The sequence below is a fragment of the Sander lucioperca genome, chromosome 11, assembly GCF_008315115.2.
Source record: "Sander lucioperca isolate FBNREF2018 chromosome 11, SLUC_FBN_1.2, whole genome shotgun sequence".
NCBI classification, from domain to species: Eukaryota; Metazoa; Chordata; class Actinopteri; order Perciformes; family Percidae; genus Sander; species Sander lucioperca.
The window spans coordinates 4,741,731-4,813,819 of NC_050183.1; the positions used below are offsets into that span (position 1 = coordinate 4,741,731).

The 72,089-nt window shown below is 38.9% G+C and overlaps 1 long non-coding RNA gene across 1 annotated transcript; it reads right to left on the minus strand.

Annotated features, from left to right (window-relative positions):
* Positions 1 to 48,789: 48,789 nt before the first annotated feature.
* Positions 48,790 to 54,851, minus strand: LOC116055387. The gene is made up of 3 exons (XR_004106276.2): positions 54,638 to 54,851; positions 53,748 to 53,750; positions 48,790 to 48,802 (listed from the first exon to the last, which is right to left on the minus strand). It is a non-coding gene; the product is annotated as an uncharacterized LOC116055387 (long non-coding RNA).
* Between the last annotated feature and the right edge of the window lie 17,238 nt (positions 54,852 to 72,089).

A 72,089-nucleotide genomic window follows, 5' to 3' on the forward strand; every position in this document is an offset into this window, starting at 1 on the left:
AACATAAACTGGTAACATTCAATGCCACAACTGTGCCATACAATTCAAACCATCCACACAATAAAAGTTTATGTATAAATAGATCTAGCAGTTGTCACAATGCGCATTGTATGTGATGTTACTTTCAACAGCAAACACATTCAGATTGAAACACAATGCTGCCTGAATTACATTTTCTATAAACATAATGAGAAAATATTGTTAATTAACATATTTGCCAAGTCGCAAAATGTTGATGCTGAACGGATCTGCAGAATATTCACAGTGTATTTAATTTGTTTTCCTGACAATATTCGCTCTTGCAGGAAATTGCCGCTTATACTGCAACACCAACAATAATGATTTACACTTTTTAGGTTATGTTTAGGCCCTCACAGCACTTGGTTAAGTTCAAGAAAAGATACTGGTCTTAAAAGTCTAAAAAGTCAAAAGTGACTATAAGGATGAGACATGACATGCTAATGAAATCTTTCCCTAACCTTAACTAAAGTGTTTTTGTTGGTCAACCAAACACACAGCGCACGTTATATGCACTCTGTCCACCCTGGCCTCCTCCCTACCACTCACATGGGTTACATAAATGTAGAGTTTGCAACAACACAAAAAGAACCTTGCCAAGGAACATTATGCAGGCAGCAATTACATTCCCGACCTATCGGAATTAGGAAAACAAATACGTAGTTTATACATTAAATGTAGTTTCTAGGAGACAGGGTTGTGTTGTGTTAAATCCTGTTTGAAGAAAAATAAAACTGTAAATACTGTAAGCTCCTATTGTCATTGTTTTCACTGTTTATATGACGACAATTGACGACATTATTATCCCTAAATTGATTGTTGGATATTTTATGTTTATGTATATACCACAAATGTGCTGTCCTGCTTAAAATGCAGAATGTGTACCAGCAAATATTGTATTGCCCATACACTGTATTCCTTTCACTGTGTGGGTCAACAGCAACATGTACTGTAGCAACATCATCATCATTGCTCTACAGTAACTTTTCTAGAAGTTGGGTCAAATCCGTCTGAAGTTACGATATACAGTACGTGTTATCAACTGTACTTTATCTAACAATATCTATCTGCCCAGAGTGCAGTGCCAAAAAATCAATGTGGCTGAGAGCAGTTGTGAGGGGTTGATCACCTTACGTCGACCGGAGCCTTGTTCTCAATCAATGAGTTTGATGTTGGTTCAGTTGCTGGGAACGATTGATTGGTGGGAGATTTAATTGGTCTCATTTGACACTGTAGCAGGTTAGATTCAGAGAGCTGGACCGGGGAACTGCAATGCAGGATATGAAGTGGATCATGTGTGCACCTGTGCCCCAGAGAAAAGAACACAATCTTCCACTTGAGTAAAGGACGGACTTTAGGTACTTGCCCTCGTAGCTTTGATCTATTATTTGTCTTTCTTTTTTCTAGGATTATTTTTTGGGCATTTTTAGGCCTTTATTATATAGGAGAGCTGAAGATGTGAAAGGAGAAAGATAGGGGAAATGACATGCAGCAAAGGGCCGCAGGTCAGAGTCGAACCTGGGGACGCTGCGACAAGGACTGAGCTTTTGTACATGGGGCGCACGCTCTACCAGGTGAGCTATCCAGGCGCCCCATTGTCTTTCATTTTTTTAAGTAAAAACTTATTTAATTATATATATTATATAATTATACCTGGCATTATACTTGAGATGTTCTGTAAAGATTCACAACAATGATAGTGATGCTCGGATATAATATAGGATGAAGCTCTCTGATCCAAGTGTTCCTATCTAATAACAATGTAGCATGTAGTTGTTGTGATGTCACAACTATACTACCGGTGTATATATATAGGTAGAAAGTGCTACTGCAGTGCCGTTACAGTCATTCCCCGGTTGCAATGAGGATGCAGAGACTCCAAGAGCGCACATTTGGAAGATCGGGAAACACTGACCAATCAGAGCAGACTGGGCTTTTTCCCAAAGGGGGCTTAAAGAGACAGGCACTAAAACGTTTCAGACAGGGGGTGAATACAGGTACATTCAGACAGACAGTATGAGAAAGATTATGTTTTGTTTAACATTAAAGCATGTATATATGTTCTAGTAGAAACCCAAAATACAAGTATGAACCTAAAAATTAGCATACTAGGGGACCTTTAAACGTTCTTAATCACATTGTATACACATATAGAATTTGCATTACAGCATTAGTTTAGATTATGAAGAAAGGTTTATAGTGTACAAAAGTTTTGATTTTGTCCTTTGTTTTAATCATTCTAAATGAAGACTCAGTGGTTTGATTAGCAAAGGTCAGGGAGTTAAATATCAGATTCTGAGAGGACAGAGTAATTATGATAGTGAGTAATGGTGGACTAATGCGAATTTGGACCTTTTTCAGAAAATTGTCTCTGACTTCAAAAGAGCACATGAGCTTGCCTTTTCCTGAGCTCAATTTGTCAAACAAAGCAAATAAGAGTGAAAAAAGTCAAGGTGGATTACATATGAAAAAGTTGAGATGCAATTAACCTCTGACAGTGACATTGGTCTGACTTTATGGAAATTATAAGCATAACAGTTTGTTAAAAGACGGGCCTTTTCAGACAAGCAACTCATCAAAAGAAAAGAGAAACAGGCCTAAATACAGAGATGCAAGCTAAACCAGTTTTATAAATAATTTGTGAAATTATTTGGGGATGGCAGACAAAGAAATACACTCTAAAACAAGTATGCATTTCAATAATTGTGTCATGATGTCAACCATTTTGTGTTAAGTGTAGTTTTCTGGTTGTTGAGCAAATTTAGTTATACCTTGAATTGGTCTTTACAGGAGTTTCCGTGAAATGTCTCTAATTTTTGTGCTTTGAGTGCAAATTCTACAATGGCTTGGTAATTTTCTTTCTAATTCCCTCTGTCCTCAGGCAAAGAATGTTTGTACGTGCTTAGCCCTCTCTCTCACTCTTCCTCTCTCTGGCTCTCTCAGTCTCTCTCTCCCTCCAAAAACTCTCTCCTTCCTCTCCCTCTCTCTGCACATATCCAGCTAATTAAACAAAGCACACGATTTGATTAAACGAGTAAATTGTGCTAGTCTGTGTTTGCGATAATTAGGATAACCTAGACTTTCCTTAAGAACATTAACTGTGATGGATGTTTCATCCCCAGCTTAGAATAGCTGTGCCTCGACGACACAAGAGGATAAGCGCTGCTTTTGTGACAAAAAGAGAGAGAACTAAGGAGGAATCTGTTTAATAATCTCGGACACAGATGGCCCAGTGATGCCATTTGGTGGAGATCAGGATTCTAAACAATGTATGTGTACAATATGTATGTGCTTTGGGTTGGGATGGCCTTCTTCAGGACTTAGATAGTCTTACCCTCCTTTGCAATGTTGTGACATGCAAGTGAGTGGTTGTATTTACACATTGAGAGAACGATAAACAGTGTTGGAAGAGGAATTCATATTTTATTAATTTCACTTACGTAGAGTTAGAAGTATAAGAACCAAAATGTACTTCAAGGCACAATGAGTTGAATTTTCCTGAAAAAAAATATATAGACTAATACAAAAAGAATCCCTCTCAATCATCACTTATGACCCACTAGTGTGTGGCGGTGTCTGTATCAGCAGAGACCCTGCCCTCTGCATGTATTTTTTTATTTTGTTGTTTTCAGGACATTTCTGGACATCAACCTACTATAAAAATGTAGCAAGCAGGTGCCAGATCGTAGGTACGCATCCATGAGGCAGTTATGAAAATGGCAAACACAGCGCCAAAAAACGCAAATATAGCAAGGCAAAATGCCAAGCAGACAAAGCTGGTGCCAAAACGGGAGTGAATCTGGGGTTGGCTTTTACCCACTGATTAGCACCGTAACCCTCACTGAGCCAGAAAGGAGGGGCCAACTAGAGCATGAAAAAGAAATACTCAAGTGCATGTATCTGCAACGTACACAAGTAGGCCTAATGTATATGTTAATGTACTTTCCATCACTGCCCATGAGCAGAGATTAAATTCACATTCAGGTTCTCCAGACCTGCGTATTGGTTAATTTTCACAGAGGGTGATAATGTTGAGATATGAAGGGAAAAGTAGGTGAGGAGTGCTAGGATGCTGTACAATACATTCTTTAAAATAAATTTAAAATAAATCTGTTTTTTGAGAGTTTTATGAGAACAGCATAATGAGCTAGAAGTGGCTCTGTTGTCCGAAAGACCCTGAACCTGATAAGCGTCTGGAGGGTGAATAAATGGATAGGTGAAAGGCTAATCATTTGTAAGATATTTATTTGGTGTATTATATATGCAGCAAAAAAAATCAAGGACTTTACCAACAACTTTATTTACTTTCTCTTCAGAAACTTCACCAATTCAAAACCAATTCTATTCTTCCTGCATTTTCTCCCATTTATCTGTGGGGGTGGAAAAACAAAGGACCTTTACCAGTGGACATCATTATTAAAAACATCCATTTCTGTTCAGAGCCACTTGATTTTTAAATGATGAGAACAAACAAAAAAATGTTTAGTGGCGGAGTACGAGGTAAAAACAGAAGTAGAGAGTATTTTCAAGCAGAGAACTTGGTTATTTTAAAGTAAAGACGTTTCTAACCCCTTGAGTTTTGTTGATGTGGGCTTCACTTCCTCATTGTTTGGGGTTTGACAGATCCTACTGCTGTATCTGTTGAAAAATAATAATAACTGCAATAAATACCTTCAAACATATATGTTTATACCAAATATGTAGACAAGTATTAACCCTTTCACACAGAGATTTGATGAAGGTGATTAAATACAGAAATGAGAATACCACATTGATATTACTGTAGCAAGCATGTTTCCAAGCAATTTTCATAAATAAATAAGGAAAGTTTCATGATTATAAAACAATGGTTTTGTTTTGTTTAGGAACACAAAAACAACAACATCAGGATAAAAGATGAGTAAATATATATATATATATATATACATTTTGCTATCAAGGGGTAAAATAATTAAAGGACATCACAAACCAAAACCTGATAGAGAGTTGTTGCATCATTTTCTATGGGTAAGAACAAAGAAATAGATCTCACATGTTCAAAACTCTGTGCTGTTTGGAACCAGCTCACACAATTGATTTCATGTTTCTTTTTTTTTTTTTTAATGAGTAGGGTAGTCTATAGGCTATAATGAGCTAGCCAGTCGACAGCAGCGTGGCTGAACATGAGGAAGAGCAACCACTGGCCTTTTTTCCTCTTATTTTTTCTTGATCATCTCACAGATTGCATGAAACTGCAGTCTGTGAGAGTATGAGAAGGGGAGATAGAGGACAGAAAAGGAGGAGGAAGGAAGCTGTTGGGGGGTGGGGGTAGGGGAGGGGACAGGCAAGACCTGATTAAAGACTGTCTTTGTTATGTAATTAGCTCCAAGAGAAGAAGGCCCCACTGCTGCAGGGATGGAGAGCAGCTGGCCTGAGGTTGTCTAATTGCCTGTTCGGAAACTTTCCAGGCCTCATCCTTTGGAGCTCACACCCGTAATGGCACAGATGTTTACTGCTGGGTACCGCAGCGAAGGCTACATGGTAACCACTGTCTAGTTCTACTGTTGTGATCCGGTGACACCTCTCTCTCTCTCTCTCTCTCTCTCTCTCTCTCTCTCTCTCTCTCTCTCTCTCTCTCTCTCTCTCTCTCTCTCTCCTGGGACCGTTGTTTATCCATGGTGTTTAAATGGGCTCAGCTGCTACAGCAAGGAAAAGTGGCTATTTATAGGGCTAACACTGACAGGATTGCGTGTTCATCCTTGAATCAGTGTGTTCTCATTTGAAATTGATAAATTATTCATCCGGTACTATTCCCCTATTTTGGACTCTCCTAACTTGTGACTCAGTTTTTGATTTTAATTTTGACCTCAAGTGTTACTGACTCTTGATCATGTTTGAAGTTGCACCGGTAGACTGAGGGCTGTTTTTAATGTTCTCAGCAGCTCTTTGCTATCAGGGAAAGTGTTCACTGTTTAGTTCAGCAGGGGACAAACCTGTGCACCTTATATCTTTTATTGAGGGATATTAAACTACATTACCTCAGGGCTCCTAACTATATTAAACACCACATTTTTACAGTTATTTTTCCCTGTCAATGAGAGATAAAGGCTCCTGTGAATTTGTTGGCTTATATTATCTACCTTTGTGCATTTGGTCCCAAAAATGTGTGAAGGAAATGTTTAAAAATGTATATTTCTATTTGCACATGGCATGTTTTGCATCTAATAACTCACTGCAAATTATACTAGTTTAAACTGTGGTATAAGGATTAATTATCTAATAATAAAGATAGAAAAAGAAGGTAAACTATAAAACTAAACTCTCCTGAACCTTCCCACCTGTGTACAGTACAGTTTGTATGCACCTATACTTAATTCAGGCTATCCTGTGTGCATTCTGTGTTCATAGATATTTAATGACTTTGTTCATTAACATTCAAGACACATTCTTCAGGTCCATAATGGGACAAATGAGCTCTAATTTATACGTTCAAAGGGGGGCACCAAAAAATAAAATTACCAAACGTTAGGATCCTTTTAACCTATTAGCAACTCTGTTTTTTCCTTCTACATCCTCCAGGCCACCTGCACCCAAGTATGGGTGTGTGTGTTAGGGGTTTTCTTTGTGCATCTGTGTGTGTGAAAAGAGAAAGCAAGAGGCAAATCGAGGGAGCAGGGGCATCCACATCTATCTTCTCTGTGTGTGATGGAGCTCACCAGGCTGGAGCTGTGCAGGTGTTGTTTTTTGAGAAAGGACTCAATGCAGAAATCATTTGCAGTACTTTGTCAAAATTCTTCTACTCAATCTGAGTGGTGTCAGTGCTTATTTCAATATTTCGCTGGCTAGCATTACCTTTACGCAGGGAGCATGCGCACACACACACACACACACACACACACACACACACACACCTGCTCCACAGAAACCAGCCAAACACCTGCATCTTCCTGTCTCCCCTGGTCTATCCACACTTCCCTGATGGCCAGTGCGCCTCCTCTTCTTCCCCCTTTTCTCATTTCTATCTGACTCACAGCTTGTGGGACTCAGAACACATTTTGATGACCAATACCCACCTCCTACACACACACACAAATGCACACCTCTTGTTCTTTGTAGCTTTTGCTGATATTAAAAAGGGGACAGCAGCTGGGTCTATGCAGAATAATGAGGTCAAAGCCATTCTAATAAGTCTGGGGGATGAGCCCAATGCGAGTAGGGAAAGAGGAATGAGAAATGAGGAAGAAAAGAATAAAAGGAGAGCAGTACTCTCGGACAAATAAAGCCGTGGCTGGAAGCACCATGGCTGGCTGGCTGGTCTCTCTAGGTCGGCGTTGGACAAATCTTTGAAACTACTGATTCATACGTAGCAAATGCAGAATTGGATAGGGTTGGAAAAAATGAATTTGCTTTTAAATTTTATTAAAAAAAAGATTGTATGTTTAGCGCAGTATGAAAGATGCCATCTCACCTACATGTGCTGTGTCTTGACAAACAATTAATTTACACATTGTTTAAGGTAAATGGTGTATTCTACATAATCTCAGCATTCATTTATATCTAATCAAAAGATTGCATTATAACAGTTACAATTTATATTCAGTAATTTTTTTATAAACTTTATTGGAAGGGGACATAACGCTGCAGTACCCAGCAATAAGATGTATGTATATACAGTATATATACTATATATATATATATATATAGAGAGAGAGAGAGAGAGAGAGAGAGAGAGAGAGAGAGAGAGAGAGAGAGAGAGAGAGTAATTGACCAATAAACAAATTCAGAAATGAATCAATTGTTAATGATCAGTCATGTGTTAATGATGGTTATTGTGTTTACATTCTGTCTCCTGATAATCCAATCAGCTCGAAAGCAACACTCAAGTTAAGTATTTAAGTAGTCTGTTGCTCACTGGTTTAAAAGCATTTCAGCAGCTTTGACGAGTTTCCAAAATGTATAGTATAATAGCATCCACCCACCAGTTGTCATCCTATTGCTGGAATAAAGTCCCCTGTCAATGCCAGACATTGAGCCAACAGCCTTTCAGTTGTTAGACAGCCTTACTACCTATAGGCCAATCTGCCACCCAAAAGTTATACCCTCATAGGGTTGATTCCATCTGAGTGATTTACCCTGTGCAATGCCTGTAAATGCTTTTGAATTCAGGAGGTAGGTAGAGGCTGTCAAATCCATCCCTGCCATGATAAATACCCATTTACTTTAGAATGGCAGCAGGATAGGGCAGGTATACACGCTGAGACACTCACAATGTCTCTCTAAAAGTGTTTTCTCAGACAGCCAGCGTGGTGAAACCCAGCCTCAGCCACACATGTCTTTGCTACACACTTGGCAATTGCCATAGAGCTTGACAGACTACCCTGGTCTTGGCAGGCGTGTCTGTAAATCACAATACTGTGGTGACATCTGCAGAACTTTGCACCGTATACAGTGTCAATTATACAGCACATCCAAAGAACGTTGCTCTGTATGTGTTGGAACATCACACATATGTGTAAATTAAGTAATGCAAACAATTTAACACATGTTTTCTATGTCTAGGAGACAAGGTAGCACTTTTGAACACATAACATGGTACTTAGTGAAGGATGGGAAATGTAAATTGGCTTGTGTGTTAGAGAGAGTGAGACAGAGAGAGAGGGCATGGAAATTCAAATGGGAATGCTGACACTCAGTATAGAGACACCTTATGCTTTCTCCTCATCAGAAAACAATTTGCTGGTGTCAATAGTAAGACATATACTGATCTCCACTGCAAACAGAAGAAAGAAACACTACCAAAAACAGAGCACAAGGCATTTCATTTTACCTGTGTCAAGAGCTGGTGGTTTAATATTACAGTTACAAAAATAATCAACAATCCAGAAAAGAATGAGATTAAGTTGTGACTCGACATACTATTAAAAGTTTGATCAGTGACCCTGCTCATGACTGGTGGGAGAGAAAGTTGTTAAAGTGTTCATTTAAAGCCTTTTGTGCTGACACAAACATAGTTTTGTATTTACACGTGTTTGGGAATGCCATGGCTCCAGATGAACCCGCATGATCTTAAGTTATGGAGTGGTGCAGCTGAGTTTCTGTTTATGCAGATGAGGCAATGCAGTTCTAGTTCTTCTTTTGGCATGAATTTGGTGCAAACTGCAAAAAGCAATTTTCCTGGCTAGGTTACAGAGGAACGAACCTCCAAAATTACAAAAAGCCTTTGATGTTGTTGAGTTTTGCATCTTTTATTTTGCTAAATTTTTTTACTAGTAGTCTATGGGTAAAAATTAATTTCAAAATGCAATTTGTAATGCAATTAAGGAAGAATCTGTTCAGAGTAATGTGTCATTCTAATGAACAATGTCCACAGCTGCTTGTGAGATGTATAAAGTCCTTTGCATTGATTAAATAGTTGAAGCCATTACGCTACAGCTGCAAGAATGAAATGTGCATTCCATCTGCAGTCTCTAATATGAGTAATGTGCTGCACTTAATTATGCATGGGTCAAACACCGTGTATACCTTAGTCAATTAGTTCAATCCTCCGACGCTGCATCGGGATCTAACAACATAGGTACACAGCCTTCTGTGCTTTCCTGAAAACAAGTAAACTATTCCACATAGATTTCACAGTGAACTAATTTGGAGAATAGCAGAATGCCAAAATCTACATCACCTCTACATAATACTACAGGTTCTTAGTTGTGCTGCTTACATGCAGTCAGAGACTGTCCTCCCAAGAAGTTTCAGCGAATGCCCCAAAACAACATGCTGTATGTGTTCAAAGTGATAAATACCTCTAGAGGTCGAAGTCCGGATGAAGTAGTGTGACAGGGGAGGATGTTGGGGTGGAAGGATGGGTTAACAAAATGTGGGACTTAACAAAACGTGAAACTTTAACACAGGAGGCCGCTGTTCGTTTAACTTAATGAAGTAGTAATTTTAACACAACTTAAGAACTTTACTGAACCCTAACCAAGTTGCTTTTGTGTCTAAACTTAATAAAATCAGAAATCAATCAGAAAAGTCTTTTATTTTTGAAAAAAACGTGTCTGAATAAATGCAACCTAGGTCGGAAAATTAGCCAAAATTGATTGGTCACACTTGTTGCTCAAGTTTGAGCTACTGTGGGCAGTAGGGGTATCACAATTCCGAAAATTGATCGAAATGAGCTTTCGTATTTAACTATCAAAATCAAAAGCAGGATTGGCAATTCCCCCAGTATTTTTTATCTCTCCAACCCAACTAATTACGCTTTTTCAAAGAAAAAACAGTCACCGCAGCTGAAGACACAGGGTAATGTTAGCTTACCAGTAGCCTGCAGCTGCTCTTTTCCAGACACCATGGCCACTACCGGAGTCAGAGATAACAGAGAAACAACAGAACTGGAAAATCCCCCTGCTTCCCTGGGCCTAGACCACTGATTTTCTCTTATGTCTGCGTACGGACACTGTGTAGCAGCTCTGGTGCATAGTGGTCAAAATTAGAAATGCAGATCACATAATGCCTTTGACTTAATGCCATTCACACTCATTACAAAACAAATGGCTGTAAAACTAAAGAAAATATCCTGAACATCAAACATTTACAAAAAATACTTAGAAGTATCATCACTTTAACCATTAGTAATGGTATATAAAATGAAGTATACCACATTTACATATATTCACATTCAATCTAGAGGACAAGCGGACCTGCTGATCATACAGGGTCAGCCACATCTGCTTTAATATAGTCTCCTGCTGCTGAAATACACTCACAAACAATTCTGAATGCATGTACTCTACTGAGAGGGAAATACTTACAGTTACATTTGACCCAAGTGCATTAGTATCATTATAACATGACTGACACATTTCTGTACATTTAATTGAGTTTTTAACTATTTCTTAACAGATTCTGCTCTGGTATTATGATTTGCAGTTGTTGCCTGAAACTAAAATAAAAAATAAAACTGCTTTCATAACATTAATGAATATTACATTTTTGTACCAACATGATCATAATGTTAAATCTGGCCCACTATTTCCTGAATGTAATAAAGACACCATGTGTTGCTACTTATGACCAGCACACATCCTTTTGGTACCACAGACATGAAATTCTCAATGTTCCCTAAGCATATGAAATAATTTAACTCAGGATGTAGGAACTTATCAAATGGAATATCAAACCACATATGCTTTGGATTGCTGAGGCTGTTTCCTGGTACCTATCTTTAGCTAGTGTCCCCTGTGGTCCTGTTTTTTAATGGTGAATATGCCTACCAAATGTCTGCCGAGCCTCCTGAGAAGAGAGCAAAACATTCAGTAGACAAATAGACCGGGAGATGCACACGCAGGACACACAGCACTGCACAGTATAAAACTCAGTTTTGTGTTAGACACCTTTTTAAGACAGCTGCTTTGTGCACCATTGGAGCACATATGGAAGAAAATACGGTGCGTAGAGAAATGTTTTCTGAGAACTGTCTTTGTGGATAAATACTTTTGCATTTTGTCTTGTTTACAATCACTCTTCTTTATTGCGACCTATATGCCTGTTTGATACCGCAGAACAAACTACCTGCCATGCATATTTCCACATCATCTACTGGATATACCAAAACAATGGTTTAGTGATGTAGTCTATCAGGTCAAACAGGTTGAATCCAAACCTGAATGAATCATCAGGGTAATGATTTTGTGCACAAGTGACTGGTTTGATTTCTTCAAGAATGTAACATATAAAGGGGCTTAATGGAAGAGTGCATGTCATGTCTGTGGGTCTAAGTGTTTGTACAACTAGTTGAAAGACAGCTTTAATCCTCAAGTCTACTGATTTGCTAATTATAGCAAAATAATATATATATATATATATATATATATGTTATATATGGATTCATTGATTGTTTCTCAATTAATTGATTCATTTTTGTATATGCAAAATTTGACATATTTTTTGTGTGACCAAAATCCTTAGATACTCTGCATATATTCAATCATATAAACAAAAAAATAAACAAATCCTCACATTTTTTAAAGCATATGTTTTGGCATTTTGAACAATAGCTCAAATTAATTGATTAATTAATTATCAAAATATGTGCTGATTAAGTTCCTGATGATATACTAATCAATTAATGGACTAATTGTTTCAGCTCTAATACTAAATATTAACGTATTCAACAAGTATTGGCACACACACAAACACACACACGCGCACACACACACACACACACACACACACACACACACACACACACACACAGCTCCAGATGGATCCACTGTGTGACAGGCTCGGCTCTCTTCATGAACATCAGCCTTTATGGAGGTGGAGGTCAAAAGTACACCACACGGCGGGATGCGAGACTAGAAACGGCACCAAACGTATGGGAAAGTGTAATGTCATATGGCAGCTCTGGATATACAGCCACTCTGTCTCATGTCTGCTGCGCCCGTATAAAGTTTACCATGAATTTCCATCCCCCTCCATCCATGGGGAGATGGGGAGATTCATGGACACTCCATTGGGCTGTTAGTCTGTCTCACTAAATGCCCTTTAGAATGCCACAGGTGTACATTTTGGTGTAAATCAAGTCAATATTTATGGCAGCTCTTTTAGGAGGAAATACGTTTTTTTCTCCTCGGGGGGAACATCGGTTATCTTCTGGCCCAGCACAGGCGGAGAGCCTGTTCATAATATGTACAACTGCTACATAGTGAAGGAGGTGTAACAGAGGTTTTCCGCAGCGTCACGCAGTATTTTGCAGGCATCCTAGAATTGTAAAATAGTCGTTGCATAAGTCCTTCACATTGCAATCAATCTGAATAGGATTTTAGCCTTGCAGTGGTCCAACGCTGAGTTTGGACAGAGGGGAGTGTAATATCCAATGCTCATTTGTGACACATTTGAGTTTGATATTCACAAGTCTGTCCTGGTCAGCTCCAGGCCACCCGTTATGTCAATGATGGATGCCAGTGTAAGCACCCTGTCTAGTAGTAGCTGAAATGAACAGTATATGACTACTATTCAGATTGTAAATGGTTGTAAGTGTGTGTGTTTGTCATGGTTCCTTATCGTCACCTGCTGTGCGCCCGAGAGCAGTAAGCACATACACACATACAATTGTTCTCCCTTACACACTCACTCACACAAAAACATACACCCGCACACATTCCGAGCCAATTTGGTTCACCAATTCTTTACTAAGTTTTAAGCTCTTTATTTCCCTGATTTGAGGATATTTTAAAATATAAAATTGATGCTCCTTCCATGCAATCTAACTAAAAAGAAAGTTGGGGTAATTGTTTCACACATACACACTTAGACTCCTACACACAAATCCAAGAACACAATTTCCATATCTCCTGCTTTCCTGTTATCCATAGACAGACAGACTACCTTACTTGCTTACTAACAGGTTATCTAATCGCATGACACATACCATCCCTGCAATGACTATCTAGTAAGTAAAACGCTTTTATTTTTCGCATGTGCCTGTCTGCTTTAGCTGTTTCTGCGACTGTTGGGGCTGCAAAAGTTAGACTAACTTCTATCAAGCACATTAGGATTTTTTCATATCCGCAGGTTCTGGCACGCTGGTTCTGGCCAACACAAAAGCCTGAGTCATTGCATTGCACTTGATTAATTGGGCACCTTTTGCACTCCTTTTTCATTTATCCAAAATTGTGCTGAGCAGGAACCATGGGAAAGCTAACTTAATAGCAGCTGATATTGAAGCTTTTTTTGATACAAGAGCAGGATCATTTTTGTATAGAAACACCTCCAACACAGCACATGCCGTGTGGGAGGATAAATACACACGTTCACGCACACAGGTGTATGCGTGTGCCGCTGCTCAGAAGAACACACACACACACACACACACACACACACACACACACACACACACACACACACATAAACACAGTGTGCAGTCTGTTGAGAAACCTGCTTGTTAGTTTTGTTAGCTTTTACTTCTCCAACATTCTGTCAAAACAGACAAAGAGATTTGCACCAGACATGGTGTGTGTTCCATCTTTGGAAGAAAAAGTGTTTGATGATGATATTAACTAGACAGCTGAGCAAGGCTGGCACTGCAAAACTCACATTATACAACTTCCACTGCAGTAAAAGTTTAATTCAAAATACTTTACCTTAATACTTTACTTTACTTAGGATAGAAGGTGGCTACTAAATGCATTATTTTTACTTTCACCCTGTATGTCAGAGAAAACCCAGAGCCTTGAATCATGTTTTGTGTTTTTCTACTGCCCCTGAATGAGATATTGATTTTCAAGAGGGCTCCTTTCATTACAGCATGCCTGCAACATTACATCTAGACAACAGTCTATTTTCTGAATCACGCAAGCACTGTAAAAATCACATGCTCAACAGTCCTCAACAGAGGATGATCGCCCTTGATTAGGAAATGCCTTTGTGTTAAACACACGGCTTGTGATGCAGGATGTCTTGAGGATTTATTGCACAATAACTAGGGCTGTCAAACGATTAATTTTTTTAATCGCGATTAATCGCTGAATTTCTATAGTTAATCGCGATTAATCTCATATTTTATCACATGATTAAAATTCTATTTGTATTTATATTTTGCATTTCAGAACAGTTTTTAAGTACATATTAACAATAAAAAGCAATTTTTACAAGTTTATCTTGATTGGGAATCAAATTAATACAAAGAAAGTTACTTTATGAACTTGATTTTAAGATTTGTAATTATTTATTTACTGTAAACAAAAGAAAAATTTCATTATTGCACAATTCCTCCAAGTACCTAACTAAAAAACTAAAAATCCCTATGCTTACTAGAGTCAATATAGTGTTTAGTAACTCCTAAATAATGTTGATTACTCACTGACGTCCAGTGATCACCGGTTAATGAGACAGCGTTTGCAGCACATTGCAGCAGTTCCAGTTGGGCTGCTTTCTCCGTGTCATACAGGTTGTGTATCCGTGAAAACTACTGTCCCCCTCGACGGCAACAAGACAGGTCAGAACATGCCAACCGTAGTACGTCTTTAAGACCCGAGTCCTCTACGATGCTGACAGGTCTGCAGTTAGTTGCCACCCGTTTCACAAGAGCTGTAGTAATTTTTTGGGATTTGGTTTCAGCCACAGGTCGGCAAGTAGCACTCTCCAAAATAGTGCTTTGCCTGAGTGGGTAGCATGCTAGCGGCTAGCATCACGTTAACTGTACTACTATGCTTAGCTCCGTAGGTGGTAGCTTGATGTGCTTCGATGATATTTTAATTTGGCTTTACACAATGTGCATATGGCTTTCGACTTGACTACGAGCCGTCTGGGAGTTTTGGAAAATAAAAAGCGCCATTCAGGATTTCATTGCTGCTGTCTTTCTCCATCATGCCTGCAGCCAGCAGCAGCAGGATGTGTTACGAGGAAGTGGCAGCTTGATGATAAGTAACGGTGCTGCAAAGGGTCAAAATAGTAGCCTGTTAGGCACAACGCAAAGCCGAGTGAAGTGTAAAATAAATTAATAAATGCCGGCATGCGATTAATGCGATTAAAAATAAATAAATCGCATCGCGATTAACGCGTTAACGCTGACAGCCCTAATAATAACGCATGTTTCACTATATTCAGGTAACTGCATACATCCTGGCTCCGCCTCCTCCAGTGCTGCGATTTCATTTACTTCAGTGACCTCGTAATACCTCTAAGCTGTGTCGAGGTTCAGCGACAGTGACAGAGATGGACTGAGCTGGTAATCTGCTTCACCCATCTCCTCAGACACACTCACTCTGTCACCGATACCCTAAAGCAGCAGCCGCCTCTTTTCCCCCTTTCCTTCATGAACACTGACAGGTGAAAGGACTGAATAAGTCTTATATCTCTTCAGATCAGTAACCACGAGAGTGCTACTGTATCTGAGTCTGTCAAGGTCACTTTTAGCATTGTTTAATATGACCACTGACGGCGTTGTTCCCTTAACAAAAAGCAAGGCTTCATGAAGGCTTTAACTGCATAGGTGGGGATGTAAAAAATGTCGTGAAATATTCAATACAGTGAAACTTCAGAGTGAATCACAGAAAATTAAAAGTAAAAAAAACATTTGTGTAAAATCATTGAGATTTTTCTCATTTAATCTACTTGACTCACAAAAAATAGTAGAGCGATGAAGGGCGGGGTACATCTGAATTATGAAGGTGATAATAAAAAATAAATTAAATAATTAAGCAAAACGTACAAATGACTTAGATAAAAAAAAAATGTGTGTAAAAATGAAAGTAACCTGAAGATAATTTCATTTATGATGGAATAAATACTTGGTTGGATTTAAAAAAAAAAAGGTCTCTTTGAACATAATGACATCCATTAAGACACAGAGACAGCCAATGAAGGAAAAGGAATAACAGCTAAACACTGATTGGATTCACTACCTTTTCAGTCCATTAATGAAGCACTTTAATTTAGCTGCCAGGGAACTTTGTCTGCGACCTTCTCCGGTGACCTCGTCCAATATATTGAGCAGTGTTTGAGGAGCGAGGGCGAGAACACCTCTTCAAGGGAAATTAATATTCACAGAGGATGCTGTCCAACGCTGCACTAATCTGCATGAGATCTGACTTCCTTTCATTAATCAAGACGAGTATGCCCCGGTGCATCAATGTTGTTTACCTTCGGAGTTTGTTGTTTTCCCAGCCTGTTGACTCGAGGCAAACAGCATAAATCACACAACAATACAAGACTTAACCGGCTGCCGCGTGGTGTCGTATAGATGTGAAATATTCTTTAGGTTTTAGGGAAGATGCATGAGGGCTGGGGCTGTGATTAATACATGATTAATATATGCATATACCAATTTATTATTAATATATTAATAATACCAAAGAGAGTGATCTTAATCTTGATTATAGGTTCAACAGTGACTTGGCTGGTTAGGCCCCACTGTAACTACAGAAATAGCATCATTGCTTTTATACAAAGGTTATAAGTGCATGTGTATGAAATATGAGTATGAAACCTTCGCCCTGAGTCATATATGCATAACAACATTAGGAGAAATCAAAATCAATAGTGAAGTCCAGCTGTGATTTGTGTGAATTATCAACGTGGTTAGAATGACATTCAATTACTAATAGGCTGCGTGACACTACCTGTTATACAAGTATTGTATTGAATAATTATGTTTAAATAAGTGAATGTGTGCAGACATGCCCTCATACACCACACATTTGAAAATAAAGCAATTTAATATAGCTGTGAATCCTATTTAAACGGAATCATTTCAGTTGTTTCCAGGCATTTTGTTAGGATTATTTTGTACTTAAATCTCTTAAAGCTTAGTGACTATTCTTTGTTATTTCATGACACAAACAGCTATCAAATAATTCTCGACAAAAGAAAAGGTATTGTAGTGTTTGCTAGGTTCATTATTTTAGGTACTCTTCAGAATTGTTTAGTTGTTTGAAGAAAATGAAAATCTCAAAACAATACAATTTTTAAAGATGTATTTTTTTGCAACACATTGTTCAAGCACAGCTGTTTTTTTACAGTTTGCTATGTGAAAATGCTAAAACTTAGTTGTTATGCTTATCAAGACATTACCACACTGAGAAAATGCAGTATTCCTGTTTTGAATAATGTCAGAAATATGCATTAGTGCTGTCTTTACCTGCTACCTGGTAATGATTAACACAGAAGACCTGCTCCTCTCTTTAACAGTATAAGTAGCAGAGCAACACATCTTACGTGTCAGTGTTTCGGTATTAAACTGCACTTGAAGAAAACCCTCTAAAAGCTTGATTGATCTGCATGTACTTTCTTTATAGGAACATGTATTTTTCCTGTATAGGCGCAGTACATTTAGGGTCAATGAAATCCATTCAAAACCCATTAGACCCCATGTGCACTGATCAGACTGCTATGCTGACTTTCTGAAGATACAAGGTTTCCACATGACATAAGTTCATTTGTCACTCAGCACTCAGCAAAAGCAGTTTTTCTTCACTGTCTGATGTAAACCCATTTTGCACTTCACTTGCTTTTGTAGCAATCAAGGTCAAATACGCAAAATTGCCGGATTGAGAAGGTAGAATCAAAGATGTAAGAGCGTGTCAGGAGAGATGATTTAACCCCCTGCAATAAGCCCTCCCACACAGGGTCACACACTGACACATGTAATAAGAATAATACAAAAAAAATTACTGCTTAGAATGAACTCAGAGTGGCACCTTTTTACATTTTCTTTGAACTATTGAATTTTATAGAATGCTCTGACTTTCAGCTATGTGCTTAAAGTCATCGCTTTAGAGTATGTTTCTGATTACTATTTTCAAAAACACCACCCTTTTGATGTTTCATGTATTTTCCAAGTAAAAATTAAATAATATATAGTAAATAGGTTGAGAATTTTTTTTTATTAATTAATTTGACAAGGACAATACATGTAGGCATTGTTACATTTAACTGATGCAGCGTATATAGGACTTCTAGCAGTATAATTTGCAGACCATGTCCCTGGTTAGGCTTTTAAGAAATACAACACATAATACAACGGTCTAAAACAGGCATAGAAACTAACAATAAAAAAGGCAAACAACCACTACAAACCGTAATTGAAAGTGATGAAATTAAATTAACATTAAGCACTTTTGCACAAGTTCAGTTTGACAACAAGTTAAACTGGCATTAATTAACAGCTTCAGATGATGCGGTTTGCGGTTGCAAAGCCATGTGACATATACATATATATTTATATAGGTTCCCAGGACTGGCTCCATTTAATGTGAAAAGTGTGTCCCAGAGACAGAGACAGAGAAGCTACAGTGCATTATAGTTGTCTTATTAATCCATTACATCACTCAACCCCTGTGGGAAGTCCGCTTTTGAGGTTAATAATTTCAGAAATATGGGCAAAACAGACCCGGATGGAAGGATCCTTGAAACACAGCACAAAGAGGAGAGAAATAGTCCTAGGTTTAGTTTCATCTTTAATAAACTAATAAATTAAGGGCCCACGTTTTATTACTTCAGAAATGGAATTAAAGTATAAATTCCTCCCTTTTACCTTTTGATATGTTCTCTCATTAAGAAGGGGCTGAAATTGCACCTCCTGCTGCTTGGTGCTCTCTGAGCAATTGTTCTTTTACAGTGTTGTGCTTTCAAGGCAAGAGTGTAATCAAAATCCTGAGCATTGCAATTAGATACAATGGCTTTCCCTATCCCTGTGTGGGCATCTGCCGAACAGAGCACAAAGGGAAAAGGTAGAGTGAATATATTGTGTCTGCACTGAAGGAGGGTGAGTAATCTGGTATGTATTGTGAGTGCACACTCCACAGACCACTGGCTGTGAATAGCCTTTGTTTTGTGAACTGGCTTTAAAGTTCTCAAAGTGATTTGCAATAGTGCTTGAACATTAATATATTGCTGGATTTCTAGCCTTCAAAGAAAGAGAAGAGCGCAAGAAAAAAGTACTTTGATTGACACGTGAAGCCAATGAATATCAGATAAGAGACAAAACAATAACACCAGCCTCAATTTAGAAGATTGTATCTATAGGCTTTGGAAAATATCTCACATGGTTTAAATCTAATGCCCACATTCACTGACAGACGCCCATTGTATTATCTTACAGTTTATTACATAATACTGTACATTATATTAGGCCTTGTGTGCATCCTTTGTATGCTATGTTGTGTATTGATTGGATTTTGTCTTTATGTGGTGCAATACTGATGAATACAGAATGTCTTAGCAAACTGGTAAGTGATAGAAATGAAGCAAAGAAAGATTTCACTGTAGTACTTTCACTGTCAGGAAAGAAATCAAGCTCCAGTAGTTGTTTTGCTTTTTTTCTGTCCTGACCTTTGACTGCTCCTTATTTCCTGTGGTTGAGGTCTGTTATGAGATGAGACATTTTTGGAAAGGGACACGTAGTTGGACTTGACTTTTCCTTTCCACTTGTCTTACCAAGCGAGAGGGATAATCAAACACACATGTGTACAACGTGGAGAGAGAAAGAGGACTGAGGTGGGTGTTGGATTTCAACACAGTAGACCCCACTTAAAGGAAAATATTCAGCAGGCACGAAATATTTGAAACTGACATAATTAACCCAGGGAGCAGACGGGAAACCACAGCAGTTTGTGAGCTAAACAACCTGGGATTTTGTCCGCCACTGTTGGGTCATGAAACGTTATGTTAGTAATGCCGACAATAGCCTGGCTTTTTTAATATAATTTTAAAGGTTTTACTGTATTTTAAAAGTGTGGGGGAATAGAGTAGTTTTATTAGTTTAAAGAATAAAAGGCACTTTAAAATGTTCCACCATAATCACAATATATTAAACATTTACAATTATGCTTAGGAGGTAATTAAGTTGGGTCGTTATTAATGTATTGATTTACAAATATTTAAATCAAATCAGGTTTATTCAGTATTATACATGCTAATGTAGTAATGTGTGTGTGTGTGTGTGTGTGTGTGTGTGTGTGTGTGTGTGTGTGTGTGTGTGTGTGTGTGTGTGTGTGTGTGTGTTTGTGTATGTGTGTGTGTGTGTGTGTGTGTGTGTGTGTGTGTATGTGTGTGTGTGTGTGTGTTTGTTTGTGTATGTGTGTGTGTGTGTGTGTGTGTGTGTGTGTGTGTGTGTGTGGTTTCTTTCAGTGCTTCTTCTTAACTTTTAGCGTACACACAAATGTGGCTACACATTGAGTTTGAAAGACTTAATGGGAAGGCTACTGATGTCTGATACATGAAGTCATGCAGAACAAGGCTAACCGAGTCTATGTTGTGTTACCAATTATTGTCAGAAGAGAACTGATGTACTAAAGAATCGGTGCTATAAAGTCAGGAAGTCACTAATGAACCAATAATGAACATTCAAATTAAGAGAACTAGTGCACACAGGAGACTGACTTTACACAAATCCAGATCAAATTGCTCTGGCTGGCCTGGCTTATACCCTGGAAACAATTTGAAATCAATTCAGCAGTATTTAGGCTAATGCCTAAGCTTTCACTGTGATCTCTCTTTTTTTTAAATTTTTTTTTAAATTTTTACAGTTTTAAGTGATCCTTTTATGCACCAAAAAGCTTGAGAAAATAAGCATCTCTTTGAGTGTTAGGAATCGGTCATGTAGAAGTAGAAGTGTTGTGCCGGTGTTAAAAATTCTGTTTCAACAATGGGAGATGGTGAACACAAATATTTTTTAATCTTATTCTCACACTGGTATTTCTGCATCTGGAATTGGTGGTGGGGGGCTAACACTACCTTGGCGAGGGCTGTCTTTGTCAGCTTATTACAGAGAGTAAAGTTTGTAGTTTTTTCTTCATATTGCGAAAACAGGTCCCACATGCACAGTGAGACACACCATGGTAACAAAGACACAGAGCGTTGCCTTTTGTTTTCATTTTCTAGTCTTTTACAAGAAGCATGCTTTCAGTCTATTTTGATCCAATATTCAAGTCCCCAGCATATTATGTGTTAGATGCTGGGAGTGCATCTCATCTTGGAGAAAAACGCCTCTTTTGAATCTCACTTTAGAAGATATTTTTTTTTATCTGCAGGCTGCCACAAATTTCATTTTCAACAAATGTATGCCAAATGTGAAAAGCACAAATCAAGCATTGCCGTCACTATGAAGGTAAAATGTGGCACCTGTAGAATGCAAGGCTTTTCATGAGCGTGATCCAATGAAGGTAGACACGAAATTGACTAGTTTGTTATAAACCTTTTTGTTAACTGTTGTACAAATTAGTGAATGTGTTTGATTGACCAACAAAGGCATTCAACCACACATTTTAAGATTCAATCCAAGCTAAGCACCTATTCTTATTTTTTTAATCTTTAGATTTTTTTTGTGCATAAATAATGCATTATTAGCAGGTGACATTTGGCCAAGTGGTTGTCTAATATGGAATAATATGCTTTATCAGATGACATTAGATTTTGCAGTCAGTCCTGATTTGCCATCTGCATTCCTGCATAAACACCATGTACAGGATTTCCATGGTTTGTAATACAAGAGGGATGTGGAACCAATTCCACCAGAAAGTGCCAGTTACTGTGAGCAGGGACACACTGAGGTGGTCAGATCAGGCCGATGTGAATCAGAAAGAATTAAGCTACGATGAGGTGAACCGTGATTGAGTGTTGATCTAAAGCAGCTGGGCGCCTTGGACTGAGTCCACACTAAACCATGAAAGACAGATTGTAGAACAGTCGCAGACACATATACCCATGCCGCAACAGGCCACACACACTGGATCACACAAATACACACTTCACTTGCAAGCACACAAGTAATGAAAATATAAACACAGATGCACATACACACACACATTCAATTATGTGCATGCAGACATACACACTTAATTACACACTCAAACAAAAGTATATGACACACTTGTGCACATTCTGAAATGGACACATGCATGTGTACCTACATGTGTGCAAGTATAATCATTGAGACGCTGCAGATTTATTGTCGGGGGTCTGACGCTGCGGACAGAATTGGTTGCAGATGCCGTATCTCTTCCATAAATGCTATGCGGCACGTTGTTTGGCCTCCCACAGAAACCCCTTTTTCCATTCATGGTCTTAGTAACATCGCTTCTCTTTAGGATTCAGAGCATAATAGGACATCATGCTCTGAAATGTTTTCCACATCCCTGTCGCATCTTCATTCAGATGTGTGAAAGGGGTCGGGGGAGCGACTGAGCACAAGGGCCTTCTGTGCATTTCGTCCTTGATGAACTCTCAGTATCTGAAAGGCATCTTGACTCAAAAAAAGAGGAGCACATGGAGACAGCTTCTCAGCCCAACTGAAAAATGTAAAACAACAAGGCAAATAAATGACAATTACAAACACTGATAAGGTTAATTAAACACTGTCTAGGACCAGTGCAATGTCCCGGCTACTGAAGTCCTTTCAGTTAATGAGGAGTACAACATGATTATGGACAAGGAGTCTTCTGATCACTTGTCAGTGACAGTGGTATTTACGCACACACTCCAGCATTGTCATCAGCATTTTATATCCCCATGGTGGTTGTTAACACTGATGTCAGTACTGAGAATTATGGGAGCTACGGATGTCTACGGTTTCCCCTTTAGCTTATCGACATGTTCAGATTATTATTAGGGAATGATGCAGTAGTTGCGCAACTGCTGCAGTTTTACACCGCTGGCCCCTCTGCAGAACAGAAAAGTCATTCTTTAGGCTTTTATGGGAACTGTAAATTCCCGTGACTTTCTACATCATAACTGGTTGGACAAATGGAAGATGGTGATCAGCGGTGCCTTTTTTCCTACAGCCCAAAATAGTATTTTGTAGAATTTATTTATAGGGATCTGATTAATGTCAAGGGTCTGACAAGGATCAGAGGTTATTGAGAGTTGTTAAAACATCATCTGACCAATTATCTTCTAAAAATAATAGAGACAAATTGCCATTCTGAGTAAGTAATGATAAACAAACAACAAAAGGGGACTAAATCATTTAATACTTGCCCATTTCAAAGGGCCACATTATATTGCAGCCAGGCAATGTCCTGGGCCCATCGCTGGGTCCTGAAAATGTTATATTAACAAATGAGAGCAATTTTTTATGGTTCCATAATGAGCGTATGTTTCAGCAGAGTACTTCAAGCTGAGGAGGGGAAGTCAGCTGTCATCCTTTGTGGACTCTAACTATGGAGGTAAGCAATACAAATGGGCTCTCTCTTATAATGAGATGTTAGCCCAAGTATCACATAGAGCTTTTAATCGTCCGTAACATGCTCTGTGGGAAGATAAAGTGAGATAACAAGCTAAGTGTTGGAGTTCAAAGGAAGTCTTGCCGAGAGAATCACACTATGATGTCGGGTGTATATGCGCTGGCCCCTGCAGAATTAATCTGTAATGTTTATGATGTAAACAGGCAGTGACTAAGCTCTTTAAAATATCAGGATGATGGATACATTTTCACTAACAAGTCTTTCTTTTAGAAATTACATTTTCAGTTCATGTTGCCATAAATATTCTTGCAATGAAATACATTTGATAATATGTGTACTCAGTTGTCACTCTTTCAACACCGGCAGCAATTTCCCCTGTGACAAAAAAAGACCTGCTCCTTCACTATCTCTATAGAAAAAATCTGCTGTTTTCTCACTCTGAAACACGACACATGGGCTTCATACACGTACAAGTTTGCTTCACTTGAAAATAGGCTGCCTGTCTTGGAACAAAATCAAATATTGATATTCTTCGAAGTATTGTATCAAAGTTAGAAATGCCAGTATCGTGACAACATTTTGAGTACACCTTAAGGGGAGTTCCGCTTCCTACGCTGTTTCCGCCCCATGTATTGACAATAAATTAATGGACTTCTGTAGCACTCAGCACTCAGCCAGTGAGTGGCATCCCATTGATTTCAAGGTGTACTCTTGCCCATATATGGCTTTCTGAATAACCCTTTAAGGTGCAGGAAGAGTGCTCAGACAGTCCACCGCAAGGATGAAGCTCTGTCTGGATAAATATTTCAACACTTGGACTTTGCTTATTGATTGGGGCAGTAATTTCCACACATGCCACCCCGGGGAGACAGGCACTAATGATGCTGGTTCCACCATGTCCAGCCAAGGCTTTCCCACAAAGACGTACTCCCAAGTCCCGGGCCTGTGAATTATGGGATAAAACATTAACAGCTTTAGAAAGTGTTGCGTATGTTTCTTTTTTTCCCAGCCACGAACAAAGTCTGGTGTCTCTCATCAGCAGGCCCCAAAGAGGGTAATGGCATCCTTGGTTTGAAGCCAAACTGGAAGAAGATATACGCAGAAAAAAAAGTTTTCAATGCTTTCTGACTTTGAAAATAATTTCACCACACTTCCTGATGTGTAAAGTTGTGATTTGTTAGATTCAAAAACTACAACAACTGTTACACTTACGGTCATTTAAAGCATTAAAGACCACAGCGGGTCTAATAAACATTGTAGTGGAATATATCCATAGATATAGAACTATATCTATGAATATATCTCTCTTCCTCTGTCTGCTATGGCCAACTTCAACCATGCACTATCTCACATTGGGTAAATTCCTTCATTTCCTATTGTCTATGAGCCCCTGGCACTGCCAGTGCTGATGCATTTGCCCAGAGCACTCCAATGGCATGTCACTTTACTTGCCTCTGGCAGAGGAACCACTCTAAATCCCAGTTGTTTGTATGCATGTCTTCGCCTGTGCCCCTCTAAAAGGGAGCTGCATTGGATTTGTGTGTCCCCCAAGGGCTCCATAAAGAATAAAATATCTCATGAAGACACTAGCCGCATGCTGCGAGGATAGCGGTTTAATATATGATTGCTGTGTCTCACATCCTCTGGGGTGATGAGGTGATGAGAGCTAGTTTCCCACCTGTGGGGCGACAGTAACAATTTGTGCTAACGCTAAGGCAAGTCAGCCCAGCGTCAGCAGCAGGAGAGCAGAGAGGGGGAGCATTGCTGTTACTCAGACGTGCTAATTACCTCTCCGGTAAAGTGTACAGTGACTTCCCCCCTCTTCCCTTGGCCTGGCGCCTCACGCCATCAACATAATGAGAACATAACTTTTTATTCTGAATACCTAAATATCTCCTTAAGTGATCGATAATGTGCATCATCATAAATCACGTCTGGGATTGCCTGAAATTATTCCAGAAGTCAATACTGTGCGCCGCAGAAGACTTTTGAGAGCGACTAATGGTGAGATATAGCTGCCTTTGGGGAGATATGAAAGATATTCATGCATATGTATAGCGCAAAGTTTCTCACCCCAGAGCAGGAGTGAGACCGGGGTGGGCACTCGACAGGCACTTCTGGGCCCGCTGTGTGGCATTGGGCCCAGCAGGAAGAGCAGTGTAACTGGTGTCTGGTGGTGAGCTTGGCCGTGAAAATGCACCATTAATTCTTAACGCAATTAAGCCAGCGTCGAGAAGAGAAATTAAGAGAGCTCCTTATTTAGCAGACAGAGAAGTCTTTTTAAAAAGGGCACTAATACTGTGATTACTCAGATTTGAGGGAAATTATTCACAAAGGGGCCACATGGGAAGAAAGGGAACTATGTTCATGCTTAGCTGGCATTTCAGAAAAGTTTGTTCACCCTTGTTTTGTTTTTATCTTTGATAAGTTCCAGATAGTGAAGGTTGAATACACAAGGATTTTTTTTTGTTGCTATTATCTCCAGCATCCTGCGTGAATGGGAGAGTTTTGTGTGGCTAATCAAGTAATAAATAGCCCCTACTCTGTGATGGTTTTTAAAGGCTTCTGGAGCACAGAGCTTCAGCTCTCTAGTGGCTCCATATGAGATCAGCTGCGATCATTACTTGTTCCTTGGAGTTGAACAGGGATTACCCCAAAGCAACTCCTGGGCTGTGGGTTTGAATTATAAAATGATTCTAAACAGCAACAGCTTGCTGTAGATGTGATTACCCAAATGAGGGTAAATGTTGACACTTGTCAAAAAGTGTGTGTGTGTGTGTGTGTGTGTGTGTGTGTGTGTGTGTGTGTGTGTGTGTGTGTGTGTGTGTGTGTGTGTGTGTGTGTGTGTGTGTGCATATGCTCGTACAGTACACTGAGTGTAAGAGATGAAAATCGCAAAAATGTGAAATGAAGTGTGATGTGTTTTCAAGGGGGACAAAAAAAATCAGTTACACAGAATGATCTGAACCAAAATTAATATAGACCTTTCAGGAAATTCATTTTTAAAGATTTCCTATGATAATTATAATAGTTTTCCCACTTAATAATAATAATAGAAATTCATTATCATTTGTTGGTTTTTTAATCCTCGAAAATAATCATTTAAATTGTGGTAAGAGAATGTGAAACACAGGTTTTAAATCGACCTCCGAGAGTGAAGAGTGACCTTTAAATACTACTATAAATGTGTGACTTTGGCTTGCTATCATGCCATTTGTTACAATTATGAAACAGCACTCTTTCTGACAAACGTGTTTTTTTTATTACACATCTTAAATGTTCCCAATTAATCTGGCTCACTGATTCCTCCACAAAACAGAATGAATAAATATCAGCATTTAACAACTCTCCTTTCATAAAGCTTAAATTAATGCAGTATAATCTTTTGGACCTTTATTGAATTTATTTTATTGTTTTGTGAGTACAGTTTAGTTTAGATTGTTTTATTCATGATCGTATTCATATCCATTTCATATCTCTGCTGTTCAAATCTGAAAAATCCCCCAAATTGTCAGGACAAGACAGCCGGCTGAGCAATCTCTGCTCCTTAGTATGCACATAGTATTGTGATGGACTTGGGAATACAGCTGTGGAGGCACCTGCAGGTTCATTTGCAAGCTAGCATTCAAAATCTCTAAGGAATCATTTCAAACTCCTGATTGGACACCTGTCAGCTCTTCCTATTCACCAGACATTATTAAATTGTAACTAATGATTGGTAAATTTCAGCCAATCACATGGATTGACAAGAGGACTCCATAAAGAGAGGAATTTGTGTCAGCGCTGCTGCGGAAAAGGCGAAACCTCAGTAAATTAGTGTCTGCATGGATAATACATTTGATCCTGATTAGTGCATGCAAAATGTCAGCATATTTTTGAGAAATGCTGACAACAAGCAGTTGGCTCTAAGAGCAGTCAAAAGTTTTTGTATGTGCAAGTATTTTGTGGGCATAGGAAAAAATATTTGTGTGTCAGAGAGACAAAGTGTGTGGGTGTGTGTTGTACACAGCCTTTGTGAAAGCATGTTCTGTGAGTGTGCATGTCTGCGTGTGTGTGTGTGTGTGTGTGTGTGTGTGTGTGTGTGTGTGTGTGTGTGTGTGTGTGTGTGTGTGTGTGTGTGTGTGTTTTCCTCCTGTCCCAGAGGGAGGGTGCTGAATAACAGGCCCTTTTTGACAGGCTGGGACGCTGAGAGCTGTCAGCCCCCTTGCCAGGACCGGATGAGTAGTGAGAGAGAGAGAGGGAGAGGAAGTGATAGAGAGAGAGAGGAATAGGAAGAGAGAAAGAGGGCGAGAGAGAGAGACAGGGGATTGGGGGGCTCCACGTGTTTAGACTAATAGGAGGCCAGCGTTCAGCTTCTCCTCCAGCAAGAACAGACAGTTGAAATCTCTGGGCAGTTAGCACAGCGCTGCCTCTCAAAGATTTCCTGTCAGATCATGTCTATAAGAGGGGAAGAGGTTCTCAATAGCAAAGGGAGGAAAAAAGGGATGAAGGAGAAAAAAAAACAGCACCTGGAAAAATTGTCTGCCTTCATGAGAATTGAGCAGCCTGAATGGAGTTCTAAAGTTTGGCTTGACAAGGCGCATGTGCAATCCCTCAATTTCTGATGAATTTAAATCAAAAAGGGCAGATAGAAGCTGGGGATGCCAAAGCAAATAATAACAAGAGCATTATGATATTTGGGATTAACGAGATACGATGCAACTGTTGGTGTGTTTAACCTTGTGGCCACTGGCACAAATTGAATGAAATGTAACTGAATGGAATAATTTCCACAGCTCATATCTTGATCATGCACAAAATCTGATGGAAATTATAAACAGAATTACTGAAGGCAGAAATGTTGTCACCCAGAGTTAAAGTGAGATGTAAAATATGCTGCCACTGTATGCATTTTCATTGCTTTACAGAAAGCCAAGTAATTAACCTAATTTTGTCAAAATATTTCCAACTATTCAGTTCCACAAAATGGTGCATGTCAGTGTATAAAGTTTGAGTGGTAAATGCACATACACAGGTGGTTTGGGTTGGTTAAAATATTATCATAATGTTAGATTATCAGCTAGAGTGATTTCTTTATTATATAAAGTGACATACACAGCATGTTTGCAGTTTCAAAATGAAAGACGCTGTTAGTCATCTGGAAGATGTGGCAATGCATTCCAAGAGAGATTTTACTGCTGTCTAAAAATATCAACACAATGAGAGGGTGCTTTTAACTGATGCACACACGGGGAGTAGCAATCGAGGCTGACTGTTTTGTAGGCCAATAAAGTGTCTACCCCCTGCTTATAACCAAGATTCACTTCTCTACATACAGAGTCTGTTTATTTGCACATATCGAAACAAATATTATCTTCAGTTTGATTATTTTTCCTACTACACTGGTCCTTGCAATAAAACATGTTTACAAAATGCTCTCATTTGGTTGCAAGAGATGCTGAACACTGACCCTAAGCCCATTATGATGTGCTTTTCTGATTTCTAAATATTTAATTGCATCCTGTTGTGTAAATGATGCAAGACACAAATACCAATTATGGCACACATTGTGTACAACAGTGTTGACGTTCTGTGGTAACTATCAGTTTTTATCTTTGAATAATTGAGGTATTATGAAGCCAAAAAAGAGTTTAGAAAGCTAAACACATCGCAGAATAACATTACTTAATGCAAGAGTAAAATGTCAACATTACCATACATTGCTAATTGGATGCTTTATCTCCAGTTTTTAAATCTTTTTATATAATGAATGGTTTGCAAGGAATTGCTGTCCAGAGGTATAATATTAAATGCAAGGGATATTGAATGCAAATATCAACAAAAAATGTTTTTGTAGATGTCAGAATTGGAAAACGAGTGTGGCGGTGACATCAGGCTGTATTAATTTTAAATAGATGCAGTCTGCTTAATTTGTAGTCTTTCAGCCCAGGCTACACAGACAACTGCATTTCATCTAATTAGCCATGCCTGCTACAGAACATGTGTCACTGGGTATGTGAATAGACAGGAAGACAACGTGTACACTGCATCAGATAGCTTAAACATACTGCTGGCAGGAGACGTGACTTGCAGATCACAAAATACTTAAGATTAATTTGAGCCGAAGTTAATCTGATCTGGAGATTATAGTAAGCCAAAATAATGGCGTCCGCATCCTGACAGTGTCCTTCACTCCTGACCCATCAGATTTCTTCCTAAAGTATGAGTCATGCAGTTAGACCTCACCGAGCAACAGTATACTTCAGATTATGTAGACTTTGATTTAAAAGGTTTCATCTGACAAGCTGGCTTCTAATAACTTTTTGGAATAATAAAGGTTGACAGTAGAAACAGGATTTTTAATTGGAATTTTGAGTGGATATTAACAGTTATAAAATAAAAAACTTTGATTAATAAAATTAAAATAAAGTTTACGTTAGTTCTAACAAATAAGTTGTGTTAGTTTTGTGGAAATTGTGTGGCTTAATGTCTGAAACATACTCTTAATACAGATGGAAATCATAATTCCAGGTTCATCATTATTCCAAGGAGAAGAACTCCTCTATTTGCACATTGTCAAAATAATGTGACTTATAATGACCAGTGACAATCATTTACTTCAATTTTTTTCTCTTTACAAAAATGCTGCATGATGAATGCAGCAGAAGATGCCATGAAAGATAAACGTCCTAAAACAGAAAACAATTAACACACTGACCCATAACATTGACAGCCTTCCCAGCTTGGCACCGGCATGCTCTGTGGGCTGTCAAATCCTTAGCTTTCTGTTAGGATGTGTAGGAATGCGTTTCTGCTTATTGAATTGTTGAGGGGGGACCCTTGCCTGGGGGTTAATACAACAATTTACTCTGGACTGCCTGTGGATGTGTTGCCATGATTTGTTTGGTGAGCGTTGTCAGCCTGCAGGGTTTGGCGTGCTCTTGCCTCCCTGTTAAGTGGGAAGATGTAGTGAGTTCCAGGGGAGCTCCATCATTTGCCTACCACCGTAACTCTGTTTAATAAGTCAATGGAAATGAAAGATGACTCAATGCATCATGAATTTGTTTCTACACATCACCCATACTCAGTTTTAATTTAAGTTGGGTTTTTTTTTTCATGCATGGTCAAATCCAATTTCTGGAGCTTCTTAAATATCCAATGTCAAGTGCACTTAGTCCTAAATAAGAAGAGTAAAGTGCTGCATCAGAGGAGTCATCTTTTTACCCTCCAAAAACATAATTTTGCTTTGTTAAATATATTCTATATTATTGTATACATTGTAATATATATTAAAATGAACAATTACAATCCTAACAATGCCTATAAAAACTTTAATATTTCAGTGTAAAAACAGTAAATTGACTATGGCCATAATACAATTAAATATTTCTGTAAATATACTGCATTATGTTTTGCAAGAGAAAAAAAAAGCTGTCAGGCTCAGACTGTCATCTTGTGGGAATACAGCGTATAGTTTGATTTACAGCGTGCTGTTGATACTATCACATTCATTCATGACACGTTTTTGTTCCATTGCAACCTCGGTATCTGCACCTCTGCCATTTCTTTATGCCTCAAGTGTCAATGAAACTACGATGGCATGGACTATAATGAGGTCTATATTTAGCTGTTTTCTGTGTACTACCTTGCCTAAAGTTTGAGTGCAAGCTACAATCTGTCAAAACAAAGAAAGTCCTATTTTTCAAATACACCCGCTCAATAAAAATTATTCTCTCCTGTAGGATTTTTGGTTTTGGCAGTGTCAGGGAGAACATCAGCATTCAGCAGTTTTTGGTCAGCCTATCCCCGTGCAATAATGACCAATCATAGGGCCAGGAGACTTCTATTGTGGATTGAGTTTTACTGAAAAAAATTTCAGCAGCTGACATTTAAAATAGAAACCAAATCAATGCAGCATTTCTTTATATTGGAATTCAAAATAATGTCCGGATGTCCAACATCTACTGGAGTTGTATCAAGTGTCCTTATCCTCAGTGATGGCATCAGAAAAAGATTAGGTTGGAGCAACACAATATGCCGTTGATCTTAAGAAGCCATGAAGCAACTTTTTGCCAAATAGAGGTGGAATCATCTTCTAGGTGGGTAGCTTCCCCTTCAATTTAAGCTTTCCCTTTCATCAGGATAACCACTGTTTCACCATTGTCCCCTTGAACAGAAGCTGAAAAAGACCTGGGAAAGGAATGTCTGCTGGCAGGTATGATCGTACTGAAACACAATGTTATCATCCGGACACAGTTTTGTCGAACATTTGGAGAAAATCATTTTGCTCGATCTCTGACTGTCTGCTGGGCTGTGAGGCAGCTGTTGGGAGACTCACCACCTGGTGAGCAGCTTTGAAGTACACTTTGAGGATTAAATTATTCATTCAGGATGGCGACATGTATCCAGCTTGCCTGAGAGACTGTGGAAAAGATTTTACCTCCTGCAGCTCAGCTTTACCGGACAGCCTTTCAGCACACCCAGCTTCATGAAAATTCAGAGTTTTCACAAAAGTTCAAATTCTTTGTCGACAAGACTTAGTAATAAAATGGAACACAGTCTCCCATAGTCAAAATGGAGATTATGGTTATTAGCATAATAAAATAATATTGGACATGAAATGTTTTATGATCTGTGGCCTTTTCAGCATGTCTGCAGGATGTCTCAGATTTGAAAATGATTGTGTCCACCAGGAGGCTTTGACTTTAAAAGAAATCCTGCTTCAATGAAAATTAAGCAGGGTATCCAAATCTAAAACATATTTCAACTATTATTTTGCAGCTACAGCACTTTGGAGATAAATCCTTGTGCATTCACAAAGGTTTTAGGCTACAAATAGAAAAACCAATTTAGATTTATTAATAATGTGTGTGATTGATAGACAATTAAAATGGGCCTGGACTGTGACAAGGAGACCCTGAAAAAAAACAAACAATTATGCCATTGCTGAATATTTGCTTATTTGATGGTCTGCCTGTTACTGAGTGTTCATTTCTTTGTCAGAAATACTTTGTATGCCTGGTTTGCTTCTAACTATAGTCAAACACTTTACACATTGTACAGTATATGGGCATCCATATTCCACCATCATAAAAAAAAAGGTATAGCCTACTGTTGTCATTCAAAATAACTGTTTGTCCAAACAGTGCATCCCAGGGGACAGAGCTTCAACTCAATCCGCAAATGACAAACATTTTTTTACTCTGGCTATTTGTTTGATTGCAGAAATCTGAAATATATTTTAATGTTATATTCTATTCTATCAGCTGGAAGGATATCGGGCAATACACTTTACAACAAGTGCACAAGCGCAGTCCTTTCAGGCATAGTGAAAGATGAGTAACACAGTTGCAGGTATCATATAACCACTGGGAATAGTATTATATTCAGTTACTTAAAATATTGTATTTTATCCTATGACTTTTTTGTATGAGAGTATGTGCAAAGTTGCAAAACTGAAAAGAAATATTAAAATCATATAAATGAATAATATAAAATATAAAAAAAAACTTGTGCTGGTGAAATGCCTTTTTTCTAATACAATAATGAATGCTGCAAACACCTTATTAACTAATTATGACAGCATGGTGCATGCTCCTTTGATGAAGTAAATCAAATAAGGATAAACAGAAGACACAGAATTGAATGTAAATAAACCCTAATTGTTTCTCAGTGATGGAGCAGCTCTACGTCTAACCAGGAAGAAGAGAGAGTTGTTTGAGGAAGATATGCATAGTTTCACAATTCTGTCCTACACACTATGATGTCTCTGAAAATGAGCAGCCTTCCCTCATTCTGTCAAGATATACAATGTAACCTGTCAGCAGATTTGCCACGGTTGATGTGCAGTACGATTTACATCATGATTTTTTGTGAGGAATTCCTGTGTTGCAGAGACAGTTTCCCTCTGTAATGTTAACTGGCTGACACTACCAGGAAGAATGCAATGAGCATGCAGTGAGATACTGTATGATTTTATCTTTACTGACACAGGGGAGCAAATTATGAGAAGGCCCTCCAGGCCTGCATGCAACAGAGAAGTGAACCCTGTGGTTATGTAATAATTGTCTAGCCTGACTCAATACACCACATTCTTTAACATTATGTGATAATATTACTTGACCAGCAGAACAAAATATCTTCACCTTGTGGGCCATGGCCGTTTCTGAAACTGGGTTTAGTGCCTGCTGACTGGTTTCTTCCTCATGGGATATATTAGGCTGTGTATGGTAACATCTATTATGTAATTTTTCCCTTTTGCCCAACTTCTGATACTGCCTCCTGAAACAAAGACACAAGACTTAATTTGATTAATATTTGAAGCTAGACTGATATGGTGTCAACTTGTTCTTCCACATGGCTCATCACATTAATAATCATACTGTGCATCACAGATGTAAGACTAAAACAGGCCCAGTGTAACATGATGCCTGTCAATGTTACTGCTTTTAAAATTGCACTGAGACTGACCAATATTACTGCCATCATATTCACAATGTCCTAGTTCTCTCGTAGATGCTATATTCTCTCAGGTATACGTAGCTTGAGGGGTACTTCCATGTGGCACAGATTTAATCATGTGCCATATTTAGACATACTTTAAACTGATTTGAGGGACGAAAAGAAATGATGGAGTCCCAATATCCCAAGATGAAGCACAGCTGCAGTCAGAAAAGCAGATAATCTGGTTGAGTAAGCCACTATCTCTGTGACTCTTGACAGTCCCAGACAGGTCTCCACTTTTAGTAATTGAGGCAGTCATAGTTGGCTGCCAACTTTTTTGATGATTGGAGATGAATGGTAGGACACTTGAGTCACAAAAGGAGTCATACAGGATCTCTTGGCTGATATTCCTGAATTCAGAGACTATGTCCGTCCTCCAATAACATTTATAGTCTGAGATGAAGGCGTAAGGCACCACATGTTTCAAGATTCCTTTAAAGCTTCCTGGTAAGGGGGGAATAATTCAACTTGTCACATCTGCTCACAGACCAGTCCAGAAGGATTTATCACTAATTCAAGTGGTTTCTAAACTGTTTGAATTATAACCATGGAGGCTGTACTTTCCACCATAATCTTCTTACGTGTTGCCATCTGCACCACAGAAGACTTCATGTCGTTCCAAAGAGAAAGGGGCCAGCAGGACCCATGATCGTTGTTAATGGGAAGTGGGGGCCATTTAAGTGAATTTAGCCAGGGTCAGGGGGGATGGCTGAGGGTGGTGGTTATCCTGCAGATATAGATAATGAATTATTCCATGGATAGTGGATTATTTTGGTTTATTTGATACAGTACATAGATACACCAATATACCAGCATATTTTATTCAGTTATTTTCAATATTTTAGAATGTTTTTTTTCAGGTAAAATAATACCAGCAAACAAACAACTCTAAAAATCCAAGAGCAAGTGCAAGAATGCATCCAGCAGTATCCCATAACCCTATGAAAGTGGAGTATGTTGAGTGTTTATCAGAAGAATTAAGAATATAATAATATTAATAGTAAAAAGTGTGCTTGTATTAATGCAATGTGCCCCCTCGTTTTTTGTTTGTTTTACTTGTCTTCAGTTTAGCCTACTCTTTGTTAATTTTATTGACAATGGAAACTTTATCAAATTTAAAATATTGCTGGTCATGTAGTGTACATAATTAAAGAAATCATCCCTGGGGGGGAAGCGGGGGCAGGACGTCCGAGCGGAACTTCTGATTGATCCACTAGGGAATTAACTAAAGGTGACAGGAAGTTGAAGTGGATCCCGTGCGCCTAATTGAGTTAGCTAAAATTGACATTAGAAAATAGTTAGGCGTAGGCCTACATTTTCATTACATTTACAAGTCGTACTCGAAGTATACACCAACAGAAATTAAGCCACCACCCGAAGAGACAGCTGGAGCCGAGGTGAGCGCAACAAATTAAACGATTATGGCCGTGTATCAGGTGCCAGGTATGCTAACATCTGAGCGGCTAGCATGGACCCGGTGCAGCCTGTCGGCCCACGCAAAGTTACCCGGTCAATTTCTTACAAATTGTGAGTGCGCGATATAACGTTAAGGACGGACTGGTTGGATTGAAGTCAGACGTTGGATGTTATTTTAATTGATTAGCTAAGTGATTGAAAAGCATTTACACTGAACTTTGAAGAGCCATGCTTCACACACTGAATGCCCAGTTTGGGCAGCTGGCTCTCAGAGACCTTACCTGCAAGTGCACTAGTAATGACAAGAACCATACTCGGACGCCTGCTGCTGTTTTAATGGTGAGTAAATCTTTATTTAGGGACTGCTCGTTATTTAATTCAGTGGCCACCGGAGGAGTTTTGTGGCCGCTAACCTAAAAAGACGTGACCCTCCCCTCGTCAGTAATAATTTTCCTATGACCCTCCAAAATGATTTGAAAAAGAGGCATGACCCTCCCCTTGCGTGCAAGTTTGCACTTAGCAAAGAAGTACAGATACCATTTGATTTTTACAGTCATGACGTACAGGAGTTAACCTCTGCATTCTCATCTTACACATCACACTCCTCTGTTATGGTGTGGTGGCCATTTCAGTAGATTTACTCACTAACATTGTTGTGGAAAGACAATAAGCATGGAAATTAATGCACACTTCATGCATTACTGCAGTACTTCAAATACTAAGTTACTCCTCTAGTAAACTAGTATTCATATGAAATAAAACAAAACATTGAGACCATTCAGCAAAGGACAATGGGAAATAACAATTCAACACTGGTTGCTATGGACTTGGCACTAGGCTTCGTCAGTCATTGTATATTTTAGCACATAGGTAAAGCTGCTGAAGCTGAACATTATATTCCAAAACACACGTTTATTTTTAAAGCAGATTTGAACAGTTCGCCCTTATGAAATCCAATCGCGGCACGGCTGTTTTGGAACGCAATAGACAGATGGTGGCCGAATGCCCCGACACTTAAATTCAATTAAAATGTAACAGTGAACAATCCGTGTTCAACCTACAGTCTGTTGAGATGCTTCTCCAAACTCACCATAAAACGTTAAGACACGTTAAGAAAAAAGATCCGTATTTTGCCGTAATCCAATGACACGGAAAAAAAGTAATCCACAGAGATAAGTAGATCCACAAACAGAGTCACGGTGTATCCAGCAAGGCCTACGCGTGTCACATTCACCAGCCAGCTCCAAACAGGTGAACGAGGCCTCTCCACTTCGCCATTTAAACAAAGTGGAATAAACGTATACAAGTCCAAATCTACACAAAACCCGCAATCAATTAGTATACGTGGCATTTAGGAAACCTTTATTGCAAGGTTGGCATGGCAAGATGTCCAGACTAGTGCAACAATAAGTTTTGTTTTTTGCGTTCTGCTGCTCCCATCGTCAGCCAGGTAATATTTTTTTTACTAAAGCAGTATATGAACTCTGATGTATTACCTATCACCATTTAGTTGTTTTGTGTTATTTAAGATATTTATAAAATATCTGGTCATGCCAGACGTAATTATTCCACTCATTTATTAAACAATGCATTTACCCGTTTGAGCCACCAGGGGGGCAGTGCTCCTCCTGCCCCCCCAGCCATATCCGCGTATGCGGTCAGACCATCTGCTAGGGGGCCGAGACTGAGAGCTACATGGATAAATATGCACCAAACAAGCCACTTTGAAATTTTGCACTTTTCATGAATAAAAAAGTTGGGTGACCCCCCCCCTGCCCAGACTAAAAAATGTTGGATGATCCTCCCCTCAACAAAAAATAAAAAGACATGACCCTCCCCTATTTTCCTCCGGTGGTCCATTCCATAAATACCGAACGGCCCCTTATTTTTTTATTTTACTTGAATGTTAACGTTACCCCTTGCAGTGTTGTGCTTATGTTGTGTTGGAGATACATTTGCTCATCAAACACATCTGCATCTGTCTTGTTTTCCCACATTTTGTCATGATTGTCGTTGTCCGTGGTGTTGAATATTTGATTTAATAAGGCAGCAATGCGTTGACTGTACAAGGTACTTGTCTTTTGCTTTATGTGATGTGTTGATGCTTGATTTCATTGTGCATTCAATTTAGTTGGTTCTGGTTTGGTCTTAGTTCCTTGCTCAATGCTCATGCAGCAGCCTGGTTATTCCTTCCTTTTCAACAGTCTTGAAGCCTACAGTATCTATAAATCCTTGTGCTTGTGTGGACATTTCATGTCAGCTTTGAGTGTAAAGCCAAAAAATAGGGGCAATATTAACATGGGATCTGATTTGTTACACCAACCTGCAAAATGCTTTGATTATATTTTGTCTTTGGTGGTTTAATCGACTAAACTTTTGGTGTTTTTTAACAAAGCACTGCCACCAAAGTTAAGCAGGACATGGTTTTGTTTTTGGTAGATTCCTAACTTTTACTGAGTCAATTAATTCTATGAAAGTACTACAGAGTTTGGCGAGACTTTAATTTCACCAGACACTCTGCTGAGTTGAAAATCCTTATTTACTCCATTTTCTGTGCAGTTATCCCTCGGCTGCTCTTATTCTAGTTTGTAAGCTGGCACAGATTAGTTGACTTATTCATTACAGAGGGTGTCTGTTGTCGATTGCAGAGCTTATCCAGTGTGATTAATGTTGGGTTTGTGTTACTACCAAAGCAAACACAGACTGGTCTTTTAAAGGGTCTTCTCCACCAAGGGATGCATTGGAAAGATATACTTACAATATGTCACACACTGTGCGTTGTTTAGAGTTGTTCTATTAATTTCTGTCTTGAACAGATGAAGCCGCTGAGGTCCCAATTTTTTATTAGGACTACATGCTTTTGTTACTGCAGCTGCACCATCCCAAGAGAAACTGAATAATTCAAGTTTCTTTTTTCAGCTATTAGTCATTACAAGAAATTCTCCAAACAAGTAGTTTTGTTAAGATATCTAAATGTGATAGTCCTGAGAAACATTAACAGGAATCATCTGCAGCACCTGCATGATTAATGCATAAAGGATGAATTTGACATTGTCCGTCATTCCATATGCACATATAATACAAATGGTTTTTGCTCCATGGAGATTTTTGCCTCCGGTTGGTTCCTTTCTGTCAACACTGGTTTGATTTATTCATTGTTGATACAAAATATTATGCAGGTGAGGTCTGCAGATTCTCTGGTATGTTTAAATTTGTAGTAAAACTGAGATTTACCACTGTTAAAATCCTCTTTTCTATGACATGGATATATCACTTGTAATTCTCTTCTACATTGTGTGTGTGTGTGTGTGTGCCTGTCTACATGTGCAGTCTCGCTGGAGTGCGTACATTGATGAATACGCACGTATGCACATGAAGCCTCAACACTGTTTCAGCTCAGTTTTAGTTTTGGACATGGGCAATTCCCCGAGGCAAGGATCCGCTCTCCACCCAAACAATGAGGTGCAGCTTTCGCTCTCTCGGTGAACGAGGGGAAGCAAGCCCGTTCAGGAGGTCAGCTCCGAGCTGTTGACATTGCTCCCTGGTTGCCTGCAGTTCTGGGCAGAGCCTCATTATCACAGGGTCGGCTTGGAAGAGAGTGGGCTTCGTTAGGAAGCAGCTGTCAGTGCTGAGGGGGCGAAGGCAAAGAGCAGAGAAAGTAGAGCCTCCTCTGCGGTCCGTTCGCAGTGGCGCTCAAGGGCCAGTTGGCTGCAGTAATAATAGTCTGCGCCTTTGTGTGTGTGCGCACGTGTGTGATTTTGGCCTGTGTGTGTTCGTGCATGCCAGTGCCATGTTAATCCTGCAACAAGTACTGCAGTAGGAACTTCTTACAGTCTTTTGGCTAGTATTTCGTTTCTGTTATGGACCCGCTGTACGTTGGAATTGAAGTTGGAAGTTTTTTTCTGGCATGCCATGTCACCTTTTGAAATTTTATGTTAGTCTTTAAACAATTACTATATGTAAATGTTTATAAAATTTATAATTTATATAATGCATATAAATATAAGAGGCCCTTAAGATATATTAAGCATTACAGAAAAACATGCAGCACATGGGTTAGGTGCACTTTGATCTTAAAGGAAAAAGGATTAAGTCAGAATAAACATACTCTTATGATTCCAGTGTGGCTTATGTCTGCAGTTTTGTGGCATAATTGCTTGACTTGAAACTTTCTCATCTGTGCGAGATTTCAAAACATCTCTTCCAATGAGAAAAAAAAAGTTATTGAAAGATGCTAAATAATGGAAGTGGAAAAGAATAACAATAAAAGGACATATCTGAGGCAAGGGCCAAGGAAGAAAAATAATTACAAATGCAGAAAGACATTTTTTTCAAGCATTATGGGAAACCAGATGAAATGTATAGTGGAGGTCTGCAGCATGTGTCAGGTTTCATGTCTGTCACACTCGATCAGTGACCGGAGCTAATGAGATGCTACATGCTGCCTGGGACTCGAGCTGGAAAACTGCTGTTCTGGTGCACATTAGAATCTGGGGAATTCCAAAAATTTAGCATCTGGTGAAAAACAGAGCAACCCTCTGTGGCACAGTGGTCATTAACTTCTGGGATTTACTGAGATACAATACCCTGTTGAGAAAAAGTTTCCACACTGATGAGAACAGTTCTTCCAACTTCACCAATTTTCTGCCCAGCGGAAGCAACGCGAGTCAGGAAAAGAAGCTGCCAATGCTTTTCTATTAGGAAATGTAATGGATATTAAATGATGACATACAGATGTAGTCAGAAAAGTATGTGCGCCACAGTGGAGTGGATTAAGGCACAGATCAGCAAGTTGTAGAAATAGTAGAAGGATTGATATGGTGTTGCTTAACAGTTTTAAGTGGTTATGTCCCACGTAAAAGAAAAAAAAAAAAAACTATCGGCATGTGTAGACAACAAATTTGAGATGCTTTGCTTGTATTTTATTCAGATGTCTGTTTAATTCAGTTGTGCATTATACAAAACTTTCCATAAATAAAAAAAACCACTGAGCCTTTATTTAACATATTTTGAGGGCATTTCCCCTAGAGAGCTAAAAGTACCAAGAATGAATGCACTTTTTTTTCTTCGCATGAGTGGTACCGCTGGGAATCAGACCCCTACGTCTAGCACTGTATGCAATGTACTCTGCCTCCTGATGTATGCAGAACCACACTGACATGAACAATGTTATATTTGAGTCATGATTGACAACTGTCATGGGATATACTGCTGAAAGGAAGAATCAGAGATATCTACTTTTAGAGACTACATCACGGACAATTTATTTATCAGTATTTCAAAATAGACATTACACTTCATAATGTTTTGTATTCATAACACTATTGTGTTATTGTACAAATTAGCTACAACAGTTATGGCAGTTACCTTTTGTAAGTCGCTGCTACATTTTTCAACTGAGGAGCAAAACATGCTCCTGACTTTGTTGTCAAGTGTAGTCAGATGCGAAAGCCCCCTTCCCTTACTGCATTATACCATTAAATTCATTTTTTTTGATTTGTTACCTGCAGAATTTTGTATAAAAATATTTATGCAATTAATATAAGAAGTCTGCACCGCTTTCCGTGCGTGCACCCCCCACCCCGGGTCAGCTACCACCACAAATATATACTAATTCTGTGGGAAACACTGGACTTATAATCACTGACATCAGTAATGTTCCTTAAAATTTATTTTGAAACAATAAGTCTGTCCACAAAAAAATTCTTTGACTATTTTGATGATCGATTTATCGTTTCAGTAATTTTTCCAGTGAAAATGTCAAATATTCAGAATTGTTTTCGATCCAGTGCTTTTCTTTGTCATATACTGTGTGATATTTAACCAAACTGTTTGATGACGTCACCTTTCACCTCCGGGAAATTGTGATGGCCATTTTTTTTATTTGCACTATAGGTACTTGCACTCTTTCCTACTTTTGTACTGCAACTGCTGCATAGCAATTTCCCTCGGGATAAGTAAAGTTCTATCTTATCTAAATTTATGAATCTAGGAGGTATTGAGTGGATTAATCGACAGTGAAAATAATCGTTAGTTTTAGTCCTAAATAAATTCATTTCTTTTTTTTTTGGGTGAAATAATTAATTTGGTTAAGTCAACAATACATATTTTTTTAATCATCATCGCGATATCAACTGCCGCAATATACACATCGTGAAAGGCTGCGGCATGTTGCAAAAAACACAATGTTTTTTGTGTTAGTTAAAAGAAAACTGTAGAAACCTGAACTAAACTTTTTTTTTTAGTGTTGCCTTTTTATATTCAATTCAATGTTCAGTTTGTGCTTTACAGTAACGGAATGTTGGAAATTATTTTCTTTCGTTTGTTTTAAAGCTATAGTGCGTAGTTTCTGTCGCCCCCATGAGGAGTTCTAAGTAATGACAACAAAACTGTCGGCGCGTCCACATGATACAAGCCTTCCGTGATCGCACACCCTCCCCTCCACGCAGTTGCTAGTAGCCAAGGAGGACACGGAGGATTCAAAAAACATGATGGCTCTTCAGAAGAGGTAATTATCTTCACTCAAGTTTCTGCGCACGAAAGTCGCCGGACAACACCAGTTTCTGAACATAGCCATACTGAGAAATACAGAGAGTTGTGTGGAGCTTATAGTCTTAATTAGCTTTGTAGCAACTCATTTGGCAATGGCTAGAATGTAACGGACGTTCGTTAATATCAAAAAGTTACGCACTAAATCTTTAAATTCAACAAACAATTTGTTGTATTTTAGAAGAATACTGAAAGCAGCAGAAATGCAGAACTTAATACACTTAAATATCTGTTTATTTATCGCAAGTAACATTGTTATTGCGATATTCAACAAAGTTATCGCATATTTTCCTCATATCGCGCAGCCCTAATGTCAATGACATTTAGACATTCATTTTCTTAAAGTGATTGTCAAATGTAAACCTATCCTGCTGTGAGAGACAACACAAACCTAAAAGGCAGATGCCGAATACAAAGACATTTTCTTAAGTAAAGTAAGTTTATTCTTAAGTTGTTTCCTTTTACTAACAGTTTAAGGCAGGTAGATTACAGTTCACCCAGGATTAGGAATGGGTAGCGAGAACCGGTACTAAATTGGTACCGGTTCCTGACTGGTCAGTACTGAAATATTGATAAGTGCCTAGATAAACGATGCTGCTATCGATATTTATGTGACATTAATTAGTTCTAAGATCAGGGTTTCGACCAATGTATCGCTGGGCTTTGCTCAGCTAAACTTAGTGTGAGCTGTCCTGACAACCAGAGATAACTAGTTGTTAGACCAGACATTTGAAGCAATTGCTCACAGGAAAACAGGAAACTCGGGGAAACTCTGCAAAAAAGTAAAACAATAAATACCTGTTGAATCTTTTCACATCTTTTCATGTCTTTAAATTATGGAGAGTACTATCGTTAAGAGTATCGCTAAGTATCGGTATCGATAAAATCCTAACGATACCCATCCCTACCCAGGGCCCCACCCAGTGATCAAAAATACAGTTCTGGCCTAATTACATTTCTAATCAAGGTAACCCCTCAGTAGATAACTGGCCCAGAAAGCATCATTGTTGGAGTTCTGAAAGACCAGTCGCTCAGTCACTAAACTACTGCTGCCGAATCAATGGGGATCATTAATAGCAATTTCCAGGCACCCTAATGCTACTGATTTCAGTTGACAAACATTTCACTTTGATCATTATGACCCCCATCTTGCAGCACCATTCCTAAGGCTTCTCCTCATGAGAAGCTTACAATTGGTCTTGAAATGGCAATATAGTGATGGCTGGCCATCAACAGCTAAGAGAGAAATGGAAATGTATTTCAGGAAATGAAGTACACAAACAAGTTAACATTAATAAATTAAATGTGGTTTCTGCGACTACTCTTTTTTTCTTCTAACCTGTCTCTAGAATCCATCTCCTTCTCCTACTGCATGTAAAAATGTGTTGCTTGAGCCAATTGTCCTTACCTTTCCATTTCTTAAAATGGCTCATTAGTTTCCCATGCACCCATTGGTTAGCCTTATTGTACAGCAAACCAATATTATATGATGAGAGGAAGAACACAGAAGGAACTCTAGAGACTAATTAGAAGTCCTCAAACTTAAAAAATCTGTTCTAAGTGTTGTTCTTGCCAACACACAGAGGCAGTGACCCGGGGTCTCATTTAATGTTTCTAAGTATCTATTAATGTTCCTTGGGTTATGTTTAGAGCTAGGGTACGCACAAGAGCAGGAGCTGATGGATGAGAAACATTAGATGCCCGGCAGGCACTGAACTAAAATGCAGTCATATGTCTATTTTTTTCTTTGGTGTACTTCATTTCATTTCTCTTTGGTGGAATTGTTTCTGTTTAAATAATTTATTGTTCCCTTTCTTCCTTGTTTCTCTCAAAAATCATTCGGGGGCTGTCTTCCCAGAGATAAGCATACTGTATTAATGTTAGATCTTTATCGTGCCAGGAGGACCACCAGCACTGCTGCTGAGTCCGCTGATAATTGACATTTTCTCTAGATGAGGGTATTTATCATTGTATCGTTGTCCATGGGAGACTCCGCAGCTGACCATACCCATACAATTTTCTGAGAAAGAAGCTGGGATTTTGTACTCTGTATCCAGTATGTCATGCAGTATTCATGTTTCCTCATGAGAGGAAAAAGTTTGTTTCTTAAGGGAAAAAGGAAGGATTTCCATTGCAAAGCAAAGCATTGAGCAGAATAATACAGGGTGAATGTGAGCTTTTGAAAAGGTGATATGCACAAAGTGACCTTTAAATCTCACTCCTTTTTGAATGACTTGGGAAGTGCCATTCAGTACACAGAGCAATGCGACCAATATCCCGCCTCCAGAGGACACTGGATATTGGAAGCATCCACTGCAGCTGACAGTGATAAAAGTATACGTATAACACTGCCGGAGCAATGTCACTTTAACCATAAGAATTTGCATTTATATTACATAATTGGAAGATTAGGGACTTGAATTACATTATTCTCTGCAGATTATTCAGTGCATCTCAAAAATAATGAGCCTTGTAATCAAAGGTTTGTTTGTATAGCTTAATACTTGCATTCAGCACTGACTGAAAGCCATAGTTGGCTTTCATTTTAAGCACCCATAATAACTTTGATTTGAATATGATGAGAGCAAATTGTTAGGACATAGGCCTCCTTAGACAAATTGGCTTAATAATAGAGTCACCATTGTCATTATTGTACAGACCAAGCAGGGATGGCCCTCAGACAGGACAAAGTGCAGCATTTGAGAAAAGAAGCACTCTAATGTTGTTGCTAATCAAATTCAAGACATATGCCAGCCCAGTCATTAATTTTACTGTTTGGCTGCCATTGTCAATGGCACATTATATTAACACAACTAAATGAAAAGCTAAGGAGTAAGATGTGATATATTACTGAAATAAGTCCTATCAGAGAAATGCATTTTGAATGAGATCACTGTAACTGCATTTGACACACTTCATTTCATCCTCATCTGTCAAGTTTAGTGTCAGATGATGGTAGATGTGCAGGGCTTAATGGCGGGGATGTGGCAATTTATAAAGTTAGAATGCTGTCTGAGTCCAGGTCACTTCCGTCTTTTCAGGGTGCAGGGTTTTCTGCAGAAAATTTGTTAGTTAAGGTGGTAGGGCTGCCATCTGACGGGGGGGGGTCTGTCAGACTCTGTACTACACACTACACTAAATATTACATTTAAATATATAATTAATACTAGAGGTCGACCGATTCATCGGTTTTGCCGATTAATCGGCACCGATAGTTGATTGGTGGAACTATCGTTATCGGCAAAAATCCATACCGATGGTTGCGTCCGTTGCTGGAGCGGCGCGCGCTGTCATTCATTACACAGTACGCGAGAGCTGAGAAGAAGAAGACGGTTCTAAACCGTTCTACAGAGAAGAATGGCGTCACTGTTTTGAGATTTTGTCCTTTATATGAATTATAATGCTCATTATGTTTATTTTTGCACTGGATGACTCCAAATATGTAGGAGAACTGTTTTAGACAACACACATGCTTGTGTAGCATTGCTGTGGGTGTAATATCAATAAATATGACATTATTATTTTGATTATTGGCAAAAGCGTCTGGACTTTTTTTGAAACAATGTATGTATTTTGTCAACTGTATAAGTTATAAATACTATCGGTCGATTAATCGGTTATCGGCAAATACGGCCCAACCTAGCTATTGGTATCGGTAAAATCCACTATCGGTCGACCTCTTAATTAATACATCTCTGCAGTGCAGACTCTGTACTACACACTACACTAAATATTAAATTTAAATAATAATATATAATTAATAAATAACCAGCTCTTCAAAATAACAGTTGCAATGTAATTTTAAGCTCATTAAACTATTAAACTACTATTAGCACTAAAAGTGCTATAACAATTTTACTGGCATTGCTCCCATTATCCTCCGTGACACGCGCTCTTCCACTTTGCCTGACAACTCTTCTCCAAAACAAACTGCGCTGAGATAACAGAGCTCAGCCCATAGCTTCACTCACTCAAGCAGATAGTATGCATGAAATAAAAACAGGACACGTAATTTCACTGTGTGTAGTGTTAACTACGCTAACTAACCGTGTATTGTGAACCACGTGTAGTGATTAAAAAAAACAGCTGTGTCTCAAAGACCGGGCAGCAGCCGGGACGTTGAGAATCCACGCGCGAGAGGTGACGGATATTTCCAGTCACTTCGTCATGTATTCACTTCTTTGAAACAAGAGAAGAAAGCCTCACTGATGTGAAGAACAGGACAGAGAAACATATATAAATGATCTCTGCCTGCCATATGCAAACACTCCGGTAAGTCCACTCACCCAGTCTCTGCCCGGGCATGCCCCAGCTGCCACACATTTGTTGACAAACTCCGACGCACACGCGACGGTACAATGGCGATTTATCCCTTTAAATGTGAATAAATGACAGTTACACTCACCGCCCTCAAATGCTCTTTCCGTTGTGATTGGTGGTATCTTGACAACCCGCCGTTACCTTGTTTCTTACAGACTGTGTTGATGCGACTTGTACATTACAGCCACTCAAACGGGACAGAGTAACACGGTGGTTATATACATATATATTTTTTTTAAAGCTCAGTTAAGGCGGCACGTGCGTGTTGTTAAGGCGGGCCGCCTAACCTGCAAAGTGCTGCGGGAAACTCTGGGGTGGAACACAGCAGTGTTTCACTCCCTTTGTGGTCACTGCATTGGGAAAGTTAAACAAACTAAAACAATGTCATTAAATTGAACTCACTTCAGATAGCGTATTATAACCTCTCTCTCTCTCTCTCTCTCTCTCTCTCTCTGCAATCAAGATTAGGAGTGGGTGATGTGGATAAATTCTTGTATTGTATTTTTTTGTATCATGATATACTCTGTATGATAGATATTTTTTTTGGAAAAAGTATTGGTAAACCGTGTATGGATGGAATTACTTGAAATGCCTAATCCAACATATGAAATACCAGAAAATCAAGGTACTCATATTTAAGCAAAAGTCATAAAAATCCACTAATGTCGTAAATGCAGTCGTGCTTATTGATTTCCAGAACTGCATGAGATGACAGTTGCAATTCATACAATGGCCTCATAGTAACGTAGATTTTAAAGGTATGGCAAAATCTTTGATGCAAGACAAATTTATTTTACCTCATGGTTAGGGGTACTGAATTCAATACTTTTAAGGCACCGACCGAATTTCGCGAAGTATCGCGTATCGAAAAATGCCTCATCATTAAATACTCAATTTCAATACGGAGTAAATCTAATCAGCGCCAGGGAGCCAGTAAGCATGCAGCATGCTTCTACCAAGATCTAATCATCTTTGTGATTGGCTGTCTAACGTTACACGTTGTAGAGACAGGCAGGAAAAACTCTACGTTACACAGAGATGAGCTCACGTAGTAGCAGTAGAAGCAGAAAAATAAATAAAAAAATTTGTGTTGTTTTTGTATTATAAAATTGCTATCAAAAAAAGTATAGTTTAGGAACCGGTATTGAAGTCACGGTATTGGTACCAGTATTGAAAATGTTTGATCGATCCCCAGCCCTACTCATGGTATATATTGTCATATTGTGCAATTATGACTGAACTTAAAAAATGTAATCCTAAAACATGGCATATTTCACTCTAGGAACAAATTTCTTCCACCGCAAAAGATTTGGGCTTGAAGATTGCTCTCAGTTGTCAAAATCTATCAGAGATTGCCTAAATAAAATCTGAATTACAAACTGAGCTACTCAACAAAATGAGTATTTCTCCATGTGTTGATTGTATATTAGAGATATTTCATTGTGGTCCTAAAGGTATCCTGACTTTTAATACTGCTTACCTATAATCAGAGCTAACAGTAAAAACGAGCAAAGATGAAAACTATTTTGGATTCTCCTCAAGTAGCTAACTGTTCTCTTTTTAACAGAGATATGGCTCTTCACTTGAAGTGCTGTGGTACGTGGAACTACTGTGCTTCAACACTGCTATGGGTTCTCTGAACATAGTAATTTGATGTGATGAAAAAAGTCTGATTGAATAATCCATATCACCTTACCCTGCAGCTATGAACATCCTCATGACACTGCATGTGTTTTTCTCTCTCTGACATACAAAATCAGATTATGGGCCCCTGATATAAGACTTCATTTGCACTGCACTCATTTAACCCTGAATACACAGCTCTGCAGTGAGTCAACAAAGCAAGTGAATTTGTTTGTATCTGTCTGCTATATCACTCATCAAGGCTCTGCAATTCATGGCAGCAGGAAAACTTTATTATATAGTATTAATGGATTATAATAAAAAGCTAGACCCAGCTATCTGCCTACATACGCTCAACATCTGGCCATCATTGGCCTAATTATTGCAAGTAATGATATGCTAATTTCAACACTCATACTGCATGCATGAGCGGCCAGATTCATGTGAAACAGAACTTTATGACAAAACTAATAAATAAAACATCTTACTGGTGGTAAACATTAAGCAACTGAGGGAAAGAAAACAAAATGGGGAGGAACATGGGACCCGATGATTAAGAATGCTTTGACATAATCACGCCTGTGCCTGAAGGATGGTTTCTTTTGCCCCATTGTTAACTGGTTTATGAGGAGAGTGATGGGCCATTTCATTACCTCTGCAGTAATTAATGTACAAAATTAAGCAGCCTTTGATCCATTGTAGGAACCAGTGTTGTGAGAGATTTCAGTATTTAACTACTACATCTGCTCTGAAGTACTGAAACATTCATGCTAAAAAGTTAGCGTTGTCAGCATATTATCATAGGGTACAGTAGAATGAGTACTCATATCAGATTTTGGTTAATGCTGCCGTTGTCTGGCTACTGTGTCACACTAATAGGAAAAAGTACAATTGTTAAGTCTGAGATCTGCGTCTTGGGAAATAAACTAGCTCAGTGCAATGTAAAAATTGGCTCTTGCATCTCTTCCAGTAAGGCCCAAGTTGCCCCAGCCTGTGTAAAGAATAGATCTCTGGAGGCAATTACTCACAGCAAATAAATTAGTTAACACACTTGCCAAATCACTTTTTTTTTTTTTTTTAACCATTTATGTTACCTGAGGGTTTGACTAATACCTGGAATAGTCATTCCCATCCCATAATGTTCTTATGCAATGCAAACGTTTATACTGCTCCAGTAAATAGGACGGACCTTACGGGAGATATTTATAGTCCACTCAGCTCATACAACCCTTCAGCTCAGTCAGCTACGAGCCAGGAAGCTAACGCTATGCTAGCAAGATTCAAAGTCAATAACATTGTGTACAGTTGGCAATCAGTAAATACAATTTGACAGTATGTTTAACAACAAGACAAGCTAGCTATCAGCAATGTCATTGTCCCCAAAACAATTTCAAGATTTTCATGATTTTCACAAATTATTATTTTTTATCTGGGTGAGTGGACTTAACCTTTATTTAACCAGGTAGGCCGTTGAGAACAGGTTCTCATTTGCAATGGCGACCTGGCCAAGAAAAGCATAAGCGTGCAAGACAACATACAGTTTCACATTCAATACAATACAAGAATACAGAATACAATAGGCTACATAAAGTGCAGATTGAGTAGGCATTACAAAGCCGGCGCAAAGTGAGGTGTAAGTAAGTCGATGGATATGCAAAAGTGATATGGTAACAACACAATATACATGACTAGACAGTCTATCACTGCTGAGATGTAGTAAAGAGTCAAAAAACAGTTAGTGCAAATGATCCGCCATGTGTATCATTACTGTCGGTTGCAGCCTGAAGTAGCGACCTGAACAGTGTACGAGATGTGAGATAACGTAATTAGTACTAGATACCTGGCACCGGTGCCATATCAGCACCGGATTTTAACATGTGCCGTTAACTTGAACAGAAAATTGCGTTGCTTGTATGTTTTTTAACGGCAAATGTGCATGTGTAGAAATCGGTCGCACAACAGCTGAAATGTTGTGTTGCGCACAAACGTAGTGTTTAAACTTTATGGAGACAACAAAATAAAATATTGACTTCTTTTGAAATAAGATTTTCCAGTTTTGTAAGTTTTGATTTGTTTTTCTATTTACAAAAAACACACACATATTGAACAGGTGGTTGCCAAAGGGGGCAACCAGAGGCCACAAAATGGTTGCCAATTGACTCAATCTGTTTACTTTTTCTTTTTCAATTACTGTTGAGCCCTGGTACAGTTCATGCATACTCCCTTCTGCTTCAGGTGTGGAAAACCAACTGTACCAAAACAAGGAAGTTGACATTTTTTAACGTGAATACGAGGAGTTTTTAACCGGTTATGAAACTGTCTCAATTTAATACTGATGCCACTATATAAGACGGGAGCGCAGCCCGCCGCTGACAGACCCAGATCCAGCGGGAGGCTGAGAGATCTGCGCCTGACAGCAGTGGCTCCTCCGGCCTTAAACTCGCTGCGTGGCCAGTTTATGGAAGAGTCCGGTACAGTAAAAGTCTTCTTCTTCTCCTCCTCCTCCTACATTTTACAGTGACTGACCTGAAACCCAAACTATCTGCATGGCTTGAAAACATTAGAGATATGAGAGAAAACATTTTTGTAAATTGGGTGAACCCACCCTTTTTCCTTCGTATGTATGAAAACAGGGTTTACTGTATATTTGCAAAATGTGACATTATTCTCAACAAGTCACTATTTCACATGAGCAGCTGTAAAGCATTAAAAAAAAATCAAAGCAGTCTTTGACTCATGAATTATTTCCCTCAGTTACTGAAGTCTTTGGCACTTGGTCTCCAACTCTGTCGAGAGAAAGGATTTGAATTGATGTGACTAATGTAAAACAAGGCCAACTGTCAGATGTAAGCCAGTCACTGCTAGTGCACTTTTGCACCCTCCATTTCCAAGGCATAATGATGCATAGCCATCACACTTAAGCCCAGTCTAGTGCCTACATATGGAAAAGGTGTCAGTTGCAGCGGAGGAAATTATGCAGTCCACTAGTTCCCTGTCTAGCGTGGCATCTCGGCTGCAAGCCGCCTTCCCTGAAGAAGCGATGACATGTTTATGAGTTATTCCCCTGATGGGGCCTACACCTAGGAATACAGACTTGTCCTTTACCCCTCACTGGCCCACTGAGGGACATCTATTGTGAATAGATGAATAAAAAGGTTTATGAAATGTTCTCTTCACCAAACCGACTATTTAAGAACCTAGCTGCTTAATAGTTATGCAGAAAGTATAATTTGACACTGAATAACTATGATCACCCTTCCTGTTGTATGAGTTGTAGAATAATGGCAGATGGATGCAATATATTAGAAATTAAGTCATTTTAGAAGCAGATGTGCAGTATCAATGTTAAGTGTTTTGAAAGCTTCCAGACATGGAGTGTGAAAAGAACAGACCCCTAGGGCTGTAACCAACTATTCCACTTTATAAAGCTCCTTTTTCAACATGATCCGGTTGCCTTCCTAAGTAGCTACCAGTTGAACACTATGTTCAGTGTTGTGGAAGTAAAACTTAAGAACTCTGCTCACAAAGTAGATATTAGGCGGATGTAATCATGTGGAAATACTGAGCAATGAACGTGGGCTAACAATGCGTTATCCATAAACTGACATAAAGCATCTTAGAATGAAAGCCTTTGTATATTCTACAGTCTCACATGAATAACCATGGCTTTTGAAAAGAAGAGGAAAATAACCTGTAATAATTTGTCCCTCCAGTCGCGTGGAGAGATACTGCTGTGGTGTTCTTCTATTTGTCACTGTCAGCCTCCAGACTGAGGATATGAGAAGGCGGCAGAAAGAATGGGGGTGGTGGTGAGAGGAAAGGGAGTGTGAAGAAAACGCTGAAGTATGTGATTAAGAATAATGAGTAAAAAATTGCATAAAGCCTTCTCCCAAATCACATATCAACTCCACGCCTGGCATTATCCCTGAAGCATCTCATCAGTCCTGGACCAAGTCCCCATCGTTCTGCGCTCACACTCACACTCACACTCACACACACACACACACACACACACACACACACACACACACACACACACACACACACACTATATCACACACAACTATAGCAGTCCATTAGCAACTAACACATGAGCCAACATCTCTTTCTCTTTCTCTTCCTCTCTCACTGCAGCTATCTTTCTCTCAGTGGATCTACATGGTCTTGGATAGTAAAAAGCAATGGCAGGAAAAAGACCTGTCAAGGTTCATATCAATACGGTGACCTTCCGTCCCTTGCTGCTGTTCCACCACTCCAGCAAACACAGCCAGGCCTGCCCGTTATCTCCAAACTACTGTTTGGAGAGGCATCTCTATCAGAACAGTGGGAAAACATCCAATGAATATCAATTGGAAGACTTTGATTTTTATTTGTTCTGCATTTGCTCTGTCTTGCTATGGTACACAGACATGACAGCAGGGTCCACTGTATAAACTCTCAAACCACTTGATTCTTGTTGGACTTTGGTGGAGAAATTCAATCTGTAAACGTTAAACATACAAGTCATTTCTCATTTTGCCTCCCTCTTTCACCTTTGTTACACAATATATTAGATCTGACACTGAGGGTTGAAAGCTTTTTTGGAGGGAATAGTTTAACATTATGTTAAGCAAGCTTTAGTCTGTTCATTTAGAGATCATTCAAAATGCAAAACACACCCCATGAACCTGCTGTAACTTAATAGTGTGGCTTATCAAGTTCTGTTTGCTATATCCAGCAGACAAAAAGCAACATGGGCATCCCATTTAAATCTTTTTGTCTCACCACCTGTCCAATGTTCGCTGCTGTTTTTATCTCTGCTTTTCTGAGAAGAATGTCCTTTTCTTGTTATATTTGGCCTTTTTTTTTTTTTTTTTTTTTTTTTTAAACCAGTTACTCATTTAATTTGTATATCTGCTATTTAATGCAGAAAGGGTAGCATTCAACTGGCTTTTGGGAGTTTGTGGAGTGGAATGCTATTTACAGTGGCACTCATAAGTTTATGAACCCATGCTAAAGTTGACTAAAAAGAGGAATAAAAAAATCATCTTTTGGAAATTGATCTTAAAGTGCCCATATTATGAAAAAAACACTTTTTCTGGGATTTGGGGTGTTCTCTTGTGTCTCTGGTGCTTCCACACACATACAAACTTTGAAAAAAATCCATCCATGCTGTTTAGAGTGAGATACAGTTTTTGAATGTGTCCTGCCTTCAGTCTCTGGGTGAGCTGTTCAAAATCGGCACGGCTTGTGACATCACAAGCCGAAACGAGCAGGCTAACCACAACCATTAGCTCATAGTGTTAGCGTATGCATGCTAATGCTAACGCTAGCATGCTATCTCGTTCTCAATAGCAAAGCAATGCTACAACAAGCAAAAGTTCACCATAATCTACAAAAGAACTACTTACATGTGCGCCCTCATTTAGAAGTCTCCCAGCTAATCCTGACCAAAGTTGTAGAAACAGCCTCTTTTACTGTCTATGGAGCTAGCTAGCTGACATGATCTACATCTGAGCTACTGCGCATGTGCGAGTGCAATCAAAGATAGTACAGAAGAAGAAGAAGAAAAGAGGTCTCACTCTGTAGCTAAAACAGAGACCAGGTAAAAAGAGGATCTGCAGCAGTGAGAGAGAGCACTGCAGTACAACAAAAATAGGGTGTTTTTTTTTAGAATTAAACCATGTAAACCTATTCTGGTACAACCTTAAAATACAATTATGAACCTGAAGATGAGCATAATATGGGTGCTTTAATGCCTTAATTAAAAAAATAAGGAAAAATCCAAGGACACACATTTTCTTTGTGAATGAATAATGTATTTTACAGATTTCTATTTTTAAAGGCCAGTTATTTCATGAATCCAGGATACTATGCATCCTGATAAAGTTCCCTTGGCCTTTGGAATTAAAATAGCCCCACATCATCACATACCCTTCACCATACCTAGAGATTGGATGGTTTTATTTCAGTTAGCCTAATAGCTGGTTTGATTTGCATTCAGAGATGATTTTATGGAAAGTACCCCATGCCAATCTCTAGGTATGGTGAAGGGTATGTGATGATGTGGGGCTATTTTAATTCCAAAGGCGAAGGGAACTTTATCAGGATGCATAGTATCCTGGATCCATGAAATAACTGGCCTTTTTATGGCGTTTCCCCCTCTTGTTCCTCCTGCTCTGGCGTTTCCGAGCCCCTAAACCGGAGACATTTGGAAAATCTTCGGACCCGTTTTGGTTTGGAATCTGCGGCCAATAAAAGATCTGCCTGCCTCTATGGGAATTTAACATAGGGGTGTACTTACTTATGCCCCCTGTATTTTAAGGAAGAACATTTATTTATTTACGATACATTATTCATTCACAAAGAAAATTGGTGTCCTTAAAGGTTGGATTTTTCCTCATTTTTTTAATTAAGGCATTAAGATCAATTTCCAAAAGATTTTTTTTTTTTTGTATTCCTCTTCTTAGTCAACTTTAGCATGGGTTCATAAACTTATGAGTGCCACTGTATTGTAGGTATAGCTGAAAGGATAAGTCAATTAGTCTATTGACATAAAAATATTTTTAATTTTGAGTTTTAGACTGTTGGACCAGGGTTTCCCGGGTCATTAAAAAGCATGAAAAGTAATTAAATAGATTTTGTGAAAATTCAGGCATGAACTGGCATGAAAAAGCATGAACTTCGATGTTCAAAGGCATTAAAAAATATGTAAACTTGATGGAATAAAAACATTGTTTTTCACGATTTATTTTGATTATATAAACATCTAAATCTAATTTTGATCGGAAGTATAGCATAATGGTTGACAGGCGGAACCTTTTGTGTGGGTGGGTGTGGTGCGGAGGACAGAGGGTATTCCCCCTTAGAAACCAAAGTCAGGCTACACCCTGTTTCAATACCAGCTTTCAGTTCAGATGGCGGTGCTTACTTGAAGTTAGTCTAACTTTTGGGACTGGTTGACATGATTTTGGCGAATTTGCCTACTGCCGTAAGCAGTATAGGTTCATTACTTTTAATTATCGGTGCATGTTGTTTTATCTGCAGTTGGACATGGGCATGAAATTAGTTTAAAGTGGCATGAAAAAGCATGAAATGAGATTTGCTGATACCTGCAGAAATCCTGTGGACAGATAAAACAAGAAGTTACAATATGTCACATGGGAAATTATTTTATATTTTTCACTGCTTTTTGACATTTTATAGACAAAATGACTATTTAGTTAATCAACAGATTAATTGATAATTGTAAATGGCAGCCCTAATTGGCAACAAATGTGTAATACTTTTTAAAATAACTTAATATTTTAGAAAATTAAATAACAAATACAAATTCTTATTAAATTAATAAATGTTGTATGCCCTATTAACAATAACATTCAAGATGGGTGTAATATAATAACTAGTGATTAAGTTACAAAATATACTTTGTACAACCTCTTCTTCTTGTCTGCATGCTCTGAACCCCTCTACACGTCTGATACTCATGTGACCATACACAACATACGCTACTACCTAAACAGACTGACGGGTCACTGGTCATCTTTTGTGGACGTTGTTACGAGAGGCACGCTTAAAACATCCATGGGGTAGCGTAATTCAGAGTGCAGATTCATCGTAGATTCAACACAGAACCATAATTCAGGCATTAATGAGAGCGAGAATGGCAGGCGAGTGAGTGAGGTCAGTGTTTGAGTGGTGAAGTCGCTGAGCGGTGTTGGACTTACCATAGCGGCTGAGTGAGGGAAAAGCGAGAGGAAAAAAACAGCAAAGACGATGTAAAGTGAGTTTAGAGAGAACACCAAGCTTCTTAATCTGTTGTTAATACGTTCGGTAAAGTGACGGGTGTTACAACGTGGAGATGTGGAGTACACACAGAGTGGCACGCACACAGCACCCCTTTTTGGTTTACTCAAATCGCACAATTTTTGCGGTTATGTAATCGCGATTGCGATTAGATTAATCGTACAGCCCTAGATGACACTAAATAATGTAAAATATAAAAACCACCTCCACATGCTCTAAATATGGTAATCTCATACAGTGAATCAAGAAAAATAAAATACAAAATTCAGTATAAACAGTTAATCTTGCTACTAGCAGAGACCCAGAAATGTGTCCTACTTTCAAAAGCAATTTTGTTGAAAAACAGTTTGAATATAATATGCTACTTAGGAATAGAAATAGAGCAAACTCATGAGATATACGTTAAAGTGATTGTCCCATTTCGAACGCTGAGATCTAAAAATCCTCCACTGCAAGTCAATATGTAGTAAATGAAACGCAATCATTTTGTAGATGAGGAGACAAACTGCAGTTTCATTTAAATGTGACTGACTGACGGACTTGCTGAATGAAGCCTAAGTGAGTTGTGTGCTTGAATGAAAATCTTTGTTTTACAGTATATTGTGCCATTGAATTTGAAAATCTACGGCTCCATGCCATTCTCATGACAAACAAACTTGTCATGAGATTTTTCGTCGTGTTATTTCAATGAATATTACGTGATAATACATGAATATGATTCCAGACATCTACTGCTGTCAGTGAACAATTACACCAGGTGGGGGATGAAAGCCATCTGCTAATAGATGGGTCATATTGACTGCCTCTAGATAAAGGAGCGAGCTATTTGCTCCCTATGACACAGATGAAGGTGCCTTATGAAGAGCCTCATGGCACTAGCCTGGTTGACACCAGACCCTTCTCAGTTGTAACTGAGAGTGGGTCTGGGCAAGCTTCATTCACAGCTAATTTCCTAAGGGGTGTCACCAACAGACGCTGCTCAAATGCCTCTGGGCGCAATTGGATAGACTTTCAACCAATCAGACCAACGATCCGAGTGACGTAGCAGCGACAGCGGCATCAACGGGTTGCTGTGCTTCGGCGGCCGTCATGTTGAATGTAAACAAAAAGCTGCTTGCCGCTATCGTCATCGTGTAAAGCCCGCCTCAACGGTTGTGATTGGTGCCTCGATTTGGAAAAATTGGAAATGGGCTTGAATGGGCTCTTGGCCAGACTGACTTGCAGAGCAAATCTCAAATTTGCCGGAACTTCGTCAGGGTTTTCCCAGGCTATCATGGCACAAAAAGGCCCTGATATTTTAATTAAACTGCTGTCACTCTGCCCCTGCAGCGCCAGTCAACTTCTTGTCACACTGTCATACATACATAAAGTTCAATAAGTGAGTGAAGGGATACAAGGAAGTAGGGGTGGTACATGTATTCATATTGAACCAAAACGGTACGGGCGTCTCGGTTCGGTACATGAATTTACACGGAGAATACACGGTATAAAAATAAATAAAACTTGCGTGCAAATGAATTAATGTAATGTGGAACTACTGTTACATACGCGTTTCTTAGGGACACCTAATCTGTAGCCCCGCCTTAGCTCTGAAGCTCCCAAGCTCCGCCTACATGTCAAGTCGGTCCAGTGGCAGTGAGTCCACACCAGAGCCATGTCTTTCTCTATCACTCTGGTCCACGAAGCAAACTAGTCCCTTCCATATACAACCAAACACGGATGTATTGTAGCTGTATCCCTTCTTGCCTCGACCACAAATGGCTTCCAGGCCCATTTGCTCTGCTGTTAGCTCTGCTGTTAGCTCTGCTGTTAGCTCCGCTGTTAGCTCCGCTTTTAGCTCCGCCGTTAGCTGTTAGCTCCGCCGTTAGCTTCGCTGTTTGCTCCGCTGTTAGCTCCGCTTTTAGCTCCGCCGTTAGCTGTTAGCTCCGCCATTAGCTTTGCTGTTTGCTGCTAGCTCCGCTGTTAGCGTGAAGCTAACGCCACAATTCGCCAACTGCTCTGTGTAACCGAAGCTGCTCTTTTAACACCCCTGCTCTGTGCATTCACACATGAGAGCAGCGCTTGTCTCCCATATCACACTACTAGCTGATTGTCTTATTTTGTTTACAATTTCCAGATGGAGTCTGGAGATGATGTGGGGTAGCCTACTTATTGTTTACTGTTTACTATATGGTTCCCCATTAGCATTGTTTTAAAATCTGAAATATTGCCAAATTGGTGCTTTTGTTTTTTCGCTTTGACACAAACTCCTTCGCCATCGTCTTGTCTGTAAACTCTCACTCCTGCTTCTCTGTGCTGCGACTCTACTGCTGTCCGGAGCAGACACTCTGTTTATCGTTTTGTCCGCTGTCCGACTAAATATTGATAACATGTTAGTATTTTACAAATTAGACTGTTTTATTTGATCAGTGTGGGCAGTGATATGCAAAAAATAACTAAATGGGTATTATTTCTCTAAAAACAATGTGACGTAATATGAGTGTGTGTGTGTGTGTGTGTAATGTGCGGTGTATGCTCGACCACTACAGTATGTAACACCGGAAACACCGACTACCGTGGCAAGCCTAGGTCAGGGGAGGCATGTCCTCATTTAGTGAACAAGTGATAAAAAGACTGGAATTATCTGCTATCTGGTTTCATATTGTTGCTTCATTGCAGAAATTTCTATTCTTTACCCTGTTCTGACATTTTCCCGTTTTGTATCCGTCCATCTCTCCTCTGCCAAACCAATCACCTGGGGAGAACATTACATTTTGAGAGTGTGAGACGACAACATAATATCTGTCAACTTCATCCTCTCTTTCCCTTGCTGTCAGTGAACACTGCATCCCCTCAACAGCTCTTTTAAAGGCTCTTCTATCACCTTCTATTTTTTTCTTTTTCAGTGGGATTTTCACACCCTAAGAAATGACAAAAATGTTCTTGTTTGTATATTCTGCTGGCCATTGTGGTTCTCTACCCTTGGCATACAACACTGTGCTACTAGCCAATGCCTATAAATGTTGGTCAACCCAAATAGTTTTGGAGCACCTTTTTTATCAACAGTTCTCTCTCCTACAGTTATGTGAAAATACTACTCAAGAAGAGAAAGAAAATGTCTTGAGAAAGAATGGACTTGCTTGTTTTCCAGTGGTCGGTCTGTGCTTCTATTGTAATCAGTACAGCTGTCTACACAGGCCCTGTAACAGATGTCCACTAATTCACTTACACTAAACACGTGAAACTAGGGGTGGGAATCTCAGGGTACATGGCTCACGATACCGATAATATCACGATATTTGACAGCGCGCCCTCTGTCTACAATGTGAAATGTACTAACTAATTACAATTAGTAACAAAGAAACCCATATTTCTGATATAGACATTTAGAAAATGGTTCAAATTTGACCCAAAGACAACACAAGGGTTAATATGTATCATATTGTATGTTTTATGTAAAGCACTTTGTGATTTTTATCTGAAAGGGCTATATAAATACATTTTCCTTACTTACCATAAAGAAATTCTGCGATAATCAATTGCTAGACAATCCGAAAATGTCTAGTTTCTCAGTCTGTAAATTAAAATTACAGAACTATAGAGCAATTATGGGTCCAAAGTTTGGACTTAAACGTGCCTGGGGCATCCGTTTAAAATATCGATATTTGGTGCCAGCATATCAATTATCGTATCGCACTAATATGTCGGCGTATCAATATTTTGTCCCACCCCTATGTGAAACGATGTGACTCTAATGTTTATGCCTCAAGTCTATTTTCTTCTTTTACATTTCAATGACGTATGTATAGTGATTGTGTATTTGGCTTTGAGTGCTGCCTACACAGGTGACCTACGGTCAACACTGTGCCTGAATGCATCCTGTGTAGACACAGAGAGGACTGAAGCTGCTGCCGCACCTCTGCTAATGGGCTGCTTTCGCTGTGTAGACATTGTGTTAGACATGACTTTGACCTGCCCTCCTGGACCTGTGGCATAACTTGAGACGTTCGCTAAAAGACAACAATGCTATGTTAGATATGTGTGGGTGGTTAGAGAATTATTTTAAAAAGGAAGACATTTTCCTTCTAAAAAAGGGAAATGTGACACATTCCTATAGTTGTTTCATGGCTTATTAGTATAAGATTATTCACAGAATGCCTTTATTAATTCAGAATCTTATCTAATTTCACTCGCTTGTTGCACAGAATACATTACCAACATTACCGGCAGGATCTATGGTGACAGTATAATGATCTGTTAAAGGTAAGCCCATGATTATAAATCTGATCAGATAAATCTGATATTGCAAAACATTATTGATCCCCAGGAAGAAACAGGGACTTTGTAGCAGGACATTTAAGGAGACAGAACAAGACTCCTACAAAACATTGTAGGAATCTACCAACATTTAAACATGTTGAGAAAATTGCACAATTAGATGAGTCCATTGAAAAGCAGTAGAACTGGCATAGTCAGTAAGAAAAATAATGCATAGCTCATATAGCTGTATAAGATCAAGAGCAGCAACAGTTAGCTTTGTGTAACTTTATGGAATTATGTGTTTTATTCCATTCCAAACGAGATATGGGATGAGACAATTCCGTTTATATCAATATAGCTTGGTGTTGCGTTGCATAATCCATTTCTTCCGTAAAGCTGCGCTAGCGAGTCTCACACACTCCACGTAACCCCGTTACAACGGGCCAGTAAATAGTCAATAGTAACTGAAGGCGCATTCTCAGAGATAGGCCTGTTTTTATTTAATATAGGCTATTTATTTTAGATCATCTTTCATTTACATGTTTTGCAGCTGTATTTTTTCCCTGTCTTTACAGTTTATTTGATTCCAGTCTGATTTAATAAAAGTGCTTGGGGAATCTCACATGTGGCACATGTGTGAGTTAATTATACTTTCTGTGGAACTATCGTGTCTAATGGGGAGATCCTCTGAAACCGGTGTCAAAAGTGTATTATTTTTATTTAACAGCACCTGCATGTCAACTTTAACAATGAGAATGTGTGCTTTTTTTTCTTTCTTCTAACACTAAATGCAATAATGAAGCCTTTCTCGCAATGGCTGATGGCTTCTGTGGGTCCAGCTAAGTTAAAAAAAAAAAAAAATAGAAATAAGGTGTAGAAAAAGTCACAGAGGGACATTTTGAACACTTTTATTTATCAAATTCAAGACCGTATTCCATCAAAGTAGCCATTGTAATGTTGTGACCTTCAGCAGACTAATAACCATAAGGGATTTACTTCAGGACATCCTCTGGGTTCCAAAGCCCATCCTTTTCAACAGTTTGTTGAATTTATATTTGTAGTTGACACTGACAGTTGTTGGAAGTTATAAAATATACTACAATTCTTGCAAAAGTGAAGTAGAAAGTGTAAGTTTAGCAAGTTAATATTAATGTTGACATACTAACCCATAATAATAATAAAAATAATAATAATAATAATAATAACAACATATGTTAACGTACAGTATATGGATTAATGTTTATTTCACGAAATATGTGTTTGAGTTCATGTCAAACTGCACAGATGCAGTGCACATCTTAAATCGACCTGCAACACAATTTTTTTCACATTTTCCCCATTTTAAATGTATGACTGATAAATGCTTTGGTAATAAATACAGAAACTACAATGTATCATTTTATTTTTGTTCAGTCACATTTTAATTGAATGGTGCAAATGCACAATCAGAATTGTTAACAAATTATTATTACTGTCATTCAGAGATGGGGACTCGAGTCTGAGACTCGGACTCGAGTCGCACTTAAGTCGCACTAACAGCTGACTTCAGACTTGACTTGCGACTCGACCCAAAAGACTTCAGACTTGACTCGAGCTTCGAGACTCGTCAACAACCTGTTTTCATACAATTATTGCTTTTTAAATCTAAATGTATTAATGTATTTCTATTTTCTTTTATTGCCGCATATACGGGGAAATGTATGACGAGCTGTATGTTCCCTGCACTTTGTCATAATGTGCAACGTAATGCATGCGCCTATGTGCGCGTACATATAAAAAAATGCATTGCAGATGGCGACACCAAGTCCTCCCGGAGTTGTGCCTTTGTCATTAGTTTTGCTTTCAATAACTTGGTAAACAGTGGCAGTAAGTGAGCAGCTACATACAAGGTGTGTGGCACCAAGATAAATGATGCCGGATCAACAACGTCGGACTTCATCAGGTGTCTCAAAACACATCCAAATAGGTCAGTCACTCACACTAATGTCAAAGAGACGTTACATTTAGCATATATCGTCACAGGTAACAAGCTAACCATCGCAAAGTGTTGTGCTAATGATGGGAACAGGCACATAGTATCTTTATAGTTAGTAATCGCTGAGGCTAAGAAATCCATGGCGCACAGGAGGCGGGACGCACGGATCCATCTCCCCAGGAACAAATGCTGTGTCGGGTGGGCAAACTCATGTGATGCGTAATTGATCCCGTGGATGATTTGTAGGCTATTAAGTGAACAAGCTGTACCCGGTCCACCAAACACTGGGCCGTCTTGACTGTCTTATTTCTGCACATATTTCTGTTACTGTAGCCCTATTTACTGTTATTTCATTCATGCGTGGCGCAGCGGATCCGTGCGCACTGTCACCTGCCATGGAGACGCTGGCCTCACTAACCTCTCCTCCTCTGAGTCGGGTCTCCCTCGCGCTGGACTAAGTTTCACTGAGCGTACTAACACTTAGAAAATAAATGGCATTACATCAGTGAGTTCAAACTGCTTATTGTGCGTAATTTGGACTGATACTGAGATGCATGTTGTTCTGTAACTGGTGTGGCGCTGCCACTTTTCTCTTGATTTCCACTTCGACATTTTTTTGAGTGAAAGTGAAAGAGACGTTACATTTAGGACATATCGGTCCGTGTACTACGTGGCCAACGGATTTTCGTTTTGAAAGGAAAAAAACAAAAACGAAAAACGGCCTGTTTCCCAATTACCATTAGTAAATAGGAAAACAAAAAACGGAAAACAACCCATTATTCGTTTTTTGTTTTGATATTAAAAAACGGAAAACGAAAAACAATCTCGTTATCCGATTTTCTTTGATGTATTTGTAGATGGAACTCGGAAATTAAAATACGTGTGTATAAGTCGTATTCCTTAATTTTGCATTGGTATTTTTTTCGTGACCCGGAAGTTACTTCCACCACGCCAAGATCCGCCCTTCAATAGCATTTATTGGCCAGTACCGCCTGTAAGATCCGTTCTGTGCATGCGGATAATTACGTAGTCCCTGTGCGATTTGTAAAAATAGACTGTATATAAGTAACATGTGTCAACACTTTACGACCAAACATTACAACTTTTTTATTAAATCTTTTTTTATTAAATCTTTTTTTATTAAATCTTTATTATACAATAGTCATAGCTACAAACATTCGAAACTTGTCACTGATCCAAAACAGTGTAGCGACATCGTTGTTGTGTTGTTTACGTTAATGTTTTTACCTAATACTTCGTCTTGACTAATAACCATAGACTGTCTATTATTAATGCGATGAAGTGTAAACGTACATAAGTGTCCTTTTGAAGATGGGATGACAGCTCTCCCAGCCACCACTGCTGTATACCACTATAGTAGCTACATGCTAACGGCAGTAAACACTATAGTAGCTACATGCTAACGGTCATCTTAGCTGGCAATGTTGTTAAATCCTCCCCAATTCCGGGTCACATTCCTGCTGAAACATGTCCGATTGTGTAGTGTTTGGTTCAGAAGCCTTTATCTGTGATTTTTGACGTTAGAAAGTGCTGCTTCGTTCCACTACAATCTAACGTTAGCATACTCATAGCTAACTATTGTAGCTGCATGCTAACGCGACATAGCGGAGCATATAGCTAGCTATTTACGTATGTAGCAGGACTTTGTACCGTAAAAATCACCAATAAAGGCTTCTAAACCAAATACTAAACAAATACAAATACAGTAAAGTGACCGGAATTAGGGGTGAAATGTCCAGCATTGAGCTACATAATAGTTTGCTAGGAGTTAGCTGGTCTCTCACAGAGGTCTCATTTGTAGCCCTGTTTTTACCTGATACTTTCATAAAAGTACAAACACATGAAGTGAGAGGTATACACATGCTTAAACTTTATTTAAAACATGGTTAACCTGAAGCAGGACGGAGTCATGACTTAAAACACCAAAGCAAGGCTTCTAGCTCAGGCTAGCTAGCGTTAGCAAATTACCTTCAAAGTTGCAAAGAAATGACGAAACGTAAAATTTGAAGTCTTTATTTAATTTGCTACATGGTGTTGTACTGGATGGCCAGACGACGCTCCGTATATCATTAACAGATACTTTAGGCAACTCCAGCAAACACCTTGTAAACTTCATCTCTGCCATCATAACGGTCTACTGTCACTGTCTAATGTTTTCTTCCGGTAACCAGGAATGTCCAAACATCCTTACGCCAATGCGTGCATAGAGCTGTGAAGTTTGCCGGTGTTCGCGGAAGCGTAGAACTGATCAGGCAGTGCACAGAACGGATTTTACAGGCGGTACGGAAAAAGGAATACGATTTATACACACATTTTAATTTCCGAGTTCCATCTACAAATACATCAAAGACAATCGGATAACGAGATTGTTTTTCGTTTTCCGATTTTTAATATCAAAACAAAAAACGAATAATGGGTTGTTTTCCGTTTTTTGTTTTCCTATTTACTAATGGTAATTGGGAAACTGGCCGTTTTTCGTTTTTGTTTTTTTCCTTTCAAAACGAAAATCCGTTGGCCACGAAGTACACGGACCCATATCATCACAGGTAACAAGCTAACCATTGCAAAGTGTTGTGCTAATGCTGGGAACATGCAAATTGTATCTTTATAGTTGTATCCATATGATGTGACAGCTACAGGACATGCTTTGAATTCATAAGATTTAACAATACAGTGTTAGGGACAGATCAGATGGCCAGAGACTTGACTTGGACTTGACTTGGACTCATGGCAAAAGACTTGAGACTTGACTTGAACCTGCCCCTCAAAGACTTGAGACTTGACTTGGACTCGAGCTCAAAGACTTGAGACTTGACTTGGACTTTCAAAAAATGACTTGTGAACATCTCTGCTGTCATTACAGTGCAAAAACCAACACAAATAAATGAAATGTAAACATGAGGTAAGTGGTCAGTGGTCACTTGACCATCGATCATGAATGAGAGATATGTGGCGTCCTTAATCCTCTCATGGGTCTTCTGTTTGAGTGAATCTGCAATAGTGCCAATGAATTGCACACATGCTGTGTCGTTACTGTATGTAGGATATACTTTTGCGCTGTTCTTTTTCAACATTTTAATGTGACCCTTTTAATATGGTGAATGGTAGTTCCTGCTTAGCTATGAAATAGGCTGTGTTGAATTTCTTGCTACTTTAAAGTCTCTATCCACTACACACAGCACTTAAAGGAAACGTACTTTTAAATTATGACTGGTGTGTTGCATACCAAATTAATCAGGGCACAATCTAAGCTCAATCAGAGCATACAAGACGAAATTGCCTCCTAAGTTACCGTATAACCGGTTGCTGACAACTAGGACTGGGCGGTATATCGATATTTTACCTTATATAGATATATTTTCAAACGATATATGGGATTAGACAATACCGTTTATATCGATATAGTTTAATGTTGCGTTACATGACCCGTTTCTTCTGTAAAGCCGTGCCTGTGTTTGCATCTCTCTTTTCACTCTCTGCGCAGCCCCGGTGTAGGTTGCGGTCGGCCGAACAGCCAATCCATCTGATTTGAAGATGGCAAACGTACAATGAGATATACATAACTACTTGGGAAGGTATATTTAGTTTAACAATTACATGTCTTTTAAAAGATCTTTACATACCTACCTACGCATTACAACATGAACTAATGTTAATAAACTAATACCCTATACCATGAAATTTAATATAAAGACCGTAATAGACCTCCCTCTCTCTGCACCCTCTGCACCGCTAAACAATTAGCCCCCTAGCAAGCAAGCTAGCTTACTAGCCAGCAATCCGGCCTCTAAATTAGTAAAATGTAACAACTTAATGTTTCATTCACACACTCTTGTCACATCGTAAGAAAAGCACATTGCTATCGCCATATGAGTGACAACTTTGTTTGGCTAATTTTCTGTAACCAGTTTACGATGAAGGCCTGTTGAGTGGGTGGAATTGGCAAAACTAACGTTGGCTAAAGAGTCAGCAGACGGCCGTTCAGGCTCGGTCCCTCCACTCCCACTGTAGGGAGAATTATTTTCCGAGAATATGATGACAGCCCGGTAGAGGGACAGTCTGGTTAGCCATCTCCCGGTGTCGGCTGTCTGCCCGGCAGAGAGTGAAGCAGAGGGACCGTAGGCTCTGTTTGGTTCTGCCGCTGCTGATTCGAGCAAACGCTGTTTGTTGTGGGTATCATAGCAACGTTTGTGCCCGGTTTTCCTTTTTGAATGAATGATTAATACCGCCGCCTGCATCAGAGAGCAGCGCAGGCATTTAGGTGGCACCGAAATCCGTGTTGCTATTCCGTCTGGTAGGCCCCGGTGCCATATTAGCTGCCGTTGCCTGTATCTTTTCACGGCAACCCTCCATAGAGATTTATCAGCCTACTTTAAGTAGCAGCGACAATAAAACAATATTTTACACCGTTATTATGGTTAAATCGTTCATAATGAATCTGCCGTAACTCTGAGTAGAGAATCCAGTCTGCAGTGTAATTCAAACACTTCACTGATAAACCAGAGAACTGTACAGGAACAATCGGCTTCATGATCAAAGAAGGTCTTTGCATCATACACTTCAGTCCATTGCATGCTGTCTCTCTCCTGTCTAAGAGCCTCTCTCTCTCTCTCTCTCTCTCTCTCTCTCTCTCTCTCTCCTTCTCCTTCCCTCTCTTTTCCCTTTTTTAATCAATATGTTACTATTGGAGCTTTCTCAGAGATTGGCCTTTTTTTAATTTAACGTAGGGTATTTATTTTAGATAATTTTTCATTTATGTACATGTGTTGCAGCTGTATATTTTCAAACAGGGAAGGAAACCCTGTCTTTGCATTTTATTTTGATGAGTCTGTTTTAATTAAATTGAATGAACAATGACGGCAAAACAGCATCAGCCATCTATTTTAACCGAATATTTTCTGTCTAGCTCAGCTAAAAACCCTTGTTCTCAGCACGTTGCTGTGTTGTTCACTACCAAGCCTGTTTGTAACCGGTCGGCTACCAACAATGTGATCTTTACCTGTTCTCACACACATTGACCAACTCTGGCAAACTCGCTCCCTCGTTTTTCAACATAAAATAATAATAAAAAATTGCTGTGAAATTTGCAGGCTGCACATGTGCGGGTAGTTGTAGAAAGTACTCGCACTGTCTAAAATAATGGTTGCAAAATGCAGTCTGGAGCCCTGTGATGTCTGCATTCTTGACACAAAAAATATGTTTGTAAGAAAAATGTCTCTACAAAAACACAGTTTGGTATTCCTGGTATTCATTGGTTCAATTTGAGAATTTAAGGTGTTTTTCTTTACACCTTGACACGTTTCAAAATGTTTGATTGCCATTATGATTTATTTGTATTTGTAATGTCCATTAGTACTGGGGTTTAAAAATGGGAATCAATATCATCAATTTCATAAAGCGTCTAGAATAGAACAGCAACAATATAACCCATTTTGTATGAGAATACGCTGGCTTCAAAAAATTCCTTTCACCTTGACAGGAATTCCATTACATCTATTGACTTGTATCAGAGTTCGACACGTCTAGCTGGTAACAGACATTTTCTAAGACGTATAGGCTGAATATGTTTGCAGCCAGCTCAGAGACTGTTTTAAAGTCGAGTTAATCCACCAAAAGCTATCAAAATGGAAAGTAATATATTCTTGCTCATCGTTTTCAAGCAGTTTATTCTCCGGTTCCTACTTATTACCAAAGATGAACTTCATAACAGTTGCGTCTCCTCTCAAAATGAAGCAATATTTACCTTTAGGAATATAGATCAAAATTAACAACGCAAAATGCTGTGAAATGAGATTAACAGAAAGCTTTGAAAATAAAATCTGAATATCATAAAATAAATTGCAAAATAATAGAGATGTTTTTATAGTACTGGATGATGCAAGTATGTTCACACCCTTACGATTAAAGAAAACATACATGTTGTATTGTGTATATGTAAGGTATAATCTGTAGCTTTGTAACTGTTTTCATCAATGGGGAGTACAGACATACAGCACTGAATCATTAGCACCATGCATAACATGACAGATGGTTTTGCATATGATTTTGCTTCAACCAATGCGCCTGAGTTGCAAATGCCATGCTTTTGTGTCTCTGTCGGTGTGTGTGTATTTAAATATGTGTGTGCATGAGGTAGCAAGGAAGGAATACATGTCAGCGTCTGAGACACTCTGTGGGTCCCATGAAGTGTCAAGTCCCAGTTGTCCACTATCTCCACTTCCTCAATGATTTTAATTTAATTTAGAGCCATAACATTTTGTACAAGATAAACTTGAACTATGAGGTAAGAAAGCCTTGAGCCCATGGGAAGTCACATGTATGAGAATATGACAAAGCTTTCACACATTCAATTATTTTAATGCGCATTTTGAAGTATTGCAAAGATGAAAACTTCGATAAAACTTCCTCAATTCCGCAAAAAAGTTTTAAAGCTTGCCTTTGTCGAAAAAGAGTTGATGCGCTAAATGAGATATGGAAACCCCTTTGCCGAATAAGTTCTGACGTAGCGAACACTTAACTCACATTAGTGATCAGCTGATTCTGCTGTCTTTCCAATTATTCCCACAAATTATAAAGAACTTGCTCAATTGGACCAAGTTCAAAAGACCTCTCTCCATTTTTCTCTTGTAGATGGGTTAGATGGCCATAGCAACTTCTTTTGTTTCCAGTTAGCAACCTCTGCTTCCTCTACTCTGTTTACTGGCAGATTACAGCCATGCGTAACCTATAGTGCCAACGTCCGACGAAACTATGCTGTATCTTTGTTTATTCACTCCAAACCAGTTGATGGAAACACACCTAATTCACATTTCTTTTTTTTGCCACATTTCAAAAGTACGCTTAAAATTTGCTTGACAATTGAATGAGCTATAGGGACAGCGTGACCCAACATGTAGGAGCAAGGAACAATAAGAAAGTTGACAGCAGGTATTGTCAGCCCCCCTGTGGAGAAACCATTGTGAGGTGTCCCACTATCAGATGCTGCTTATGAGAGAGATAGACTGTGAGGAGACATGAAAAATCTAACAACTCACAGGTGGAGAATTTTTCTGATATATCCTTTTTGTTTTGAACTTCAATTTTGTCCTTTTGTAACATAAAATTCTGAAAATAGCAAATGCAGTCTTTTAAGCAATTCAAGGTTATTTTGGAAACTAATGTTTTTTACATTATTTGTCACTAACCTATTATTTATACTGTTATATTTGTGTGTGTGTGTGTGTGTGTGTGTGTGTGTGTGAGACACAAACAGTTTAATCATGCCTGCAAACCCTAATGCAGTGTTTCAGAGCAGCAGCCCAGCACACTAAGGCCTGTCTGGGGAGCCTGGACTCCCAACTGCGTCTCACATGAGCAGTTCAGTAAAATTAGTTGATGATTGATCCCACTCTAGTGGGAGTGGAATGTTTTTTCTTTTTCTTACTCCTAAATAGATATTGTATTCAAATAGAACAACCACCATTGACTTTGTAATCCCTGTGCAACTGTAGCTAGCTGACGAGCAGGAAAAGTCAAGTGTTGTATTTGTCTGTGTGCCACGCTTATCTCCTCTGGTCCCCACAGGCCTGGCTTGTCAATGTCTGTAGCTTCAAGCTACGCTTAGCGGTCTCTGATATTAAAGAGCACTATCTCTGAGGTGGCCATTTGGGGAGACAGGTTTCTTTTCATTCCAACAAAGACACTCTTTGCCATATTATTGTGAGCATTTTTACCATGTCAAGCTGAATGCACCTTCACCAGAATATAACATTTGTAGTCTTTTATCTCTCTTGATATGGATTTCAATCTGCCCTTTATGTAGCTTTATTAAAATATCCTCAAAATAGCAGTTTTGTAATGTATTGCATTTGCAGTATTTTACAGGCAAGTGAACTAAATTATCTCAATTTTGGCTGCACTGATGTCTTATTACTAATTCTTTTATTCTTAATATTTAAACAATTAAAATACATTAAAATGTACAAGTAAAATCTTGGTCAACACAATGAATAAACACTTTAATAATTCTAATTATATTTAGTGCCAGGTTGTAAAAGATTTTAATGAAGGGTTCTAATCATTTTTGATGAAATGCAAGATTGTTTCAGTCTTTTGAAATCCTGCATCAAAAATCAGCTGCCCTGCATGCAGCAATTAAGCAGTAATTACAAAAGCATCTAGTTTTATCTCTACTTGTGTGAGTCCAGTGGTCTGTTATGTACTTATTAAAGTGAATTATCTCTGATAATCATTCTAATCGGGGTTCAGCTTATGTCGGCAGGCTTCCTGCTGGGTGCTAATGTCTAATTACAGTGAAGCACGTCTTGATGGGATGGGTGCCCCGCAGCCCTCCAGCTCCGTGTTCTGCTATGTACCTCTATCCCTGTCTAATCGCACACTGGACTGTCGTGCCAATCACTGATGATAAGCAGTTGATCAAAGAAACCAGAAAGAACCTGATCAAAAAGACTGAGAGATGTGGGGAGGGAGTACATTCCTGTGAGATCATATTCTTCCCCTCAAGATGACCTTGATACCCTGAAGATGAGTCATCCATGCACTTTTACATCTGTGTGTGTCATATCATGTGTCTCCTATCATGTCTCCACGTGTGTCCATCTATGTACGTGCACACGTATGGGATAGAGAAAGGCCAAGCGTAGGTGTGTTAGGCTGGGACATGTGCAGTGTACCTTCTTCACAGGCAATCAATCAACTATGCAGCTATGATACAAAAAAAATATATGAGACATGCAGAGAAATTGTTAAATAGTCTGATTTAGTTTAACAGCTGCTGACTGAAATAAAATGCAACTCTAGAAAAAAAACAACTTTATATGCATATTCCTAAAGTAATGAGCATTGCTAAAATGTATTTACTTTATTTTAGGAAATCCATCATTGCCAAGAAAGGTGGTGTGCATATTGTCTGCATATTAAAGAAAAAATATGAATCTTCATATAAAGGACAGAGATTTGTATTTCACCTACTGTTGTCTTTCAAGAAAATAAATTGAGTGGAAATCCACTTCCAAGGTTGGTCATTACCAGTGGTAGGTAGAGTGATTTCATGGCAGCAGATTGGAAAATGGCCCTTTGTAGCAACTCCATTTACATAGAGAAATGCTGATGGTTCACAATAACAAATGTGCCATAGTCGACAGAGAGCGCTCTGCCCGTTGTCTTTCTCTGACACTTGATAGTAGTGCATGTACAATTATGCATAATGCACTAATGGCGGTTTCTCATAAATGTCAGTGAAGCCGTTGGTAAAGTGTTTCCTTTGCAGACAACTTGATGCTAGGTCTACCACCGGCACGTTTTGATTTTGCTGACGCCAGTACCCTTGACAACAAAATAGCATTGTATCAGCTGAACATCTGCCTCGGCCATCCTTGCAAAGTTATTGAAAAAAAAGTTTAAAATTGCTTGTTGAGAATGGAGCGTCACACGTTTTCTGTGCTTATTTGACTGAATAAGAATATCCCCATAGTGAGAAAATGAACACAGCTCAATATCTGGAAGTTAATGTTAATGCTATTATTATTATTATTATTAAATATTGTTTTTATTTAGTGGAGGTTAAAAATCCTTTTTTGACTTACTTACAGGGTGATGTTTCTAAAACTGTGGGAAGCGAAGTAGACTACTAAAGTCTATATGCATGGACTATAAAGTATTTATGGACCTATATATTTCATGCTGACTGGTCCATAAGGATTACAGCGGGACACATTAATGGGGAGAAGCAACCATTACAACAACAAGCTGATGAAAAATTGATTACATTTTCTTGCTTAACTCTGTTAACTATGTCAGAAGGTAATTAGCGACAACAGTTACAGTTTAAATTATACTGAATTGTTCAAACATCATGGCAGCAATAGAAACACAAGCTCTCCTGTAGGGATAACATACACAATTTTCCTCTGCAATACAATTAAAACTTTATAAATTCCATAACTCACAATGTTCATTACATTTTTGAAAGAGGCATTTAAAATGTGTCAGTAAATATGTCTAAG